A 72089-nucleotide genomic window follows, 5' to 3' on the forward strand; every position below is an offset into this window, starting at 1 on the left:
CATCATACACATGGGTCACAATATGGTCCAGTGGCTTTCAGCACCCCTACCATAAAACATGCAAAGGTCAACTGCTCATTAAAGCTAATGGACATACTTCATTAAAAGTATACTCACAGCACAAACCTTTGTGCCTGAGTCTTGTTCACCCTAGAAAACTGATAAGAAACAAACCGTAATGTATGGCCAGAAACACTGACAAGGCTGTTAATGAACACATTAACTGGCATTCTAACATACACTACAAGACGACCAAAAATCCAGTGTTATAGCCTAAATGGAAAAGTAGAGAGAGAGAAAAAAATAGATACAAACTTAGTTAAGAGCTGGTCTACACTTAAAAATTAGATTAAACTTAGCTGCAGTGCTCAGTGCTGTGAAAAATGACATGCCTTGAGCACTGCAGTTATGTCGACCTAACCTCTGGTGTAGGCATTGGAGGCCAGGTCAATAGAAGAATTCTTCTGCTGACCCAGCTATCACCTCTCAGGCCACCTCTTCACTTCTTGGAGGATCAACACCAATATTCACTCTAAGATTTTCCAATCATGAATGGAGTGAGTTTTGGCTTGTGCACCAATATTGAGGTCATGTGCTCTTGTTTGGATGAGTGCCACTGTGGCGCCCAATTTATTAACACATTCCCATATGCCGGGGCAGAACCCCTTCCCCTGGCCATTCAGTATGTTCTGTTACCAGCTTCCGGAGCAGACCCCGCCTCCTCTACCATGCAGCATGTCCTGTTCCTGGCCACTGGAGCAAAACTCCCTCTGTCCCCCACCATGTGGCATGTTCCATTCCCAGCCTCTGGCGAAGAGCCTATCTCCCCCCATCGTTCAGCAGGTCCCAGTCTCAGCCGCCAGAACACGCCCTAGCTCCTCCTGAAATGTGGCAGCTCCGGCCACTGGAGCAGGCCTCCCTCCTGCCCTGTCATGTGGCTGAGGCACATCCAGGCCTCCTGCCCCAGTGGCTCCCTCACCACACTGTCTCAGCCAGTCCCGCCTGCTAGAGCAACCGCCTGCTGCCCAAGTGCGGACGTGTGGATCTCCAGAGGAGGTGGGTGGGGGCATACACCTTAGCAGGAACTATGATCAGCATGCTGGTGATTGATCTTTTGAAGTCTGATTTGGCAGGTCTAGTAAAGACCCGCTAAATCGAATACTGAGGGTGCCCCCATTGGCACCAGTACTCCTTTCTGCCATGAGTGGTAAGGGAAGTCAACAGAAGCATTTTTCCAGTTCACCTCCTACTGTCTTGGCTTCGGGTATGTTGACTCCAGCTATGTTACTTATGTAGCTGGAGTTGCACACCTTAGCTGACCTTCTGGGTGTAGTGTAGACCTGGCCTCAGACAGGTGAAATAATTACCACCAGCAGGGCCAACTCTGGGCAAAGTGTGTGTATATGGGGGGCACCCTTGCCCTGCAAGTCCTTGGGCAGAAGGGGCAGGGGCAGGAGCAGCCTGCCCTCAGTGATACCTGGACTGCAGCCCCCCCCCTTCCCGACACACACACCCAGCTCTCAAAGGGTAGGACGCTACAAAGAAAAGTCGGAAAAAGATACACAAATTGCAAACAGCAATTTGAGTATCTTTTTCTGCTTTTCTTTTGAAAGAGGCTTTTCTGAAATTTGGTGTGTCTACATGACGCCAAATTTCAGAAAAACCTTCTCTTTTGAGCCATCCCTTCTTCCTCATGAAGGGAGGCTTATAGGGATGGCAAAAGAACTCATCTGCTTTTCTGAATTTTTTTTCTGGAAAAGCGGATGCATTCCTTAGACTCAGAATAGCTTTTCCGGGATACCTCTGGTATCTCAGAAAAGAGCTGCAGTCTAGACATAGCCAGAGTCGCACAGAGCAGCACTCCAGTGGGATTCAAAGTGGCGTGGGACTCTAATTGCTGTTACTGTGGGCTCGACTACAGCAAGAGATAAATCCCTCCCCATCAACAAAGGAAGCATCTACACTACAATAGCTGTATTGCTGTAGCAGGTGTCATGTAGACAGCCCCTCTATGGAACTCGGACTTACAGTAAAGTAATAAAATTTTGAACAGTTAAAGATCCAAATATTTACTTTTAAAATGGAACAATATCCAAGTTCCTAGACTGATATATTGGGATTAGTGACTTTATGAAACAAGTATCAGAGGGGTAGCCGTGTTAGTCTGAATCTGCAAAAGCGACGAGGAGTCCTGTGGCACCTTATAGACTAATTGAAGTGTAGGAGCATAAGCTTTCGTGGGCAAAGACCCACTTCGTCAGATGCATGCTCCTACACTTCAGTTAGTCTATAAGGTGCCACAGGACTCCTCGTCGCTTTTTTATGAAACAAAACTCCTTTACCGCTCTTTGAATTGTTTGAGAAGAACAAGATATAATAATGCTGAATTACATGGGATGCTGTAAGAGTTTTGACATATATAGGGTCATTCCTGCACCAGTATCCATTCAAACTACTGTAAGTATTGTGATGGTTCTCAGGGCACCCAGGGCTATGAGTTTCCATGGTACACCCTGTCTCCAGCATGAAGGAGTCTGTCTTGCTTATTCCAGACTGTGTGTCAGCTTTCTCACTCAACCAGGATTCAGAAACTCAAGAACTCTCAATTTGGCAATTACCAGCCCTAACTTCCCCTTGCAGGTTAACAAGAGGTGCACCCCAGTCCACTTTGAATCTTATTCCTATGATCTCTAGCCTCTGATACTGACTACTTACAGAAATTCCAGATCCTTTCCACCCAAAGGTACAGCATACCCCAATTTACAGGTTTTATCTTAAAACATCACTCTTGGAAACCACACAACACTCTTGAGCCCTTAAATAAACCAACTTTTGTTTTATTGTAAGTGAAAATAAAAAATTAACTAAAAAAAAAAAAGAAAGTGATTGAAACAAGGGGCACAATGCAACCAAAACCATAAACTGCAAACCCAGTAGACTTTAGAGCTGGCTGGTTTCACAAGACCCAGAATCCAAACTCACAAAAGCTCCCTTGCTCCTAAGTGAATGAATCCAAAATATTTCCCCCCTATTGTGTGTTATACTGAAAAAGGCCTTTTGTTTCCTATTCAGACAGGGCAAACCTCTATCTGTTGTAGTGTTCCTTTTCTATCCCCAAGTGGTTTCAATTGTAGTTATCTCTAATCATTTCCTGTTGGTAAGTTTAGGAGGGAGAAAGGCCAGATAAAATCAGGGTGTCTTGATAGTTCTCCCTGCATGAATGGGTCATCAATGAGCCACAGTATCCCTAGTGACTAATTTTTATTCCAATCCATAAAGCACACTTTCAATACATTATTCCTTAAATATTGCCCATACCATACATACATCTTGCAATGATTCTGACTATTGACAAATTATAAGTTTTCTGTAGATAGATGTTACTTTTCATGGATAAATATTCTGTATGATGTGGTTAGTGTAATAAGTCTGTAGGGTCTGAACTGAGAGCTGTTTGCAAGGAATAGCGACCAAGGGACCTCTGTGTCACAAATGTATATCTACTTGGTCTACTAGTTCTGATATCCTATGAACGGTTTCTATACTCTCCTATTCTGCAAGCTCTTTGGATATAGCTGATGTTTAGATGCCTCCTAGTGCCAAAATTTAAAACTGCAAGATGGAAGTATTTTTAACTTGATCCTTGAAAATATAAATGATAGACCTTCTTATTCTTGTATTTCCCCCTATTGTTTGCTTGCCCAGTGAGGTTGCTAATAGAAGAGTGCAGTGGTACAGACACTACAGCTGTGTACACAATATTACAAGACTCTCAACTTTGAAGCCAGAGACAGATGTGTGGGGCAATCCTGCCATAGAGGGGCTCCCAATCCTGGGGGAGAGGGTTGGCAGAGTGGAGGCATGGCACTCCCTCCCCTCCAGCTCCCTGCTCCACTCCAGCCTGGGCAGCCCTCCCAAGCTAGGGCAGCTCCCCCAGTTCCCCAGCCAGGGCAGCTCCCTGCCCCACTCCCTGACAGGAGTGTTCCTCTCAGCTACCCGGACCCCCCCACCCCGGCCAAGACAGCTCCCAGCGCACCCCTCCCCATCCCACTGCAGGGTAGATCCCAGTCTGGAGCTCCCAGGCTCCCAGCACTTCTCCCCTCTGAGCAGGACAGGTCTCAGCCCTCCCACCTGCCCCAGTGCAGGGCAGCTCCCAGGCCCCCAGCCACACCTTCCCCGGAAGCTGGGGACAATGCTGGCTCAGGTTTGCCTAGTCACCTGGCCAGGCCAGGAGGAACAAGCGAGCAGCCCAGCCTCCCCCACACTCCCCTCTCCCCCCTCCCCCCCGGACTGATCCCACTGGCACAGAGTTCAGAAAGATAAAAACTGGCCAGGGCCAGAGCCAGAGCAAGGGTGGGTTGGTGGGGACAAACATTCCAAAATTAAAATCCCTTCAAAAAGAATAACCTTCTGGCAGCACCCGCTTATTTACATTCAAGGGGCTCCAACTTAAGTACCTTTGGTGTTCCTCTCAGCAGTGCGAATATGGCACCAGGAAAAAAGCAGTCTCTGAGGTAACCACGTGCCCAACCATTTGGGGCTTGTTCACAAAAGACAATTTTATTTCAGTTTTACTTAGATCTTTCCAGGTTAAAACCAACACCTTGAATTCTACTTGAACGTTCATTGGAAGCCAATACACCTCCAGCTGAGTGGAACAACTACAAGAATCCATGTAGAGGGAGTTATACAGAGATTATCCCAGTGGGAGGAAGCCATGCCCTGTGGGATTAGATTCTTTCACATCAAGCTTTGTTCAGCACTGGAAGTAGTGGGAGTTGGTTCTGACTCCAACACGCTGACTTTTATGACCAGCCCAGACCCTCACAATTTAAAGTTGCTACTAGAATTGTAAGTTCTGAGACCTCAATGGACCCTTCCTCTTTAGAACTCTCATACCCTTAGTATGTACAATTTAGGTCTGGTCTACTCTTAAAATTTAGATTGACATAGCCACATTGCTTTGGGATGTGAAATTCACATCCCCGGCATCAAAGTTATGACAACCTAGTACTTGTAGACATGACTAGGTACACAATGTTTCCATCGACCTAGCTACTGGTGCTCATGGTGGTGGTTACCTACAGCACTGGGATAACCCTGACCACCACTGAAGGAAGCAGCTACATTGTAGCACTTCAGTAGCATAGCAGATATCGTAAGGCTCCATAAATGGCTCCTTAAGACCGTGAAGAAATGTGACCGAGCAGAGCTCCATCATACCTCCCCACACACCTGGGACTGAGGCAGAGGAGGGAGTTATGGCAGAGATGCACCTCTAGGTGTTCTCCTCTGCTGGGCAGTTGCAGCTCGATTATAGTGCTTTTGCACCACTTCTGTAGTACAAAGGGGGCGAGGGGGAGAGAGAGAAGAGTGTTTAATAACCCAGATTATGAATCTGGTCCAGGATTGTAAGTCTCAGGGCAAACGAAAGAGAAAGCATCAGAAAGAACATGAGGGTAGTTTTGCAGGAGCAGGTTTAATTTCTGTATATCATATAGCAACTTTTCCCAAAGCAATTATTGAATGTTAACATAGGCAGTTCCTAAGTTTAAAAAAGATGGTTACAATATCTATTATTTAGCTGGGAAAATACCTTCAAAATACTGTAGTTCTCAAAATAATGTCAGCTATGTTTAAAACCATATGAAGGAAATATAGCTATGCAGAGGTTAGGTAATCTAGGCAACTTTTAACATTCCCTCCATGCCCAGTCACTCCAAAAAGCAAAATAGAAATTCTTAACATATGTTTAGGCCACATCTATACTACTAAATTTCGTTGACACACCTACTTACTAGGGGTACATCCACACAGCAGGGTTAAAGTCATAATTTCAGCTATGTCAATCGCATAGCTTAAGTCAAAATAGCTTAATTCGGCTTTTGGTGGCATCTACATAGCAGGAAATCAAAGGAAGAACACTCTTCCTTCGACTTCTTACTCCTTGTGAAATGAGGGCTACCATGAGTTGGAATAAGAAGTCCTCCAGCTTGACATTATTTTGAAATAAAGGCTTGTAGCATAGCTATGCACTGTTATTTCAGAACAACATCAGTTACTCTGAACTAATGCTGCTGTGTAGATGTACCCTAAGAGAGCTTGTACTGATGCAGAGTGATGCATCACAGGTAGATATCCCAGCATGCCCTGCTCTCTGGTCAGGCAAAATGCCTTTTGGGAAATTTTCACAATTTGTCGTGGAACAGTAATGAGTCACCCAAGGATCTCTGAACTAGGGGATCAATGTCCTAGCATGCAACATTCTCCAGCCATATCCCATTATTTTTGCACTTTTTTAAAATCAGTGGCTGCAGAACTTTTGCATGTGAAAGGCCACATTCCTGGACCTGCTAAGCTTGCCCTAGCCCACCAACACCAGAAGAGCTGCACTGATAGCAGAAGTGACACTCATTCGGAATCTTGGAACATTGAATTATTATTAAGGGGGACATTTTTGAGTCAGAAAAAATCCATAGTTCAGGCCATGTCAGGACCAACTGACTGCAATGGAATGATCATGCTTTGTCATAATGAATTTTCCATAAGTGAGGTGACAGTGGGATGTGAGGGAAGGCATATTCAAGTGGCCCATCCAGGACATGAAAGCATCACCCTTAGACTCTTGCTGTTGTGTTGCTTGGACCAATTATGCTGATCTTTTTCCATTTGAGAGGCAAACTAGTTCTGAGATGATGTGCTCCACTGTGTAAGAGGTTGTTCAGTATTGAATTGTGTAACTTCCACTGATTGGTGGCAAAATGCCAACTATGGGTATCTACTAGTAAGTTCTGAACCCCTGGAAGGTACACAACAGAAGCTAGGGTGTGGCTCTGGATATACTAGTTCTGTAAACTGATTGCCTCTATACACAATGGCTGCATCTAGACTGGCAAGTTTTTCCGCAAAAGCAGCTGCTTTTATGGAAAAACTTGCCAGCTGTCTACACTGGCCACTTGAATTTCCACAAGAACACTGACGATCTCATGTAAGATTGTCAGTGTTCTTGCGGAAATACTATGCTGCTCCCGTTCGGGCAAAAGCCCTCTTCCACAAATACGAGGAATATGTCCATGATTGTCATGTCAGGTCTGGGAGGCAAGAAACGCTCCAATACTCACATATTTGGTTTGTCTACCAGATGATCAACATCCTGGCGCGGATGGCAATTGTCACTACACTGTTCATGCTGTGTCTGGGACAGACAGACAGAGATCAGAGCCAGGCCTCCAGACAATGGAGCTGGAACCTAGCAAACCCATTACAGTAGTACTGGTTGCAATGTGGCCTAGCAAAGAGACCCGGGATGTTGTTCAGGATATGAAAGTGACTTGGTTTAATCAGATGGGAGCTGATGGTTGGTCCTGGACACGGACTTCAGCTGACAAAGTGGCCAGATTTGGTTATACCAGCATTTCCTCTCAAGGACCACCCAGGAGAGTAACTCCTTCTCTTTGAGGTGGCACCCTCATCTAGATTTTTTTTTAAGTCCTGTTACCTGTCTCCATTATTTACCAACAGTTGTCTATTCCCCTTGTACCTCCTATACATGAATATTGGTCCCAAACTGACCAAGCAGTTTGCACTAAGAAGTCCTCAAGCTCAACTTCCCAGAGTCATAGTTTGAAGAAAAAACAAAAATCTCAGAGCTTTCCACTTTGGAGAACTGTCTATACTGACTTATTAAAAGGATTACTACTTCCTCTACACTTGTATAGATTCTTTGAAATAACACATTAGTCCTGTACAGCAATTTAAAATATAAACCAGAGTTGATGTGTTCAAAATGGAGGCCTCTTTAAATCACTAAAACATTATGAAAAAAAAAGAGTATTGTACATCTTTATTCCATGGTTCCAGGTTTGCCTATAGATACAGAACTGCGGCTGAAATTGAATTTGTTCACCCAAATGACAAACTGTAGTCAATTAAATAGGTAGCTCAAATTCACAAGTGGCAGCATGACTGTATTATCCCAATTATATTGGCTATGAAGAGCCTGGATAAGATGACCCAGGAAGGAGAATAGTGCAGTTGAGTTCATGTTTTAAATCACTGAGCGTATTAAACTATTTGCTTATAAGTTCTCAAAATGATTGTCTAATAAAAAACTGCAGCATATAAACTGTTAACATCTTACATATACAGATGTATACAGCATAATAAAACAAGACTAATTTCTGAAAATACTAAGTTTTATTCACACCCCAGTGGTAAACAACCTTAATATGATTACTAGTTTTCTTTTGTAGATCACTGTCACATAAAATACAAAACCCATAGCATAAACAAGCAGACAATTATGAACATTTAATGTGGTCTTGTTGGAAGTTAAACAAATTATACTAGCCTTCTGAAGTAGTCAAATCCAAAAATGCATCATCTCCTAGTTAGTACAAGTCACTGCCATTTCTCTAACAAGGAATGAGGGCACAGCTAGTGCAAGCAGACAAACCCTTTCAAACTACTGGGCTGAAAATACTTTGGTTGGTTCTTCAGGAGAGGATTTTCTCTAAACAAATATTGGTCTCAGTTAACAGTTCTGATAATCTTCACAGCTGCAGTCTAATAGCTACATGACAAAAGACTTCACAAGAACCAAACTATGTAGCAATGAATTAACATTCATGCTTTAGGGGATTTACTGCATTCTACATATTGGCAGAAAATTATACTATTAAAATGTTGGGTAGAATGAATGAACCTACATTTTAAACTGGTACTTGTGTTTGATTTTATTTTAACAAATTATTTACTTAGTTCTACCAAGAAGATACAAAACATAAGGCTGTAAGTAACTAATAGTTGTGTTTAGGCTATTACAGTGCAGGTAATCCTCAAGGCCACATACACACTGCTTCACTGCTGCTTGCATTCTGCTGGGTTTTGATCCTTCTGTTGAATGGAAAAAAAAGTCAGTGTACAGATGTCACATCAAGTTATTTTTCCAAACCACTTAAAGCTGTCAAGAAAAAAAAAAAAATCACGCTTCCGTTAAAGCTCTTCAGAATTAACAATTTAGCTATTAAGAATCTTGCTTCTCTCTTTTATCCCCCTGTACATAATACTATACCACCTTGCATTCAAACCTCTCTATGTAGTAAGCAACTAAAGCTTAAAGCTATCTTTCAATAGCTACATTCAAGAGGATACCTGATTTTTGCCTTTGGGTAAAGTTTGCATTAGCCATTGATAGCAAGCAACACCGCATTTCTGATTACAGCAAGGTGGTATCTTCAAAAATTTAAGAGAAAGAGGATTGGAACAAAACTAGCATGCCACAGAAATAGAAGAGGTGCCCATATACTTTAAGGCTACGTCTACACTGGCCCCTTTTCCGAAAGGGACATGGTAATTTCAGAGATCATAATAGGGAAATCCGCGGGGGATTTAAATATCCCCCGCGGCATTTAAATAAAAATGTCCGCCGCTTTTTTCCGGCTTTTAGAAAAGCCGGAAAAGAGCGTCTACACTGGCCCCGATCCTCCGGAAAAAGCGCCCTTTTCCGGAGGATCTTATTTGTAGGAATAAGATCCTCCGGAAAAGGGCGCTTTTTCCGGAGGATCGGGGCCAGTGTAGACGCTCTTTTCCGGCTTTTCTAAAAGCCGGAAAAAAGCGGCGGACATTTTTATTTAAATGCCGCGGGGGATATTTAAATCCCCCGCGGATTTCCCTATTACGATCTCTGAAATTACCATGCCCCTTTCGGAAAAGGGGCCAGTGTAGACGAGCCCTAAGAGTCTTAGCCAAGGAGAACTCTCTCTGATCCCATGAGCACAAGCAATCCAAGCTCATTGAAATTTATTCATCATGTAATGACAGCATGAAATAAACTAGTGAGGGTTAACATTTAAGTCCCCATTAAGGCTCCCAAGGTAGAAAACTTAAAGAAAATATACCATAATATTTATGGCTTCTAAGGCCCTATTTCTCAGCATCTATTGTCAAGAATGATGACATGCAAACCAATCCCCCTCCCTAGCTGCACTACTTATGACCTCTATTTGTGTCACCTGGCTTAACAGGGAAGCCAAATCTTCCTTACAGATATGGACAAAAAACTTACAATACCAGTAGTGGAGAGTTTTAACTGCTCTAATGTCATACATCAGGAGACAAGTCACCCTAAGAAAGTTAGCTCTTGACTTGCATAATTAACAGAAGCATAAAATCCTGAAAATGGATAGTAGTTGCTGAGATATGATATTGAATATCCTTCACATACAAAGTGATTTAATGACCCACCTGTAGGGTGATGGAACTAGATAATGACTTGAATGAACCAGCAGAACCTGGCTCCTAAACAAACAGGCTAGTAGCTAATTTTTTAGGGGGACATGAACAATTAAAAAGAAAAAAAAATACTACTCACCCTATCATAGTTGGTAAGAGGTACATTGATTATATGGCGCACAAACAGTATTTTCATTATAATATAGCCTCAATCAAGGACCAGTCTCGGTCAATTAAGGTAATGGGAGAACTGGCAGGGAGTGGAGTGGAGGGGTTCATGCCTATCTCAGTAAATGTACATGAATATACTAAGCATAGCAGCCTCCAATAGCACCCTTTAAGTTAGGTCTAATGAACTGAAGTGAAGTGTTCAGTCCAATACCCTAATAGTATTACCGACTTGATGACAACATCTTTCTCCTCTGATTCTCCCCTCCCCACACTTATCATTCCCATGGTCCTAAATCATAAGCCCTAGCCCTTGCCCTGTTTCTGTTCTATTTCTTAACACTAGCAGTAGCAAGTGCCATCTCGCTATGCTCAGCAGTTAGCATAAGACAGAGAAGATTGAGTCAAGTGTGGTCTGCACAAACAGGTGATCAGTATCATTATCTGCATATGTAAATGATGTTAAGCTGGATCTGCACAGGACTGTATAAAAGAGGCACTTGCGTATCCATTTGAATACTACTCCCTTCACTGTGCCCTACACTAGGCTAAGCAACAAAACTGCAACATCCCTTGCTTTCCTCAAACAGAATTTGAAATCTTGCAACAGCTAATATCTGGCCAGCATACAAGGCCAAACAGCCAATTAGCATATCACACAGCAGGTACATGAGCCCTAATTGTCTCAGTTTGCAACTCTGTTGATATGGCTATTAGATTACATCAGTACAGGAGGAAGGGCACTGTGCATTACTGTGGTCTCCGTAACAACTGCAGGCTGAACCTCTGTAAAATGATACTCTCTTGTCCCGCAACATCCCAGACCATGGATGTTGCAGGACCAGAGAGTCCTACTGGAGCACTGGTGCCTACAAGCTTTGCAGTCTGGCAAGGTTGTGGGCAGCAAGCTGCCAGTAGGGAGCCCAGCTCCCCACAGCAGGGCTGCCAGGCACACCCTAGCTGGCCTGCCAAGCATGACAGGCAAGGAGGGGAGGGAGGGAGGCAGGGAGGGATGGGGGCCAGTAGGGCAGCAGGACTTGCAGCAGGTCCAGGGCTGGGGAGGCAATAGCACAGCATGGGATGGGAAGCGAGGGCAGATGATGACCTCCGCAGTCTAGCAAAATCTCTCATCCAGGACCGGTCAGGTCCTGGAGGGGGCTGGACCAGAGAGGTCCAACCCATAGTCTTTTTTTCTCATGGGCACCAAAGGGTACAGTGTAATGCAGATGGTTGGATGCAACAGGGCAAATATTGAGCAGTGTTGTTTGACCTTATTTGACAAGCCATTTTTGGTCTGATTCAAGGCCTGCCAATACTACTGAGAAGCAAGTTTGATGCAGCTACATGGCCTGCTGAACTTTCAGCGTGTATGTAAAGCCATCTTTCACCTATTCATGCTGAAGCAAGCACACTGTTTAAATTCTTCTACAACATGGATTGGCACAATCCTTTAACAACTCAACTTGCAAAGTTGGCTGATAACTGCACATTGTTTAGAGCAATCCCCCCTCTCCCCCGGAAGCGCCGCGCGCCCGGGGCCGACGCTCCCTGCAAGCGCCGCGCCATGTGCCCGGAGCCAGGCCAGCCCCGAGCACCTGGCGGGCGCCATGGCGCCCACGGGCACCGTGTTGGGGACCACGGGTTTAGAGACTTCTAGCAGACAGGGACAGAAAGGCAGAGTAGAATTATTTATGGTTTCTGCTTCTGCATATCTGCAACAAGAGCATCTCTAGTACTTGCCAATTTCACAGACTATCCTACTCCCCGTAACATGGCCTTTTTGAAGATGAACAGATCTTATTACCATGCTGTGGGTGACTACAATAGCACTCATCCAAAAATGATAAAGGACATTTCCCAATGTAAACTTACATTTTTATACAAAATGTATTATTTTGGTGAGAAAATATTTTCATATGATTATTTCCCTATTCTGCGATATTTCTTCTGAAACTAGCCTGAGCACACATCATGTAACAGATATAACCAGTTATTCAATGTTGCTTGAGTAACAGTAGTGCTTCCAATGTCAGGTATATTTGAGTTTGGTTTGGTCCCCAGACTCCCCACTCAAAATTAAAGTAATCAAAGATGTGGCTTGGTTTTTTGATCAGTGCTTGCAGCCCTAGAAGTAGCTGGATAAATGCTATTTAGTTTGACAACTAGGTTTAAAAAAATCCCAACAGCTCATCTAGAGCTGTTGTAGAGTATGGGACATCTGAAAACTTATCCTCATACTACCCAAACTAAGATGAGAAATTTATACATTTGGGAATATGTAAAAAAGAATTAGCAATCTCTGCTGCACATCCATATTGTCATCTTTTCAAGTCACCCTGAAGTCTCTACTCTCTAAGTAATAAGCATCTGTGTCTTCTTTTTTGGGAAGAGAATGTTCAGGGGAAGACTGGAATGAGCAAAGCAATATATTCCCTGCCATAAAGGAGGGTTTATATCTAATTCCATGTTAGCAGGAAAGCTACACTTAGTTTACTTTAGAGTCCTGTTGTAGATTCTACTCAATATAAACGAGGATGATCATCTCCAAGGAAGACAGTCCAAAACCTCTCTCCTTACTCTTAAGTCTCCAACTCTACTTAAGAAATGTCATCCAAGTGAACAGATATGTTCTCCTTGATGGTACAACAAATGTAGGCAACACTTTGTTATTACCAATAGCAAAATTAGCAACAAACTTGTTCAACTAAAGAAGATTTTAATAGCATTCATTCAAGATCAGTTAAGTTATATTTTCTTTATGAATAGGAAAACTTGCAACTTTTTTCATAAAGTTGCATCTGTATCTCTTTAAAAACTCATTTGTAATACAGTAAAACTCCAATTGTCCGGCATCCAGTGGTCCAGCACTCCTGATAGTCCGGCACCAACTGGAACCCGGAAGTGCTCCAGCCAGCCGGACAATTGAGGTGCTCCGTGCCACTTCCCCAAATCCGCTGCTGCCACCGCTGAAACTGACCAGCGGTGGACTTGCGGAAGCGGCGCGGAGTTGAGCAGCTGGGGTGCTGCCCGGTTGGTCCCGCAGATCCACCCCTCGCACCCCTACTTGGCGCCTGGCAGCACCCCACCTGCTCTGCTCCACGCCGCTTCCTCAAGTCCGCTGCTGCCGCTGCTGAAACTGACGAGCGGTGGACTTGGGGAAGCTGCAGAGCAGAGCAGCTGGGGTGCTGCCGGGTGCTGAGCAGGGGGGTGAGGGGCGGCACTGCGGAACCAACCGGGCAGCACCCCAGCTGCTCTGCCCTGCTGTGCCCTGCCGCTTCCCCAAGTTGCCGCTGCTGCTTGAAGCCCCAGCTGGCCTGTCGCCAGCAGCTGCGGAGGGTTTGCCCCATGCTGCGCCGTTCCCAGCCAACCCCCCTCCCCAGACCTGTCACAGCCCCTCTGTCAGAGTACCTCCTGATACTCCGGCATATCCAATAATCCGGCACCCCCTGGATCCCAAAAGTGCTGGATTATCAGAAGTCTACTGTAATACTTCAGTTTCTTTGGGGAGGAAAGAAAAAGATCCCTGACCACATATTTTAAAAAGTATTACTGAAACAAAATTAGAGTGACAACCATGTTACTTGGCAAATATTAGAAGTAAAAAGTGGGGTATTAAAACCATCTCAGAGAACAATTTACTCAAAACAAGTTACAGAAATTATGAATTGTTTATTTCAGATTAAATGGTTGCTTTAAATTAATTGTGTAAACTATTTTAATAAAATACATACATTGGTATTACCCACCTTCGGGTCATAATCTGGATCATTTTCTTCATCTGCTTCTTCCTCACCTTCCTGAAAGATAGAAATATCAAATGGAAAATGCTTTTGTTCAGATTAAATAAGATTTGGTGCAGTTAACAGATTCCTTTGATATGTGTAAGATTGCATCCGTGCAAAAATAAGTGGATTACCTACCTTTAAGTATCGAGGGGTAGCCGTGTTAGTCTGAATCTGCAAAAGTGGCAAGGAGTCCTGTGGCACCTTATAGACTAACTAAAGTGTTGGAGCATAAGCTTTTGTGGGCAAAGACCCACTTCGTCAGATGCATTTGCCCACAAAAGCTTATGCTCCAACACTTCAGTTAGTCTATAAGGTGCCACAGGACTCCTCGCTGCTTTTGCTACCTACCTTTAGTAACTGTTGAAGATGCATTGCTCATATGCATTTCAAGCAGGCATGTACATACAATCATCAGAAGCTATTCTTCTAGCAGTACCCATTGGGTTAGCTGTGGAGCCCCTGGAGTGGCACCGTGGTGGCCGTGTATATTAGGTCCCTGCTGACCCACCACCTCTTCAGTTCTTTCTTGCTAGATACTCTGACAGAGGCAAGGTGGGTGGGTGGGTCTTGGAATGGACATAAGCAACAAATCTTCAACAGTCACAGAAGGTAAGTAACGCAATGCCATCATAGTGGTATAAAGGAACTAGAAAGGCAGCAGGTCAACAGGGAAGCATATAAACCGCCTTCACTCCAGGGGCTCCACAGCTGGCCAAATAGGTACCACAAAGGAAAAACCTCCTAACAATTGTACATGCAGCATGCGTATACCTAATTGCAACTAACAAAAACTAAGGATTTGAATTAAAAGCTTTGAATTGGGTATCTTTCTGTTTACCCATATTCAGCTTTTAGAGTAAATTTCTGTACTGCATTTAGCATAAAGTTTGGCTCTTAAATATACTTGGAAACTAGTACAACTTCTGTATGCATCTGACACCAAATTAATAATTGGCATCTTTCCTTTCATCATCACTTCAGACTTATTTATAAAATATCTGAACCAATAAAGTTTTACATAGACTAGAGAAATACTGCAGAATGTTTGTCATTTACAGTTAATGAAACAAGAAACTTAAACTTGCCAACTGTTCAGCTACCATCCCAAAGAGGAAAAGCTGCCTCCATAAGTGAAGTGTGTTCATGTATAATTTTATTTGTCTAACCCATCTTGTAACTCACCTCATCATCTGCCTCCTCACCTTCTTCATCATACTAAAAGAAAAATAGTTTATTGTAAAACATTGTGAACACCATCTTCCTAATGGTTTTGTTTAAATTATATGGCAACCAAAGAATTTCCATGTTAAAATTAAGTACTCCAAAAAGGGGGGCATTTAAGGCAAATTAACTTTGTCAAAAAACCTTTCTAGATCTGGGTTGAAGTGATCAATATCGTTAATACTGAATCCATTTTATTAAACAGATAAGAATTTAAAATATAGCTTTGACAGATAAAGTTTTCTCCTATTTTAAGAATAAAATCTATAGTTATGTATTAACATTTATTCTGCATGCATATGTCTGGCACATCCCCCAAATAGAAGCCACTTTCGGTTGCTTACAGGTTTGCAAAATTCTAACAGCTTGGGTTGAAAGTCTCCATGCCAAGTATCAGCCTCATGCTCAATTTTTTAAAGAATATAGCTAAGGAGATATTAATATGGACAAAACTAAGTTATAGTAATCTTTTCTCCAAATAGCTCTCAAAACTTTGGAACAGTGATTGAAAGTTTGGCAGCGGGTATGTCTGGGATGTGCCCTTCAGTGTCTCCATAAAAATACACCCAAATTTAGTGAAGTCTGCAAAAAAATGAGTAAAGGCTTGCTACAGGTTTAACAGGTAGAATTTCCAAAGAGTCTTGTCTTCACTGAGCATAGCTCAAACTTGTGCAGTCCCACATTAGGGCTACAGGAGTGAGGCCAAACTTTCGCCAGAAGTGCTGTTTCGGGGGGCAAGGGAGGGAGGAGAGAATCACTAGGATGAGAACAGGAGGCGGCCTCAGTGGCAGTCCCACCCTTGGGCACTATTGCTTAGGAAACAGTCTAATTTGAATGCAAAGGGGAAGAAAATCTAGATCAAAGGTAGGAGAAGAGGAAAAAAGAGAGAGACTATCTGGCAAAATAAGAATTGCAAGCCAGGGGATGGGGAACACAGGTTGGACAAAAAGCTTGGGTATGTGGAGGGACAACTGAAAGGGCAAGGAGGCAGGCAGGGAGGGATAGGTGGGGGGGAAGAGGGAGAGTCAGTGTCAAACATCTGTGAACTCCAATGGCAAAGTGTCTCATCCTCATTTAAGTAAGTTTACACAGCAGCAATAGATTGTCATCCTCTATCAGTAAAAATTCCTTAACACAAGTGGCAGGGGATAGCAAAGTTACTCACCTTGGTGCAGTAACTGTCGTTCTTCGATATGTCCCTCCCCATTTGGTGCTCCACTGTAGTATTATAGATCCAGATCTCCACCACGTTCAACATATGGGAGTGTCTCAAACGTTCCCCTCTTCCACCTTCATCAGTTCCTATGCAGATTGGAGGTAAGAGGCTCGTCTCATGACCACTGCTGTAGCTGTTGCTCTCGCTGCCGTATCTGTGACATCCATCTTTATCCACAGACCAGCTCTGGTGGGGCATACCCTTCCTGGACGACCACTCTCAAAACTGGTCTCTTGGACTCTAGCAGTGATTCCATGAGCTGTGTCAATTTAGTAGAATTGTCAAAATTGTGATTGACAGGTGCACTAAATAATTTGCTATACGAAGGAGAAGTGTGGATGACATGTAAATCTTCCTGCCAAATAAATCAAGTCTTTTGGAGTCTTTGTCTACAGTGCAATTCCTATATTGGGGTGTCTTTGCCCTTCGTTGTGCTGCATCCACTACCAAGAAGTTGGGTTGAGAGTGACTGAATAAAAACTCAGACCCCTTGGGTAGCACAAAGTACTTTTTATCCGCTCTCAATGGCAGCTGCCGGTGTTTGCCAGATCTCATCCGCAACTTCCAATATGGCTTCGTCAAGCGGGATAGCCAGCTTAGCGCATTGGGACATTTGGAGATTCTTAAGGAAAAAATCTCCTCCTTAATCTCAGACAACTGTAGTTCTTGAGTAACCACCACCCTCTCGAACAACTCCTGAAATGGTTTTAAATCATCGGGGGGGGGGGGGAGGCATCTCCCAGGATAACTGCTTCGTCAGGTGACGAAGAGGACTGATTGGTAGGAGATATACCAGGTGGTTGTACTTGCACTGCAGTGGGCTGTTTTTGGTTGATGTCAGAGGGAGGAGGTTGAGGAGAGACGGTGTTTTGTTCCAGAACTGATGAAGGTTGAGAAGGGGAATGTTCAAGAGATAGACTCCCATATGTTGACCGTGGTGGAGATCTCGATCTCTAATGCTACAGTGGAGCACCCATGGAGACATCACTCGAAGAAGAACTAAAAGTTCTAGCACTACTGATGATCAATGTCTCAGTATGATGCATTTTCTTCCCAGTTTGCTCTTTGGAAAGCTTAGGAAGTCTGAACTAAAAACTTGTAAAAAGAGAACTTTCAGATTGAAACAAAAAAACCAAACAAACAAAAATATCAAGAATTCAGGTTAGGAAGTTACAGAATTACGGTTCTGTGTGCAGCCTTAATCACACACAGTACTAGTTTTTAAGATCTCTGTTTCATTCTCTGAATACAATGAACTATGCTCATTTAATGAGCAGCACTTCAAAATTGGTTTCTCCTAATTGCTCAGTATGGGCCTCATTTATATTATTTGACCCCTGCTTTGAAAACAAAATTAATTATCTCCTCACATGCTTTTCTACTGTGCTCATCACTACAGTAACCAAGTATTTAACAAACATCAATCTTTCACACATCTGAGATGGAATATTTTCTCGCTCATTTTAGACGGGAAGCTAAAGCATAGAGATTAAGGTCACAAATTCACACTAATTTTATGTACCCAATTTGAGTAATCCAGGACCTGATTTTTCAGATTACTTTTACCAAAGCAACTTTAACTGTGGCATTCCTTAACTTCTGAACCTTAACTTTCTTTGGACCATATTCTGTAGTTGGTATTTTCTGAACCCATATGCATCTTTGGAGGAGCTCATGCCACTGTGTAAGAGTCAGACCCGGATGGCACAGAATCAATGTCATTATACCCTCAAACCTGTAAGGAGGGATGGGAAATCCAACCCAAGGCTTATGGCCCCAATGCTGGAAGTGGGAGTCCATGCTGGCGCTATAGCTCATCTGCCATCCCAACATGGGGCTGGAGCACACAAAAATCTACGAGGCTGGGTCCCCCCTAGGCTCTTGTGTGTGAGGGGAATGTTTGGAGTGTCTTTCTCCATATCAGTCAGGGCCCAGTCACTGAGAGGTTTTTTTTTGTATCTCACTTGTGTGCAGCCCCCCAACTGATTTTTCTGTGGGTCAGTGCCCTCCCCTCCCCCGGAGTGTACTGGCAATCAAAATGGGCCCAGGAAATGGGTTGAGAACGGCCCTTCCCATAACGTCACCCCCCCCAACCCCCACGTCATGTCCGGCACACAGCACAGGCGGCAGGTTGGGCTCTGCGTGCCACATACAGCACGGACGCGGAGCCACTCCGAATGAGGGGCAACAGTGTGCGGACACAACGGCCCACCGGACAACAGCCCACCAGGAAATTCCCGGTATCCTGCTGGGCCAGTCTGCCTCGGCTCCCCCCCCCCCCCCACCACCACACACACTTTAAGACCTTTTGTCTACATCTTTTAGCACGATGAAAAAGTGCACACCCTGTATGAAACAGTTCAGTTAAGATTAACTCCAATGTAGATGCACTGAAGTTAACCAAATTCTTCTGTTAACCTAGATACCGCTTCCCAAAGAGATTTACTACAGTGACAGAGAAATTCCTTCTGTTGCTAAATAGTGTAGACATATGCTAAAGTACTAGAGGAGAGTAGCTATAGTTGTGTTGCTGTAGTCTTAGTGTAGACGTACCTTGGAGCGTCTACTATAGCTCTCAGGATTTTGTAACATGATGAAGGGGCCTACCCTGAAAAGAGCTGAAAGAAGTGTCAAGAAAGAATAGATTCATGAAGAAAATCCCCACAAACACTACTAAAGCAATCTCATTAGAAATCTTAAATATTAATTGTTTGAGCATTTTTAGCCAGTTTAAAACTTACATCATCATCATCATCTTCAATAGCTTCCCCTGTGAAGTACAATACTGATCGTGGAACTATACGCTCACGTAAAAAGTGGCCGATTTCAAAATCTGCAGCAAGAATTGCTTCAGCATCATCATCCTGCATAAAATATTAAAAGAAACAGTAAAGTGATACATTCATAACTCATTTGTTTTAGGAGTCTGAACACAAACTAATCTCATGAGGACTGAGGTGACCAAATATTCAAGAGAATTCAGCACAAATGGGATATGTTCCAGTGATTGCTACATTTATTAGATCATAACTAAGGGACAACTTGCAAACTATGATAAGCAGACAACATACGCATTGCCCACATTAAAAAAGAAACCTGTGTAAAGTCTGACATTCTGTGCAAATTAAAAGACACAGAAATCTCTATACATTACATACCCTAGTTTAAGTCAAAATTTTCACCCAGACTTATTAAAAAGAAAGTTTCCCCATTTTTCCAATGTTTAGCTTCTTCAGATCATTTTAGAGTTCTTCACAACTTTCCTAAAATTACTTAGCACTAAAACCCCTTCAGTATAATGAACAGGGCTTGCCAAGCGGCAGCGAGCCCCAGTCGCCAGCCGCGCAGTTTCGTGTGGTTCTGTGTCCTGCACATGCGCAGATCATTCCGCGCATGCGCGGATCGCTCTGTGCCGGCTCCTCCGGATTGTAGTCTACTCGCCACAGGCGAGTAGATTACATTATTTGTCAAGCCCTGATAATGAATATCTGCCAATTAATACAACCACAATGACAGTAATATATGAGATGGGAGCAACAGGAATGACATCAAGTGTCTAGAGATTCAGGCAAATGGAACTTCACTGATTTACATGTGGGGGAGGAAAGGGGGACCCAAAAAGGGCTAGATTTAAAAAAAAGCCAAAACACTTACAAACTGAATTTGTACTAGTGGAGTTTCTGGTAGCATTCTCCAGTGCTAAAAAGCAGGTCATTAAATATTTATGACAATAGGATTAAGACATCTGTCATGTAGATATAGCTTCTCCTCCCCCCAATTATTGAAAGTCAAGTGGAACAGCAGAGCTGACAAAGTACTTGTGGGCATCTGACGCATCACCAGTTTTAGTAGTGATGGAAAGGGTAAGTGGATAGAGAAGATACAGAGAGACGGGGGTAAATAGCTAAATAGATTTGATTTAACCTCTCTCCTCTGGAGATTTAAGTTCAAGTTAGTTTGACACTCACCTTAGGCTGATATTATTGGTTCCTCACTTACACAAGACTCCTATTTATTCAATTTAGAATATGCTTTTTAACATTTACATTTACTAGAAAATTCCAGTTTATCCTTCATAAATATCAACAATCCCAAAATACACTCATTACAACTCTTACTACTAAGTGTTCTTAGCCAACCTCAATATCTTCTTGTAAAATAAGCCAGAATATGAGCTAAAGGTGTTCCTTATTACAAAGAAATAGCTGAAACAGTTAACTTTATTATTTTCCCAAATAGCTTAAGACACATTCTCTCCATATCTGTGTACAGATGGGGTCTCCTCACCTCAAAAAAGATATTTTGGCTTTGGAAAGGGTTCAGAGAAGGGCAACTAAAATGATTAGGGGTTTGGAATGGGTCCCATATGAGGAGAGGTTAAAGCGACTGGGACTTTTCAGTTTAGAAAAGAGGAGACTGAGGGGGGATATAATAGAGGTATATAAAATCATGAGTGGTGTGGAAAGGGCCAATAAAGAAAAGTTATTTGTTAGTTCCCTAAATAGAAGAACTAGAGGACACCAAATGAAATTAATGGGGAGCAGGTTTAAAACTAATAAAAGAAAGTTCTTCTTCACACAGCGTGTAGTCAACCTGTGGAACTCCTTGCCAGAGGAGGCTGTGAAGGCTAGGACTATAACAGAGTTTAAAGAAGCTAGATAATTTCATGGAGGTTAAGTCCATAAAAGGCTATTAGCCAGGGGATAGAATTGGTGTCCCTGGCCTCTGTTTGTCAGAGGCTGGAGAGGGATGGCAGGAGACAAATCGCTTGATCATTGTCTTCGGTCCACCCTCTCTGGGGCACCTGGTGCTGGCCACTATTGGCAGACAGGATACTGGACTAGATGGACCTTTGGTCTGACCCAGTACGGCCGTTCTTATGTTCAAATCTGGTGTACTGAATTTCTTCAACTTACCAGGTCTCCACTTTCAGGAACTATAAGAAAAAACAGGGAAAAAAATAAGTAATTTAAAAGATACTTCATGTATTTCACTTCAAATAAATCCACACAATACTTACCTTCAGGAGGACTAAAGAAATTGAAGAAAGAGTCATTGGACACTGTTTTTGTCACCGTTCTAACCGTCCCACGTCCCTTGTGTTTCTGCTTCTTTTTGATGGTTTTCAAAGTAACATTTTTTCCTTTTTTCCAGTCTATCTGGCACCTGCAAGAAATTAAGGAAAATAGATATAAAATTGGGACATGCTTACAACTTAACATTTGTTCTTCCATACTAAAGTTATTACTAGTCTAAGGATATAGTTAATAAATATTTGAGTATAGCCAGTTGAATAATTAAGGTGATCTTGAACATTATTATGTATTTGGAGAAAAGCCTGTGGGCTAGCCACACCGCTCATGAGTATACTCATTCTATTCCCCAAATTCCTTCCAATCCAGAGAATTCACACGCACGCTTTTCTTACTGAAAATATTTACATCAGAAATGAAGAATAGAAACTGAAATTATAGAAAAGTATCCCACTACGTTTATTTCCTGCATTAATAATTTCTGGAACCCCTCATATACATTATTGTTTCACTCTTAAGCCTGGCAGATGGAAGGACAAGAGCATAGCTCAGTTTTACTCTAGGAAAGGTCTATCCAACACTTAATTTGTTCAACGTTGTACAGGATAATGGAAGACAGTGCCTATCCCACAAATCTTGTCAATGCTGACCAGATGCCACTTTCCATTGAAACACTGCATGGACAAAACACTTTTTCCTGGAATGATTTGAATAGGGGGTATTAGTTTAGTTGGCACCAGGGATAGGTGTGAGGGCTTTTCAATCAAAGGCCACCAAAAAAAAATAAAAATAAAAAAAAGTTGAAACATAAGGTATCATTTAGCATATTTGGTTCTAAGCTAGAATGGAGACACACAGGAGGAAAATTAGAAGGAATAGAGATGCGCAGAGTCTCAAATGCTAAGACTTGTTACTTGCTAATGTAAGGATTGCCTGCAAACCTGCACACTAATTTGCATATTGGCTCATGGTACATTGTAGATCGTAATCACTGAAATTAAGTACACAATCTGCCAAGAACAGACCCCACTCAGTTACTTGCTACATAAATGAACTTAAGACCCAAAAATAGTTGGGAAGGAAGGCAGGGAGTTCAGGCAAACAGCAAAAATTAAGTCAGTAAATGAACATTCTTGAAGCATTGACTGCAAAGATCTCCATATTTGGAGAATATTGCTGGTGATCCTACACTCAGAAGTTAAGTTTGAAAAGTCTCAATTTAACTAGGGCCATCATCCTGAACTGTGTTTTTTATTAAGATCAACGCATATTGCCAAGCTTCATTTTCATAATTGGGGCTGTTTTTGCACAAGAGGCTTTTGCACAAAAAGGAGCTGTGTAGACGGCTCCTTTTTGCACAAAAAACCCCTCTTTCACAAGAGCCGTTCTTCCTCATTTTTTCCAGGAAGAACGGCTCTTGTGCAAGAGGGGGGTTTTGTGCAAAAAGGAGCTGTCTACCCAGCTCCTTTTTGTGAAAAAGCAGCCCCTAATTAATTATGCATATGAAGTGCATAGGCTTCTGCATTAAGAAAAGTGCAGTATAGATATAGCCTGAAAATGTAAATCAGTTAAACTCTATTCACAGGTGTAGGGGCCAGCTTTTCTTCTTTACATAACTGCAGGCGTGTTTGAGGCTGTGACTGTACTAAAGAGTGGGGAAGGGCTTCATGTATCCCTCATTTAGCCCTTCCCCATTGTTGACTTGGAGGGAAACAAGGTTCTGACCATTGTTGCCTAACACATTGTCTGAAATTTTAGAGCTGATTGGATGTAGTGTTCAAAAGTTAATACATTTCATATGCAACCAAGCAGAAATGACCAGGAAGTTGAATATAAGGCCATTGAAAGTTCACCCAAATATTCAAGAGCAGCCACAAAAAAAGGTTAGCTACGTTAGAATTCAATATTAATAAATACTTACCCTGTACAACCCATAATTTCTGGTCCGTCAAAAGAGAAGGGATCAGAATCATCTGGCTCTGATCTCATTCTGTATGATTTTGTTAACACTTCATTTGTGAAGAAGTCATTTGATTCAAAGTGAAATTCTAACGTGAAACTCTGAAAACAATTGCAGAAATAGTGTCATTAGCAACTGAGCACTATTTATTCATGTTTCATTTCAATCACTATTAAACATCCAAGAATCGGATCTCAAATTAATGTATATCTCTTGGCTTAATGTCAATTCTGCTCAATATATTTCACTGAAAATTCTCAATATTTTCCCCAAATTACAACAAAGTTCTCTTAATTTCATACCGGCATCTAGATTATGATTTTGATCTTCTGCCTCATACCTTTTTGAAGTTTGCCGTGAGACTACCTGATGAACAGTGGTCTGTGCACTATAATGCAGAACTAAGCCTGGGGGCTACTAAAGAAATAGTCCTTTTAACTCCTTTGCAATCCACATATAGACTATCAGTTAAAGGACATAATTAAAAAAAAATAGGTGCAGATAATGGTGTCTAAAAATGAAAGTGAAATATCTATCTGCAAATACTAAGTAATGCTAGGTTTTGTATCTGATTAAACTGTTGTAATACAAGAGAGACACATGCCCATTTTATACATGATTGTGCTAACAGTATGTTAAGTGTCATTTCTCTTTAAGAACAAACTAAACATTTTTCAGACTCCAAAAGGCACCATCAAATATTTGAGTGGCCCAGACCACTTCTGTGTACCCAGTGTCAATTTTAATCTTATGCAAAAATACAGTTTGTCTAAGATGTAAGCTTACCATAGGCTGACCAGCTTCTGAGAACTTCACTTTAATATCTTTTAAGTGTTTCAGAATAGGTTCATCATGTTCCTTTAAATAAATTATTTTAAATTAATGCATAGTATTTTTCATACAAACAGAATTTGAGTGAAGTTAGTTATATAATAAAAGAGGCCTTGGGGTGGAAGTTGCTCAGATACATTTAATATTTGTTTTACATTAGCTAATAACCTATGATGGTCATTTGAAATAATTTTATAAAAATATTTGACCAAAGGCAAATAGTCAAGTAATAGGCACAGCAAAGAATTTCAACTGTAATACAAGCTTCTTATTCAATCATGATTTGTTAGTCAATTAGTTGCTGAATATGTGAAGATGTGTAAGTAATTTAACTGGCAACTAAAGAATAAGATGCGTCAGGCTGAACAGGCATGGGAGCATGGTACATCACTCCATTGACAAAGCACTTTGAAATGGGATACAAGATATTTTAATTCAACCAGCAAACAGACAAATCAAATCACTACTTCCACAACTTCTAGGAGCACACTAGTACAAATTTAAAGACTTATGATTATATTTAAACTTCAGGTCACCACCTACCTGAACCATATCACTAAGCAAGTCAACATTCTTAAATACTGTTAGCCAAAACTCAGGAATTCCTTTAGGGTCTTCTTTTTCTTCATCTTTTTTCTCCTCTTCAAGCTTGGCCTTCTCTTTCATTTCCTCCTTGATAAAATAAAAATGTTAGTCTTTCTAAAATTTAACAGGAGTTTTATCACATGTACTCTGTTAAAGAACATTATGCTAAGATCACTGAGCCCACAACTGAAAGCCAAGCTTTGCAGAACTACACAAAGCTTCCATGAAAATTTCACTGCTGGCACTTTAAGTATTGCTACAGTAGTGGGTCTTGCTTAAGGTGCTTCTACACTGCAGGGCTTACGTCGAAATAAGCTACACAAAATGAGCTGCGTCAATTGCATAGCTTATTTCAAAATAGGAAGCATCTACACAGCACTTATTTGAAATAGAGCACTCTTCCTCTGACTTCCCTTACTCCTTGTACAAGGTTACAGAAGTCGGAGTAAGAAGTCCTCCAGCTTGACAGTATTTTGACACTACAGGCAGTCCCCAGGTTACGTACAAGATAGGGACTGTAGGTTTGTACTTAAGTTGAATCTGTATGTAAGTCGGAACTGGCGTCCAGATTCAGCCGCTGCTGAAACTGACCGCCAGTTCTGACTTGCATACAGATTCAACTTAAGAACCCCAAGCGTCCCCAAGTCAGCTGCTGCTGAAACTGATCAGCGGCTGATTCCAGGAAGCCCGGGGCAGAGCAACTCTGCCTCGGGCTTCCTGTAGTCAGCGCCGGTCAGTTTCAGCAGCGGCTGACTTGGGGACGCTTGGGGCAGAGCAGCTGGGGTGCTGCTGGGTTGCTCCAGTAGCACTGCTCCTTGGCGCTACTGGACCAACCCAGCAGCACCCCAGCTGCTCTGCCCCAGGCGTCCTGATTCAGCTGCTGCTGAAACTGACCAGCAGCGGCTGAATCACGACGCCTGGGGCAGAGCAGCTGGGGTGCTGCCGGGTTGGTCCAGTAGTGCCCAGAGCGGCGCTGCGGGACCAACCGGCAGCACCCCAGCTGCTCTGCCCCAGGGTCCACAACAAAAGCCTGGTCTGCTGAGGGGGGGGGGGGGGGGCACACTAGCTGCGCCCCCCCCCCCCCCCCCCCCGCAGACCAGGGACATGGGGAGCAAAGCTGCAGCCACGGTGGATTCCCGCGCTTCTGAGGCTTTGCTCTGGCAAAGCCTCAGAGGCGCGGGACCGCGCCCCAGCTGCAGCTTTGCTCCCGGTGCCCCTGGTCTGCTGGAGACGGTCCCCAGCAGACCAGGGGCACCGGGAGCAGCTTTTCTCGCCCCGGAGGTCGAGGTGGCGGGACCGCTGCCTGCGAGCTCCGGGGCGAGAAAGCCCCGTTCGTAAGTGCGGATCCAACATAAGTCGGATCCGCATAAGTCGGGGACTGCCTGTATTTCCAAATAACTGCCTGCTGTGTAGACTTGGACTACATTATTTCGTAATAGTGCTAGTTATTTCAAAATAGTGTTGCAGTGTACACGTACCCTTAGGCAGCGTACACGTACACTGCGCATTGTTGAGAAAGATATGTAAATGAGGCACAGCGATGTATATCGCCGCGTCTCATTTGCATATCTAATGAGCCACCATTTTTGCGGAAGGGGCTTTTGCCCAAGAAGGAGCTGTCTACACTGCTCCTTCTTGTGCAAAAAAACCCCTCTTGCACAGGAGCCGTTCTTTCCTGAAAATAAGCAGCAGAACGGCTCCTGCGCAAGAGGGGTTTTTTGCACAAGAAGGAGCAGCATAGACAGCTCCTTCATTGCCATGCCTCATTTGCATATCTTCTTGCACAACAATGCACACAGTGTAGACGTAGCCTTAGTGTGTTAAAGCTTGAAATGGTCCATCAGTAGTTCTCTTCAGCTACAGTGAAGATACTCACTGAAATTTCTTCTTCTGTATCTGCTTTCCACTCACATTCTTCCTCTGTAGGTTCATAAATTGCATTGATGATTTCACTTCGCTGGAAAATAAAGCCATAAAGTCTTTCAGGTTTACTTAAATCTGTATAACTTTAATATTGAATCTGAGTATGTAATGCCCATAAAAAAAAAAAAAAAAAAAAAAAAAAAAAATCACTCTTCCGAGTAGGTTGTAAGTTATCACAATCAAAGCTCTCCCTTTGGGGAAGAAATTCCATTTGCTTCTTGACCTCATCTGCCACGCAACAGTAACCTTACATTTTACTCCTATCCTCCTCAAAACAGCCACTCACTGCTAAGAGGCCTGATTTGGACATCAAGCTACAAAGGACTGGACAGGACTCTCAAAACAATTGTTTTGGTAGCTATAGGTCATGAGACACTTAATCAGATTCATTAGAGAGTACTCTCATAGGTGGTCCTATTGAAATTAATTCACTCAGGGGATGGAGAGGTTCACAGTCTGGCCCCACATGGGACTGTAACACTGTACAGCTACAGTTATCACCACAGATATTCATTCCCACTGTAATCTTTTCTTCGGGGATTTTAATTAACTAGAGCTTTCAAATAAGTCAACTTAGCAGTCATTACCTTATCAAACAAAGGTTGATAGAGAGCAGCATACTTTCTTTCCAGCTCATGGACTTCCTCGTAGAACTTTGCCTCTATCTGTGCACATTTAACTTGAAGGTTCTTGAGAGCATTCACACGTCTCTTAACTACCTTAGGCAAGCTGAAAGTTTCAGTTTTACAGCATTATAAATATGAACAAAAATGTTTCATAACACACACTGATTCCCTTCTCAATCTTTCTCCAACCCCTTCAGCCATCTTCTATGACACATATTGATTTTGTTTTATGCTGTATTACTTCTCATTCATAAGCTTTAAACAGAAGAACAATGGAAAACATGACTCACTGAGATTAAAGGGTAGTGCAAACTCAAACTAACCTGAGCTTTCATTAAGGCTACGGGTAAAGCATTCCAAAGAATGGAGACAAAAGTAAGTTTTTTACAAAAAGTTTTGTCTAAAGACCCAAAGCAATAATACTAGACTGCTTTCTAAAAACATTAACTGAATTTAAAAAGTTATTTATTAAATGATTGTCATGTTGATGCACTGGCCAATTTTTGTAAAGGGGGAGAAAGCAGTATCCTGACAAACTACTGTTTTTCCTATTTTCTTAGAGGAAATAAAGTAGCTTCAGGATTTACATCTGTATATTAACCATTTGAGAGTCAACACTTCAAAACATTTTCATTAATTAAAAAGATTTTTGCCTAGACCAAGGATTGGCAACCTTCAGCACGTGGCCCATCACAGTTACCCACTGGTGGGCCGTGAGACATTTTGCTTATGTTGACCAGTGTTCCCTCTAATTCGTGGTCACCACCCAGTAGATACTGGTAGATCTTGGAGCCTCTGACAGGTGATCATGAGAGATCTGGCCAGGAGGCTATCAAATGCAAGGACTGCATTTGCCCCTCTCAGCACTACCGTGCTGCTCCTGCCCTCTGCCTTGGCACTGCCTGCCCTCTCCCCCCGCAGCTTCCTGCTTGGTGTGGAGGGCATGGGAAGAAAAGGAAGAGGGGGTGCAGATGTCAGGGAGCCCCTCCCTCCATCCTGTACCCCATCTCCACAGAACAGAGGGGGGCAGGGATGGAGAGTTTGCTGGATGCTTTTGGGACTGGTGTAGAGCCAGAGCAGGGGTGAGCCTGCCTTAGTCCCATGCACCACCACCACCCAGCAGCCACCTGTGGTAAGCAGTGCCCAGCTGGAGCCCGCATTCCGAATTCCTGACCCAGTCCTGAACCTCTCCTGCACCCAAAACCCCTGCCCCAAGCCTGATAAAACTAAGGGAGGATAGGAGAGGGAGGATGGAGTGAGCAGGGGTGGGGCCTCAGGGAAGGGGAGAGGAGGCAGGGCAAGGATATTTGGGTTTGAGGTAGATCCTTGATTGCACTTAAATTCAAAAAGTGATCTTGTACTTAAAAAAGTTGAAGACCACTGCTCTAATTCTCAACTGTTTTTTTAAATATAAAGTACCCTCTTTCCAAAATAAAAAGTTATAAGTACCCCCAGAGCCAGGCACCCCCAGCCCTCCCGCTCTAACCCAATGTGCCTCCCCTCCCCCAGAGCCAGGCACCAATGGTAACCCTACCTTTGAAGTGCTTACTCCCGCCACCCAGCCCTGCCTCAGTGGCCTGTCTGCAGGGAACAAGTGGCCGGCCAGCGCTGGGCTCGCTGTGTGGGGCTGTGCACTCCACTCCAGCCTGGCGCCCCCCTAGCTTGGTACCCAGGGGCAACTGCCCCTCCTCCCCCACTATGGCACTGATGGGGGGGAGGGGGTGGAGAAAACATTATTGCACCACTTCACCACCTTTTAGCTCCTCCCTAACCCTAACCCCCCCACCCCCAGCTCCCATTGGCCATAATTCCCAGCCAATGGGCACTATGGGGACAGAGCTTCCTGGCACTCCAGCTGGGGGATGGGGAGGCACTTGGAGCTGCCTGTCTTCTCCTTCCCCCCTCCCGCCCCCGAAGGGTTGGCCCAGAACACAGGGGCTTTACAGGCTGTAGTCTAAGGTCCCAGGCTAACAGAGCCTCATCAGCCCCCTAAACCCCCTTTCTTAATCCAGCCCTCCTGCTCAGGCTAGAGCAGCAAAGCTTTCCCCTGGACATGACAGCTCCCTTCTGGGGCTGGAGGAGTGTGCCTCTGCCCTGGCTGTGAGAACAGCACACTCCTCTGACCCTGTAGGGCTACGTCTAGACCGCGGTGCTATTTTGCAATATCAGATGTATCCCAAAATAGCTGTTCCACGTCTTTTGAACTAGCCCGTTATTTCAAAATAGATTTTGAAATAACAGGCTCGCTATTCCAATGTCCTTGTAACCCTTGTTCCATGAGGGCTAAAGGATGTTTTGGAATAGCAGTTTATTTCAAAATTAGATCGAAATAAGATGACACAATTTGAGCTACGCTAATTGTGATCTTATTTCAACCTACGGGTGCTGTGTATATGCACCCTGACTGCGCAACTTAGAGGGAACCTTGATATTGACCATCCACAGGCACACTTCCCTCCCCCCCTCCGCAACTCCCAGTGCCTGCTGAAGGTTGCCAAGCCCTGTCCTAGAGAAGGCCAATGTATTAAGTGAACTTGCAGGGAAAAGTGTTGCAATAACCGTGATTATAGTACACACTAAATCAGATTCAACTCATTGAGCTATTAGCTTTACTGGTAATCAACTAGGTGCTTTCCTTATATATTGGGCTCCAATAATGTACAATAAAAATATTAAGGCCCCCAAGGCTGAGCTATAGCTAGTATTAGATATCTAATGCAAATTCCACCTAGAATGATTTAATGCAATTTAACCCCTTTTTCAGCAGCATCTTGGTTCCTTAATATAAATCACATTGAATATAAAAGTAAAATACAGACCTGCTAATGCCAGCTCATTTCAAACTTTAACTGAGATTTATATATCCATTATCTACAAAGCGTCATCTATAAGCAGTTTTATAAAAGGTAGAATTTTGCAATAGCTCTAAAGAGAGGCAGCAGTCCAAAAGAATCAAAGTGAAGGAATAGAACACATGCAAGATGACTAAGTTAACATTTGTTCCTCTGAATGCAAGCTAATTTAATGAACGTATGGCCAAATGAGAAGCAGGGTGAGTCTTTAAGAAGTTTGTCTGACCTAAAAAAAGACTTCAGATCAGCTTATGAAGTCCATCTTCACTGGAATAAACAGACAGAGGAGTACCTGTCTGGTTGCAACAGATACACCTAAACTTGGCAAAAGAAAATACTTTTCTACCAGAAAACACAAATTTGTCAAAATCCAAACATTTCACAGTAATTTATTGATTTCAGTTGAACTCAAGAGTTTCAATGGAAGCTCGCTTGGTTTCCTGACTGATTGCTGGCCTGCTCAGATCCTTAGAAGCCTGGAGTTCCAGACAGACTGCCTCTGAGTTAGGACTCCCGGAAACAGAGAGCGGTCTTTAATCTCACACATTCTGAAAAGGTTGAAACAAAGTTACACCACTTTTTCCATAACAGAGCTGTGAACTAAATCCAAAGTTTTGAAATTCCTGTTCTTTGCAGAAAGTTTCAAAATTGTTTGCTGCTGTTTTAAATAGAAGGAATTTTTGAAGTTCTCCACAGACAAGGTACTTCCATTTCCAGCAAGCTCTTACAAAACTTAAGAACTCCTACTGATGTGACTAAGTGTCCCACAATACCTATTTGCACTCTGCCTTGTTACTGCAGTGAACAGGTTACTTACCCTTGCCCTACACTAATACTCCTCCTGGACAGAATACCAACCACTTCATACCCTTTTACAACCCACTAATACCTGTACATATATCACCCAAACCTTAAACTTCCACCAACCCATCACTTCATCAACCAATTGCTCTCATTTCCCATCTGATGACAACATCCATAGCAAGATGACCCTAGAACACAGCTACTGACAACTTATCAAATTCTGTATCAAAGTGATGCATCTCAAGGTACATGTGTATCTTTCCTTTGATAGTATATGTGGTGGGAAGGGGCAGAAGGGATATAGACCCTGATCTCCTCCTAAAACTACGCAGCTCATCTAAATTGTTCCAGCTTATTCCTCCACTATTCAGTACATCTACACTGAACAGTGAAAGGAGTTCTAGTCCATGCAAGTAATTCCCAGGGTCTATTGCTAAGTCCAGGCTAAATACCAACCGAGTTAAAACGTAAAATGCTTGTACAGTCTAATTCTATTTCCTGGTTTTCTTAAGTTTTAATTTTGCTGAACTCTACATTCTAGAAGTGCATGAGCTATCAACCGGGCAACCTTAACACGTCATTAATGACATTTTTGCTATTCTACAAGTTTGATGATACTGTAAAACAGAAACCAGGAAAAGCCACTAGGCAACCAGATTTTGAAACGTGTGAATCAATTTCTGTAAAGCAGTTCCAATTATTTCATCAATAAATACCACAAAACTGAAAACCTCAGAGGCCAAACTTAAAGTAACTTCCAAAGGTACATTTTAACATGTCAACCCTATTTAATTCTCTTTACCAAGATTCCGCAAGTAAAAAACCCCACACCTCAAGGGAATTCAGTTCCTGATTTCTTCTCAAAGTTAGTTTCTGATAAACTACCTCCTGTGGCCTAATGTAAGTTGTATTAATACTATGTGTCTGAAAATGAAGAAACTGAGTGGTGTCAACATTTCCACAGGCAGCAAGATTATAATACACAGATACTATAACTTCTGAATGACAACAAATTATACCTTTCTATATATCCTGTAGACGTTCCTACCAGGCCATCAAGTCTTTCCTGAAGGGCTGCAAGAATCTGAGGATTTTGCATCATCTGGACAGTCAGCTGTCGAGCTAAGTAAAACCATGAAAAGGAGAGGTTTTGCAAATGCATTATGCTAATCTTATAGCCAACCTGGAAAGGAACATATTTTAGTACTAGGGAAAGATGCCAGGTTGATAATCCCTGATATTCAAACTTTTGCAAAGGAAGTGCAACACAAATAGAAGCATTTCACACTTCCATTTCCCCACTGACTGTGCCGTAAATATTCTTTTTAAATAGTTAGTGACGATCCATCTTATTCTGTATTTGGAAAATCTAAAAGCTGACCATTCCAGAAAGATAAAACTTTGAAATTCTCATTTTATGAAAAGTTGTCCCAGTCATTAAAATAAGTTCTTGCCAAAAACACAGCTTTAAAAGAGGTCATCAGAAATGCAGCCCCCAAAAAAGTTGTCTCACAAATTTCAGACTAAATGATGCAAAGAAATACAGGATACAGAGATTTGTATTTGATGCTTTGGGAAAAGGCAGGGACTGTGCAATAAGTTAATGTTCTTCAAAAAATCATATTCGGTTTCTGAACAACAGTCAAAACTGGAATTGGATTCAGTAATTGCCCTACAAGATTGCATTGAAAAATGCTAGTAAAAGATGGGACTTATCAAAAAAACATAACATGCAGTAGAATCAAGCTGCCATACCAGTCCAGCAATGCACCTAAGCCATAGCAATCAATAAAGATAGCTATAACTGGTCAGTACCAGATTCTTCAGAAGTAGGTATAAGAAATCTGCAACCCCCTCACTCAGCGCTCCTCCCTCCCCCCCCCCCCCCAGCTTTTTTTAAATAACTTAGTAGAGAAGCTTCTTTCTAACTGGACAAATCATGGACATTTATGTCCTAAAAACAATTGGTCATGTCTAATGTACTTGTGTTTTCATTATCCATATTTGAATACTGTATTAACTAGATGGAAATGTATATGCTGGTTTCTATTTTTTAACCAATTTCAGGTATTTGTACTACAGTAAACTTCCGATAATCCAGCACCTTTAGGACCCATGGGATGCCGGATTATCAAATATGCCAGACTATTGGAAGGGGGAGGAACTATGAGGCGTCTGGGATGGAGTTGGGGGGGGATGCGCCCCTCGGCGCTGCGGGACCAACCCGGCAGCACCCCAACTGCTCTGCCCCAGACTTCCCCAAGTCAGCTGCTGCTGAAACTAACCAGCGGCTGACTCCAGGAAGCCTGGGGCAGAGCAGCTGGGGTGCTCTGCCCCCGGCTTTCCAGAGTCAGCCGCTAGTCAGTTTCAGCAGCAGCTGACTTGGGGAAGTCTGGGGCAGATGGTGCCAGAATATCAGCAGTGCTGGACCATTGGATGCCGGACCACTGGAGTTTTACTGTAATTCTGATGGAATCATTTTGAAGCAGACTGATTATGAAATTAAGTGGGCAGTAATGTTCATTCGATTACTGACAGAAGCACTGACTGGTTGATGTTAACATAGGTAACATTTCTTGGACTGCTGTTGCTCATTTGAATGAGACCAGACACAAGCATGAACTGAATGATCATTAAAAATCCCTTTGAATGAGCAAAATATCCTTCTGGTTTCAAAATTTAAAAATAATATTTTATCATTTACATTCAGTTTAAATTGAGAAGTGGAATCCATTTAACATGTCTTCCGAATCAAGTGAATTACAGCATTACCTTTACTGTTGGCATCCTCACCAGTTTCTTCTTCTTCTACTTCTTCAACATCTTCCATATCCTGTTGGTCAAGTTCAGCCTGTTCTTTGCTAGTAGAAACAGTCAATTCAAGAAGTGAGGGTTTCTAGGTTTTAAATTTTAAACTAAAGAACTTGTATATTAATACAACTGAAAAAGATACACTTGTAAAAGCTGCCATTACAGATGTTGTCTAAACTAAGGCACTCTGTTTTGCAGTTTGTATTTTGCTCTTTGAACTTCTGTAACTTTTTCCACTGGCAAATTTGACCAAAATAGTGATGTTCAAATGTGGAGAAAACCCTTTCCCTACCAAAAATTTCACTTCCATCATCTTGAAGCGCAAATAGTTTAGTGGTTTGCATACAAGTCTAATAATTGGGAATCAGAACTCCAATCCTATCCTGGAGAAATGCCCTTTGTGAACTTGGTCAAATCATTTAACTCTCTACCTATGCTTCAGCATTACTCCGTCTAAATAACAGCACTGTTATTGAGGTTAAATCACAGAAACTGTTTTATACATAAAAGTTTTCATTTTTATCCTGTAAGGTTTTGCAACACTTTAAACTTACAATATCACTTTTGAAGACTGCTTAGTAACTAACACTACATAGTTAGAAGACTGACCAACAGCCCTCCATTTTGGCTCGGCACCACTGACAAAAAAAGAAAGACAAGGAAAGGAAAAGTCATGTTTAACATGACAGAGGTGTGAGTGATGCTGCTAGTTTTCATAATTTAGTACATTACCTACAAAATAAAATTGAAGTAATTAGAATATTGTTAGTTTATATTTTGCTTAATAGCTACTGCTGTTACAGTCTCCAAACATGAATCCGTTTGCACATTTTACACCAATCTAATACATACCTTAAGGAAAAAAAAACTATTTAACGATCACAGCAGTTTAAAGCATGGGATTAATCAATACATATTATAATCGTTTTAGTCAAAGTAAATGTCCAAAAGAGTACACTTACTTATCAATGTCTGCCATGTTCTTAAACCTCAGAAAGCCTTTAAAAAAACAAAAACAAAACAGTATTATGATTTTATGTACAGAGACTTGCACATCAAATATCACAAATTAAAAATGAAGTTTAGGAACCACGTAAGACATACTATCATAGTTGTCAAAGCTTATCAGTAGCTTACGATATTGTAGTAACACTGTTACTATGCTGAGGTCACAGAAGTACCCATTTGTTAGGTGTGCACTCTGCACAGAATCACAAAAGTAAAGGGTTACTTCTTGAAGTTCCTGCCAGCCATCTCCAGCTCCCTGTGCTATGACAAGACCAACTAACCTAGATCACCCAACCTGTTTTTAAAATCTTCAGTGATAGAAGCATATGCCTCTCTTTCGTTACTCTTTAAACCATTCCCCCCTCCGCCCAATATTCCCTAAAACCTATGCCAAGAAACAATACTCTTGGTGTACCTAGAGAACAACCAATCACCATTTTAAAATAACAGGTCTTAACATATTTGAAGATTACCATCAGGTCTGGCCTCTGGACATGGTTAGTCTTAAGAAAACAAGACTAGCCATGTTCTTTTAAGCCCCTTTTCATGTTAGGTTGCCTAAGCCTTCCATCATTTTTGTTGTTCTCATCTATACTATCTCCGATTCGTCCATCTTTGATAAAATGTGGTGCTCATAACTAGGGATGTGTAAGTAACTGTGTACATGCTTACATGCAGGCTCCCAATATGTGCCGGTAACTAGATGTTAAATTGTGGATAATCAGCTCATCAAGTAGCTGATGGAATTTCCATCGACTACTCGATTAATCAATAAGAAGAAAACTGCAGAGCCACAGAGGGGTTAGCTCCCACTGCAGCTCTGCCTTTTAAATGTATTAAGAGCCGTCAGCAGCCCCGACCCAAAAAAGGTTCCCCGCCCCTGCTCTACAGATAACCTGCATGCAACACTTCTAGTTGTCTAGTCTAACCACTAACTTATTACAACATGTCAAGAGTTTTAAATGACAGATCAGACAGCAGCAATTGTTAAACTTCTTAAAGCCCATGGATATGAGCTTTAGTCATCAGTGCCTTACAGACTTCATATGACCCTGCAGTGCTGTCTTGGCTCCACTGTGCACCAAGGCAGCACTGACATGTGAACTGAAGCAAAAGAATAAGAGGACCTTTTAAAAGTGCAGAGATAGGTCTCATGACTGGGCTCCCCATGCTCCCATTTTCCTTTGAGTTGTGCTAGTTCTCGTAAACCAACAAGTCAACAGCAAACTAACAGGCCAGATTCACAATTACAGGCAGTTCCCGGGTTACGTACAAGATAGGGACTGTAGGTTTGTTCTTAAGTTGAATCTGTATGTAAGTCGGAACTGGCGTCCAGATTCAGCCGCTGCTGAAACTGATCAGTTTCAACAGTGGCTGAATCTGGACGCCAGTTCTGACTTACATACAGATTCAACTTAAGAACCCCAGGCATCCCCAAGTCAGCTGCTGCTGAAACTGATCAGCGCTGATTCCAGGAAGCCCGGGGCAGGGGCTTCCTGTAGTCAGCCACTGGTCATTTTCAGCAGCTGCTGACTAGGGTACACCTGGGGCAGAGCAGCTGGGGTGCTGCTGGGTTGGTCCAGTGGCACCCAGAGCGGCGCTACGGGACCAACCGGCAGCGCCCCAGCTGCTGTACCACAGGCGTCCGGAGCAAAGCCGCGGAGCACGGGGGCAGCGGGACAGCCCAGACGCGCCGTGGCTATCCTGCTGCCCTCGGGCTCCGCGGCTTTGCTCTGCTCTGCTCCCCGTCCCCCAGGTCTGCAGACCAGGGGGAGGGGGAGCAGAGTAGAGCAGAGCGGCGGAACGCGCGGCCAGCTGACAGCCCAGACGCGTCTGGGCTGTCAGCTGGCCGCGTGCTCTGCTCTGCTTCCCCCCCCCCATGGTTTGCAGACCAGGGGGAGGGGGAGCAGAGCGGAGCAGAGCAGAGCGGCAGAACGCACGGCCAGCTGACAGCCCAGACGCATCTGGGCTGTCAGCTGGCCGCGTGCTCCGCTCTGCTCCCCCCCCCTGCAGATCAGGGGGAGGGGGAGCAGAGCGGAGCACAGCAGAGCGGCGGAACGCGCGGCCAGCTGACAGCCCAGACGCGTCTGGGCTGTCAGCTGGCCGCGTGCTCCACTCTGCTCCCCCTCCCCCTGGTCTGCAGCCCAGGGGGAGGGGGAGCAGAGCAGAGCGGAGCTGAGCAGAGCAGAGCAGAGCGGCAGAACGCGCGGCCAGCTGACAGCCCAGACGCGTCTGGGCTGTCAGCTGGCCGCGCGTTCCGCCGCCGCTTTGCTTCCTCTCCCTGGTCTGCTCGAGACCAGGGAGAGGAAGTGCCCCGTTCGTAACATAAGTCGGATCTGCGTAACTCGGGGACTGCCTGTACATTCCAGTTGTTTTCAACTGCCCTGGTGATACAACTGTAACCCAGTTGGGCTGGAGCAACTCCCTCCCATTTAATCGATTAACCAGTTAAACATAATGGTTAACCAGTTAAATGGGATTTTTTATTCCTTTGGCAAGCCCAATTTAAATAGAACCTCCCAGCATGTCAGTGACTGTCTTTAAGAACCAAAATAAACAGCTATATAAGGTTGATAACTACATATCTTCAAATCACTAGAAATACTGCATGGCAGCATTCTAAGACTCCCGTTGAGTGTTCATGTTTGACTTTAACAATTAAAACAAATTCCAAGAAATCCAAACACATTAAGATTATGGAACTAAAATTGGGAATCCCAATCACAATTCACCTTACAATGTCTGTTTCACACATCATTTTCCCCTTCCATGATATTAAGGAGGGAAACTACTAAATTCTCAGCAACAGGCTGTGGCCTTCTCCTAGGTTACAGTTAACTAGTTACCTGTTCACATCCCCATTTTGAACTGAAATCTGCTGTAGAAGTTATGAAGCCCTCTGTACTGTGTATTAAATGTATCTGGCAAAACACACAGTAAAGTTCAAACAGTGCACTTAGCACAGATCTGTGGCATCTTAGTAGCTGTTTAAGGGCTTCTTACTTAGGGGCTTGTAGTCATATTCATGAAAAACCTACCTACCACCAGCAGTGGAATGGGTGTCAAGAAAAGAGTACACATCTTGTCACATGTTCTATAAATCTCATCGAATTGCTCTTATTCAGGAATGCCAACAAGTGCCTAAGATATTCTAAACCATGTAACTTAACAGAAGAGCAACTTTCATCTCCACTTGTTCTACCTCTTCTCTACTGTATTTCCACTACTGGAGCATCACACCACATAGCTATACACTGCAGTGAAATTATGGATGCAGCCTGCTTTCACGACTACAGCATATACATCAGAACATGTAACCTCTCTATTCTACACCCTACCATAAATGCAGAAATAGCCACACAGTCAAACCTGTGAAAAACACTTCCACATTTCACCAAGACACCATAGATTCTTGTAATTACAAGATGGCATAAGATTATGCAAGCATTGCCCTCAAAATTCCAGAATTTAAAAAAAATTAATTAAAAAAAATCAGTAGCAGTAGTCTGCTATGGTACATTAAAAACTAACAAGAATTGGAACTCTGTCCCTGGTTCCCCTTTATGTTGTCCTTTTCTTCTTAAAAGACATGAATTAGGGATGCAAATAAAATTATATCATTTAATTGCTTAATTGTTTAACAGTTTTAATGAGTAACCGTTGAAGGGTTTTTCTGGCCAGGACCGTTTTGCTGCAGGGGACTGCTTTTTCATATTACATCCAAAAGAGTCAATGGAGGACATTAAAGGTTGCAATGTCAAACACTCAAAAACTAGGAAATGCCAGAGTTAGAGGAGCCCACACAGCTCCCTTGGGCATGTTTATTTGACAGTCTTCAACTATACAATCTCATATTGTTTTTCCCCATAGAACTTTTAAACCTTGTTTAGTGCACATTCTGAACAGTGCTCACTGAATTGGTAGCTACCTATATTTCGTCTTACTCATCATTCAGTGTGTCCCCAGTATACCATCCAAACCTTGCAATTATTCATTGCTTCATGAGCTTTATGGTACGCATTTTAGTACGTTGGTTCTTTAAAAACATTAATACTTTTATCTCCGAAATGTCCCTTGATATGAAGTGACATTACCTAGATTCTACACATGAGAGAACTGACCGAGCTAAAAGCCAAGACTGTATGAAATCACTACTAGTTTGGGGTGCCCAGTTTGAAGTACCCAGTGTCTGATTTTTTTAAATGGAGTACCTAAAACTGTATAGCACTCCATATATTCACAGTAGGTATGTAAAAGTGTAACTGTTTAAACGGCTAACCAATACTCATCAGCTTATCGGTTTCTGTTAAGGTTTCGCACTGGTTCCTGCTCCAGGGAGTCAGCTGTCACTCCCAGGCTCTGCACTATAAAGATATACTGCAGAGCCCACAGTGAAGTCAGCTCCCCAGAAGCATGGTTGGCAGCTGGCCCCACTCCGGAGGAGCTTGATTCACTGTGGCCTCTGCAGTATAAAACTTTTATATAAGATTTATACTGCAAAGCCCACAGCACATGTAACCACCAGAATTTTTAATAGTGACAGTTACACTTTAACATCCATAACACAACAAAGCTCCCTCTGACTTTGGCTGAAGCTGCAAGTGTGCGGTGCTTCTGTAAATGCCTTCCTCCACCCCCACCCTCCCCAGTAAGGATGTTAAATTGTGGTTTAACTAATCATATAAGACAATAAGACTACTCTGCAGAGTCGCAATGGAGGTAGCTCCAGGCTCTTGCTACATTTCAAAGGCTGAAGCACCACAGTGGGAACCGGCAGGAGTGGGACTGCTTCAGTCCCAGCTTGCACCCTTTCCCCACTGTACCTTTGTCTCCTCTGCTCCCTGGAGATAGTGCTGGGAGAAAACCAGATTTTAAGCCAGCTCCCCCCCTCTCCCAACACCGGCTCCTGTGCCCCACCCTTGCTGCCTCTGACAGAGGCAACTATTGGGGGGGATGGGGGAAGGGTGGCACTAGTTGAGTCACTACTGACTATCCAATAAGCTTTTGCTGATCTGATAATCGACTAGTCAATTACACCCCTACCCCCAAATTGGATGCATGGCGGGGGGGGGGGGGGGGGGGAAGGACAGACAAAGGAGCATGTGAAAAGTTTTACTCTGTGTGACTTGCCTCTGGCACAATTTCTGTATTGTACTGGGCAAACATGGGTCTTCAGAGCAGCATTTAACAGCCTCTATGAAACAATCTTTTCTTTCTACAGTTCATCACCTCATTCATGATACTTTTCAACTTCTGCAACTAAAGTAAGGATGATTGACTATTCAACCCTTATTCCTCTTAAGAACATAGCCGAGACTGCACAATGAAGGTAGTTTGTTAGGTGAAGATTTTAAAATACTAACAAAAGTGTAAGTCGTACAGAACCACACTGATGCCTCTCATCATGGATCATCGACAGGACTGGAATCATCAGATTCCCCTGCACTGTCCTCTATTACTTACGCTAACAGAGTAATTGGGAGCAACAGAAAGCTGTTAACTTTTCTGTGAACTTGCCACTAAAGGGGGATAGAGACATTCTGCCAATCGGTTTCACAGCTATTTGTTAGCAAAGGAGTCCTGAGATTCTAGAATAACTGGTTCTTTCCAGATTAGTGGAATGATCTAATGCGGGGGTCAGCAACCCATGGCTCAATATGGAACCAAATTTGGCTCTTTTGTCATTCCCAAAATACACCCAACTTTTTAAATTAAAATGAAAAAATAGTTCAAAAATTTTAAAATGTGTGATTACTGACATCAAGATAGTCTTTTTTTTGTCTATTTCACGTTTAACCAGAAGTGATGTAAGGCGGTGCACTCCGGTAAGAACAGGCTGCACTCTGGCAAGAGACGGCTGTGGAACTCTGCTCATTTAAAGGGCTGGCTGAGGTCGCACTGTAGGGGATACATGCGCACTCCAAGCTGGGACAGTGAGAAGGCCGGGCAGGCAGCAGATGCTTCCATCTGGAGGTAGTGGCCAGGCTCCAGGCCTCATCTGATGGTCGCAGTCTGTCCACACATGCTGTGCTCCTGGGGCAGACCCTGCGGCCTGGCCATGGCAGTCTCACAACTCTGGCAACAGCCAGGCTGCAGCATCCCCGCTTAGGCTCCAGTTGCAGCAGCCTGGCCAACAAGGCGCCAGCCCCCACCTTGCCACAGTGTCCTGCCCTGGGCCCCGATCCTGGGGCAGGTCCTGTGGTCTGTCCCCATCTGGCCCAGTTTCCTGCAGGGGTGGAGTGCAGGGGAAGAGAGCCCTCTGCCTCTCTGCTGGATCGGACGTGTGGGGAACAAACAGAGAGAAAAATGGCTCTGTGCATGCTACCATTTTCCTTCCCTTGACAGCACTTCATGGAGGCTTCTCCTGCAAATCCTTCCTGAGGGCTTCCTTCTGGTGAATGGGAGCAGTGGGAGGCTCTGTTACACGGTGCCTGTGACATGGTGCAAAATCCAGTAAGTGCCCCCCCCCCACCTTCTCATGCTCAGACCCTGCACCCGCACACCTTTATTCCCCCCTCCCTCTCTCATGGCCAGAGCGCCTGCTTCTGCACCCTACTTCCCACCCAGACCTTGCACCTTCACACCCTCCTGCACACCCCACTCCTGTCTAGGTCCTGCACCCTTATCCCATTCACTGGCAGCCCTGTCCCACACACTTAACCTCTCATTTTGGACCCCACCTAGAGCCTGTGGAGGGGGGCGGGGGAAGATGGAGGGCACAAAATCCATTAACCCTTGAACTCCAGAAGAGTACCAGGGGAGTGAGGTGTTTTAGTGGGGGGGGGGGGCACCATCAGTGAGGGTTGGGGAGGGGTTGTGTTTTGTTTTTGTTTCTCACTTGTGTGGTCACCAATTGTGGGTTAGAACTCCAGAAGAGCCATATCTGGCTCCTTAGTGAGCCATTTTTGGCTAGTGAGCCGTAGGTTGCCAACCCGTGTTAAATGCATGCAAGAAATCTTCAACAGGTTTCCAAGTCAGTCAGGAGCTAAACACAGAAGTCTTCAAGTGCATTTTGTAAAAATTTTCCATACATTTGTACGTAAAAGCTAAAACCTAGACAGGGTTTAGGTGGTAAGGAGCATTCATTCATTAACCTTATGCAACTGCAGGCCACGGTCAGCTAAGTAGCATTAAAAAATTATTTTTGATTAACAAATTTTAGTTATACACTACTTTAGAGCTCCGAGAATCCCAAAGCAATTTATAAATAAAACTCATCTATAACATGTACTATCAACCATCACATTTAGAGTAAAATGGGTGGCTGTTGTAAGATACTGCAGAGCAAATCTACAGTCCAAGACAGATGGAAAGTAGTTAAATTGAACTTATTTACCCAAACTAGAAAGTGACCAGACAACTGGTTCAATATCCTACTCTTAAAAGTCACGGGCTCTAACCACAAATTAGGAACCAGCTTTAATATTTCATCTGATGGCACTTCCTTAAATCCTAGTGACAGGCTGAAGTATTGGTTCAGTATCAATTTAGAAATGAATATACTGCCCACTTTGTTATTTTGTAAGCATGTCCAAAATCTGATTAATCCACAGATGAACACATTCAAAATCCAACAAGTTCCATCACTTTCTGGAGCACCTAGCTCTTCCTTAAGTTCACCATACAACTACTGACCAATTTAGGTTAAGATGGACAGATGCATAGCCCAGTTTACCATAGACAAATACCTAAACATTTTTGAAACATCCAGTGGAGCAGAATTGACTTTTCCTGGGTGATGCATCAGAGATGGAAGCGGTCTCTTGCATCCATAGGGATAATACAGACTAATTCGACACAAGATCCCAACATTGTTTTTATTCCTTTGGCATCTGTTTAATTTCTAACATCTCTGAATGAATTTATTTCATGTAGTTAGTTTGTACTTTGGAAGGTCTGATAATGGACAACTTCCTACCAAAGTCAATGATATGCAGAAATTTAATTTAGCAACACTTGGTTACATTCTCAGGAATGTGATATCCACCTAGAATAGTAATCTCAGATCAAGAAAGAAGAGCTGCCGGAGAGCTCTGCCACACACATGCACAATGCCTACCTCTATTCAATATCATCTTTTCACATAAGCGAACATCTTCATAAATGTGTAAATGATTAAAACAATTTTTCTAAATTTCTAAGAGACCTAAAAAGTCCATCTCCTGTTTCAATTTAAATTCAGTATAATTCTGGTAAGAGCTTGAAAAGTTTACCAGACACAACCCCCCCCAGGCAAGGCCAAGTAAGAAACCTAGTATCTCTACCTGCTAAAAAGGGTGCTTCCATACACTTTCCAGAGCCTCTACTCTCTTAAGCCAGACAGTCTACTTTTCTCCTCCTCCTCCCGGTGTCTCTGGTCTGCTAGAGACGGTCCGCAGCAGACCAGGGACACCGGGAGCAAAGCCGCAGCTGCGGCGGGGTCCCACGCCTCTGGCTTTGCTCCTGGTGTCCCTGATCTGCTGGAGACCCCCAGCAGACCAGGCTTTTGTTGTGGACCCTGGGGCAGAGCAGCTAGGGTGCTGCCGGTTGGTCCCGCAGCACTGCTCTGGGCACTACTGGACCAACCCGGCAGCACCCCAGCTGCTCTGCCCCAGGCGTCCTGATTCAGCCGCTGCTGGTCAGTTTCAGCAGCGGCTGAATCAGGACTCCTGGGGCAGAGTAGCTGGGGTGCTGCTGGGTTGGTCCAGTAGCGCCAAGGAGCAGCGCTACTGGAGCAACCCAGCAGCACCCCAGCTGCTCTGCCCCAGGCATCCCCAAGTCAGCCGCTGCTGAAACTGACCAGCGCTGACTACAGGATGCCCGAGGCAGAGTTGCTCTGCTCCGGGCTTCCTGGAATCAACCGCTGATCAGTTTCAGCAGCAGCTGACTTGGGGACGCTTGGGGTTCTTAAGTTGAATCTGTATGTAAGTCAGAACTGGCGGTCAGTTTCAGCAGCGGCTGAATCTGGACGCCAGTTCCGACTTACATACAGATTCAACTTAAGAACAAACCTACAGTCCCTATCTTGTACGTAACCCGGGGACTGCCTGTACTCCAGTCTTCTGGTCTTTTGATTCCTTTTTCCCTGAGGATCTCAGTATTTACCTCTGCTGTTGGTGGTCTTAACATTTCCCAAGGAGCATGCTATACATGAATGCATTGAAACAGGAGATAGACTTGTTTTAGGTCTCTTAAAAACTTAGAAAAATTGTTTTAATCATTTACACATTTACACATAAATGAACATTCATTTATACATGAATGTTCCATCCAGCAAGCTCCAAACAGCTAACAAATCTTATGAATTTCACTTTGCTACTGCAAAGATATTGAATTTTTGGCTACGCATTAAGGAAAATATCAGTACATTGATTACCCTCCGTTTACTTTCAGAGAGTTATTTTACCAACCAAAGAAGGTTTGGTTTTGTGTGTATGTTATTAAGCTGAACTGCCATAGAAATTCATGTTGTAAGTGCCTTCCTGGTTTCTTGGGATAAACTTAAAAAACAATAAATGGTCTGGTAGCACTTTATAAAGACTAACAAAACAGGTAGATGGTATCATGAGCTTTCGTGGGCACAGCCCACTTCTTCAGATGACCAGAGAATATAGTCTGATAGTAGTAGTATTACCCAACTGGCAACATTATAAAAACAACCCCTCTGCACTGCTTGGCACGTGCTCAGGTTATGGAGGTTACCAATACATCAAGTTTCCGTTTTGACAAGTGACCACTCCATAACCCAGACCATTACTTGGAATGGTGAGTAAGCACCAAGAAGGAGGAGCATGCAGCGCCCAACTCACTAGGTACCATGACTAGGGGGGAAGCTATGAAGTGACTAGAGCCAGCTCTTCGAAAGGCGGGGGGAAAGAAGAGGAAGGGGGAACAAGCTATCTGTCGCCAGGCTCTGAATCGCTGGGTCCGCCTGTCAGTAACAAGTTGCGCAGCACAGAAGCCGCCACGCTTCCCAGGGAGAGCGCAAGGAGCCAGAGCTAGCAAGGCACCTTCGCTACCCACCCCAGGCGCACACCCCCCACGACACTCCTCGCCCCCCCCACATAGCCCACTCTCCCCCCCCAGTCCGCCTAAGAACAGCCTCCCCCATCCACCCACCCCGCCCCCTAGCTCCCATCCCTCCCCGCAGGCACAGGCCGGAGCAGCGCCATCCCCACGTGCTGCGAGCAGGCAGCCTCCCCCCTCCCCGCCGCCAGGCCCGAGGCAGCGCGGCCTAGCGCGACCCCAGCAGCATGGCGGCCCCGGGGGAGGGGCAGACCCGGCGCTGCTCCCTGGGGAGGAGCAGAAAGGCCCCGCAAAAGGGGAGGGGCCCCGCGCCGCGCAGACACCGGGAGAGCGGACTCCGTCCGGCCCAGCCGCATCCGCTGCCGGCCCGGCCCTGCCCGTGGCGGCCCCTGCCTGCCGACCCCGGAACAGGGGCCCGGCCCGGCCGAGTCCCCCCTCGCCCGCCCGCCTCTCCCCGCCCGTCCACAGCCGGGCCGCTCATCCCGCCAACGGCCCCCGCCAGCCGCCTCCCCGCTACCTGCGCCGGGCCGGGGCTCGCAGTGACTCAGGAGCGAGGAAGAAGCCGCCGCGCGACTGGCGGTAAAAAAGACCCAAGCTCCCGCCGCTCGCGCTCATATAGAAATAACGTCACCACGTTGCCCCCTCCTCCCCCTTCCCCCGCGCGCCTATGCCTGTCCCTAGGCAACGCGCGCGCGCGCCGGGATGAGTGACTGGGCGGGAGCTGTCCGGCATCGGCCCCGCCCCTTTCCGTCCCGCGAGGGGTCGGACAACCGGGCGCGCGAAGAGGTCGGGCTCGCGGGCGGGGCACAGCCTCGGGCAGCCCGGCCGAAGCATGGGAAGCAGCTCGCAGAGCGTAGCGCGCACAGCCCCAGACCCCACATGTGGGCATCGCCTACGCCCTGACCGCAGCTGCCCGGGCCGCGTGAGATCTCTCCCACAGCCTCCTCCCCCCAGGTCCCACCTGAGATTTCACAGACACGCACAATGTGAGTGCAAACACGTGCCTGAGTGTGATCTGGCTCACACAGCCATCCCACCAAATCCCAAGTGTGATCACACACCAGTGCACTGCAGCGCAGGCTGAGCATACTACACACAAATTCCCTTCGCAGGGCCAGCCCACAACATTTTGGCACCTGAGGCAGGGAGCTCAAATGACACCCTCATGTCCCTAGCTTGGGCCAAAACTTTGAAAGGTCTCAATTCTGCCTTCTTCCTGTTCTACTCCTCTCATGGTACTGCAGAGAGAATACGTATGTACCAGCAGCAGACACAATTTTCTACACTCTGGGTGCTAGTGGCACACACACACCCCCAGTCTGGCACCGGAGGCGGCTGCCTTAGTTCACCTCATGGCAGGGGCGGTCTGTGGCTATAGGCGGACTTGGCCGCTGCCTAGTGCACCACCGCCCGGGTCGCCTGATGATGACGTCACAGGGGCGCCCATGGTGCGCGACGATGACGTCAGGCCATTGATGGCCCTGCCGATCACGCGTTCCGTCTGGGGCGCCAGCTGTCACAGCTGGCCTCAGGCCGCTTCTGCCTCATGTTAAGGCTAGTCATGTCCCTTCCAGGCTGACGCATGACACCTGCACTCTGTTGCAGGCCAAAACACAACATACACCCCACCAGCCAAAGGGTGACAAAAACACAGTCCAATCCCCTCCTGCATAGAATAAAACACTAACTCAGAAAACAAACTGTTGTGTATAAACAGTTCTGCAGATAACACAACAGAAGTGCTGTTGAACTGTCACATGAGATAGCAACCAACGCATGCAAATTGCTGTGTAGATTTGAATGAAGTTCCCTCCTAACTTTTTGTTTTGCACTTGGTTCTGCTTCTGTGAAATGAGAACAAATTTCCTCACAAGAAGCATATTTTCAAGATAGCAATTTAAAGAAATCTACTGTATGGAACTTTTGGAATACAGTAGAAGAAGGCAAAAGAAAATGACATGGTCTGAATAAAATGAAATGCTGAGATGTGATTGTGCACCTGTTGACATAAGAGACTTTCAGTATCCTTCATTTCTCAATATTTTTAACTGTCCAAGGATAAATTGTGACTTTTGTCTTACATTACAAAGGCTGCTCATGGAGCTAGAAAACAGAAGCAAAAAGTAATAAACTAGAAATTGGCATTAGACATAAGCCCGAATAAATTTCAGGATGTGGAGAAGATATAATGTAAAGTTGGTAAACTCAAAAAAAGAAAACAAATGAAATAAGATTAAATATGAGAAGAAAAGTTAAGATCTGATGCCCCTAGTTATAGTGATAATTTCAAAAATGAAATATACTAGAGATTGCATACAATACACTATTATGTGACTGGAGGGGGACCTTGAGTAGCCCACACTGAAAATGTCAAAATGTAGGCTGAGAAAAGGAGAGCAAATTCTCCCAAAACTAGTGACAAACTGTGGTTAGATTCACCATCCAGTCACAAAGGCTACATCTAGATAGCGGGGCTATTTCGGGATACTGGAAGTATCAATTCTGCATCTTGAAACGTGCCCATTATTTCTAAATATATTTTAAAATAATGGGTGTACTCTTCTGGCATCCCTGTAACCCTTGTTCCACGAGGGTTAAGGAATTTGTTGGAATAGCGCTTTATTTTGAAATTTGGTGCTATGTAGACACAGCTATTTTGAAATTACCTCAAAATAAGCTATGCAATTTGCATAGCACCCAAAGTGAGCTCTTGATCCCTATGCTAGTTATCAAGAAGCTAAATTTTTTTAAAAAAAATCACACAACCCCTTTATTGCATTCAGTTCTCTGTCTCCCAATTAGCAAATAGTTTCAGTAAGGGGAGGAGTTATTAAAACTGTTCACCATACAAAATGTTTTCGGATCCACAAAGGGCCAGCCACATTATCAAATCAATACTAGTTTGTATTTTACCCAAAGTACCATGCTACCAGCCAATCCTTTAATATATAAAACTAAAGGTTTATTATATAAAAAAACAAGTAGAGAATTGTTAAATTGTCAGAGAAATCAGATACATATATATGACTTCAGATTACATATTTCAGATTCTTAGTTGCATTGGTAAGTTTTCTGGCTTGCAATGTCTTTCTGAAACATATCCAAAGTATGGAAAGTCTATCAGTTCTTTTTTCAGAGCTTTAGTTGTACAGAAGTTATTCCAGAGGTAAGAAACAGGAGTGAAGAAAAATGGAGAAGATGCAGCTGCTTTTTATATCTTTTGCCAGTGGTGTCTATATCTTTTGTCCCAAACACAAACTCACAGCATGTGGCATGGAAAAAGCATGAGTCCCCTGTCCACAGGTATGTCATGACATGTTTGGCTGACTCTTAAGTGTAGCCCCATGTTTCTTTCAATGGGTTCATTGTATATCTGATTGCACTCAATAGGTCATTGAGCATGCTGGTCATAGTGCTGATGCCAATCTGTCTGAGGGTGTCACCCAGATACACAGCACAAGCTGGAAATATCAATATATCACACACATTTATAACTACAAGACAAAGATGATATGTGCATATAAACATGATTATCATATTTAGCCATCATAACTTTTCCACTGATATCTTACATGGCATATCTTGTAAGAAGCACTGCAATTTTGTAACATTGGCATCAATAATATTATATATAGTCACACATATTCCATATAGCATCACAAACTAACAATGGATTGGAATTCAAATTTGTAAATAACTGTGTTTGTTGTGGCATACATAGCCATAGGAAATAGCAATGAAAGGTCAGGTCCTAAATGAAATATCAGTCTTGGATAGAAATTCCACATTAAGTAGTTTATTTCCATTGCTATATAAAATCATTAGAATAAAGTATAGGACAAATAATTTTATTAGTGTACATGAAAAAATGGGCCTAAAGGAGGTGAGGGAAGAGAAATAGCTGTATCCATTGGAGTGTGTGTAACTATCCCAAATTTACTTAATAGTTTCACAGAAAATTCTATGTACTGGAAAGTCAGTGTCCTTATTGTTTTGGGTAGTTATTGTGATGCAGTTAAGGTTCATCTGATTTGTGTGTTATATGGTCAAAAGTATGGCAACACTGAGGATCATGTAGCTTTCTCACTTTGCTTTAAACTGAAAAGAACAATCTCACTAGTTCCGGGTATGTCTATACTTAAACATTATGGCTACGGCTACACTACACATTTTTGTGGCAGAAAATATGCTAATGAGTGACTCATTAGCATAAACTGTGACAAGATTAGCATATTTTCTGCTGTTTCTTTTTGTGCCAGGGGTTTTTGCGCAAAAAGAAGCAGTATGGACATTTCCTTTTTGTGCAAAAACCCTGTTTTGCGTAAGATCCTTATGCCTCTCCAGGACAGGCAAAAACATGTAGTGTAGACATAGCCTACAGTGACACAGCTGCTGTGCTTTAGTTACTACACTGTAGTGCTTTAGTGTAGACACTACCATGATAGGAAGGATTCTCCAGTCAGCATAGGCAATCTACCTTCCCAAAAGGCAGTAGCTCTAGCACTGGCTACACTAAGGGCTAAGTTAGCATAGCTACATCTCTTAGGGGTGTAGATTTTTCGCACCCCTGAGAGACATAACTATGTCACTTTAAGTTTTCAGGGTAGACCTTCAATTTTTGCACAGTAACAGAATCCATGGTAAGCTTGTGCTGCAGGATTCCCAGTTAGATTAGTCATTGCACAAACATGAAAGAGAATGCAGTGTGTACTGCACCCTGGAAAGGTCAGCATGAGAGTTGGGCAGGAAACAGTTTTCCTATCCTGTAAATATGTTTCTGATATTAAAAAACCCCTATCTTGAATCAGCACAAAAATTCAAAATCTTAAAAATATCTATGATCTGAATATTAAAAAAATATTTTGATTCAGGTTAATTACAACTTTTTTTTGAGAATTTCAAAACATTTCATTTCAGTTTTGACTATTAACATCTCTACTATAATTAGTTCAAATTTCAAAATGAAAAATCCTTTCAAACTGGAAAACTAGAATATTTCATTTAGAAAATCTGAAAACAATTTTTTCAACATTTTGGAGTCAAATAATTAGTCAGACCCAACCCTTTCCTGTGAACCATTTCAGTTTTTATAAACTAAATTTCCCAACCAGATCTACTCAACACCACTAGCTGGTACAGCATTGTTTCCTTTCCATCACTCTTAAGGCAGACCCTGAACTAGTGAAGTCAATGGAAGTTTCACCATTGATGTCAATGGACACAGGATGGTGCTGTTCGAGAGCATCCCATCTGTTCCTACCCTTGATCCACCCCAGGCTCCACGCCACCTCCCCTTCCGCCTAGTTCCTACCCCTATCTCATCTCTTCCTGCCCCCATTCTGCCCCAGGATCCACCCCTACCCGACTCTTTCCCCAGGTCCCCATCTTGCTTCATCTCTTCTTTGTCTCTTCCCACCCCCTCTCCTGCTTACACCCTGTACTTGCTCCTCCTCAGAGCTGCCTGAACACCACATAACAGCTGATTCCAGTGAGTGGTAGACCCTGGGAGGGAGGGGAGGAAGAAGGCAAGGGGTGGAGTTAATCATCAGAGCTGCTGGCAGGAATAAGTGCTGGGCAGAGGAAGGAGGTGAGTACTGCAGGTGAGTACTAAGCACCCAGTAGATTTAGTTTGTGCCTCTGTCTTTGAATTCTGGGAAGGGATTGCAGTGCCTGAGGGAGGCAGGCTCACCATCTCATGATGCTGTTTGCTCCATCCTATCATTCTTTGGGCTTCCAGCTATGTTTTATGCTGCTTTTCAACAGCTCCAGTAAATGTTGCACCTGCCATCTCTGCCTGAAAGCATGGATCCTGCATTGCTCTCTAGTCTTGGTGGGTGTTATGTACACAACACAGCGGGGCCTGCAATATTTCATTCAGAATCTGGACCCACGTCAGTTATTCACACACTTGTGTCACTGTATGGACATGTTTATGGAACCTTCCTGCTTTTTTCATCACGTTGAAACTGATCAGGGACTCAAAGTTCATATATGAGAGATTAAGGATGAAATATTGAGGTTGTTCTCTGATACACTGAAAAGGCCTAAATTTGATTGAATTTATGCACTATGTGAGCAGATTAATAAATCTCTTAGGATACATCTACACTGCGAGCTAAAGTTGAGTTAAGATACGCAACTTCAGCTATGTTAATTGTGTAGCTGAAGTCGAAGTACCTTAACTCGACTTTTGATGCTGTCTATACAGCAGGATGTCAAAGAAAGAACACTTCTTTCAACTTCCCTTACTCCTTGTGAAATGAGGGCTACAGAAGTCAGAGTAAGAAGCCCATTATTTCAAAATAATGGGCTTGCTATGTAGATGCACACTGTTATTTCAAAATATCATGAGTTATTTAGAAATAAGTGTGCAGTGTAGACATAGCCTTAGCAATAGCAACAACAAAACAGTCTGAGAAGCCATTGTGGCTGACACTGTTGAGGTGGCAAAGAGCTTTGCTGTCTGTTGAGAGACTTGAAAATGTGGTACATAAGGAAGCTTTAGACTTCCTGGGAAAAGGGGTGGAGGACAGTAGCTGCCCAGCTGACTTCAAGATGAGTGGGATTTTCATTTGTCAAAACTTCAGGGAACCATCATTTACATTTAACTTTACATTCTACCTATTGTGAGATCATATTAGCTGATGATGAAGATGACACTGATCACTACAAATCAGTTGCTTCCGCTGCCATATGGTGCAGAGGAGATTAAAGCTGTAGAGGGAAATTCAATGGGGGTTTCAGGGAGAGGGAAACCACTGTGACCACTGTGGCCCCTCTCCACCTTGGAGAGTTAGATTAATCAGAAAGCTCTTTTTTTTTATAATCCAGCATCTAAAAAAAATTACATATCTTCTTTCCAAAAATCCTGAGACTAGAATGGTCCCTAAAGATGTTTCATTGTACCTGTATTAAGTTTACATCATTAGTATTCATCTCACATTCTTTGGCCAAACATTTGCAGCTTAAGGTAGGGTATAATGCCAGTTATGGGTTACACTAATGGGATAGTCTTAACTTAGATAATGTAATTATTGATCCTGTAAAAGTAAAGGTTCAAATCTTTTATGGGGATAGCTGCAGAATCTCACAGTCTCCTTTAGTTGGGTCTGCTTTAGCAAGGTTGGATTCCTGCGGTGGTCTGGATGCCAAGAAAACAAACTTGTCAAACAATATTGCTTCCATTGATATTTTCCCATTCAAATTAATCAGATTTTTAAGGGGCAGAGGTGGAAGGGAAGAGTAAGGCTGATCACTTCAGATAATCAGTAGCATATTTTTAAACACTGGGAGATAATATTTGCCTGTAAGGTTATATTTAGTTTAAGAGGCTACATCTACGCTTCAGAGCTATTTTGGGATACCAGAAATATCCTGAAATAGCTATTCTGCATCTTTTGAGCATGCCCAATATAACAAGCTCGCTATTCTGATGTCTCTGTAAATTTTTTCCATGAGGGTTAAGGGACATTTTGGAATAACGCTTTATTTCAAAATCTGGCATTGTGTAGACAGCACCACATTTCAAAATAAGCTATTTTGGAATTACCTCAAAATAAGCTACACAATTTGCTTAGCACAAATTGCGTAGCTTATTTCGAGGTTAGAGTGTAGTATAGACACACCCTAACTGACCTATTTTTTTCTCTTGTATTCCTCCCCTAGTTTGATATAATAGGCCATTCCAGTACTTTGAAGTAAAATTCCAAAGGTTGAGCCCTGAACTCCCTTCTCTGGACTTGCAACGTTTGTGCTAGCAGATCATGGTAGTTGTGCAAATACTAGTACCTGGTATAGGGGAGCCTGGACTCAAGGCTGGCCTTAGGCCGATTCAGCTGATTCCCCAGCGTGGGGCCCCGCACCTGAGGGGGCCCTGCATCCAGGGAAACAAAGCATGTGCAGTGCGCCGGGAGCACGACACTTGCATGGGGCCCTCAGGCGCACGGCACATGCGTCGTGACATCCCAGTGCATGGTACATGCGCCGTACGCCCAGGGTGGGGCCACGCATGCATTGTACTCCCGGGGCACTGCGCATGCATGGGCCCCCAGGCATACTGCGCATGCGTCGTGACATCCTGGATGCACAGCACATGCATCATTCCTCCGGCACGTGACGCATGCGCCGTGCTGCCCGGGGCCCCGCGCATATGCGGCCCCACCTCCGGAATCAGGCCCCGCGCTCCGTAGAGCCAGCCCTGCCTGGACTACTCTGCCTTGGCAATAAATGGTGATGTCTGTCTTGTCCAAAGTGTGGATTTCTGGCCTGTCTCAAGTCTGGTGCACCAAAGCACGCAGGCATGGTCAAGGGAAGCTGTGAGAGTCAGGAAATGTTTTAAAGAACAATGCAGAGTAAGCATGGTACACAAGACCATGTCAAGAACACAGGACAAGCAACCTTGTACTGGTACTTCTGTTTCTGATAAGCAAAAAAGTACAGATGCAGCCATGAAACTGTCAGTTACGCACATAGCAGCAACATCCAGAGTATAATGTACTCTAAATAGGGGCATTGGGCATTTTACATATCCTACACGATACATAATCAATTGGTAAATATTATTAGAACGACCAAGTCTCTCTTTGCTATAAAATTGGGCTTAGTAAGAACAATTGATGGGAGGGAATGGGCAGGATTGACCCACATATCCTGCTCGAGGTAACTAGAAGTAAATAGGCCCTTCACACCAGCGACCCAGTGCATGGCAGTCCATTGCATGGGAAGAAAAGGAACCACGACCTCCTGCCTGGTACTGTAGATAGCATATGAGTGAAGTGTAAGTGAATTAGGCTTTATTATTGTATGATAGTATATCTTTTAGTAATTGCTTTTGCATAGTTTCGTACTGTAGTAATTGCTTTAGAGTCTATGGTATTTAAGGGTTAAATTGTATAGTAATTGTTTTTAAGGCTTGTAAAACTTAAACAACTGTATTAACTGCTTAAAGCTTGTGTAAGCAAGGGCTGAACTACTGCTTGTTATCAGCCAGCTAACAGGAGGGAGCTGCTCTGGGGGTGGGTGTGCTCACTCCAATTGTTTAGCTCTGCAAGATAATTAACTATTAACTGTTGATATATAAATACAGCTCATGCCAGGAGGGGGAAGGAAGCCGAGGTGTGGTTATGTAAATCCAACTAAGCCAGAACTGATGGAGGATCAGTGTTGGAATGGAATGTGGTATATTGTAAATAATTTGAGGCTGTTGTGGGGGTCACAAATCATACTACCCCTAAATGTGGGGACTATAAAACATGACACCAGTACTTGCAGGTGAGACACCATCACTGTAAGAGGTCTCCGAGGAACAAGCCTCCCCTCTTCCAGAGTTGCGTGAATGAGGCTGGGTGGAAGGGCTAAAGGGCTTAGGTCAGCCTGCTTCATGCCTGCCAGGTGTGAGTGGTAAGACTGGCCCAACCTGCCTCTTTCCCCCTTTTGTTTTAAGGACAGACCTGAAGTAGACTCCATGAGGAGTCTTTTTGCTAGTCCAGTGGAAGCTGGAATCCTTTGCCAGTCTAGGTGATGGCTAAAGAGTTGAAATCACTAAGAGCTAAAATCACTGGTTGGGCTGGGAGCCAGACCTATTGCAGCCAGCAGAGCGGCTGGTGGGAATGACTGGCGGGTGGCCAGTAGGAGCGGCAGTAGGTGACCAGCGGAGCAGCCGATGGGAGTGGCTAGCGAAGTGACCGGTGGAGTGGTACAAGACAGCTGTTGGAGCGTGGTGGAGTGGCTCGTGGTAAAGGCTGCAGGAGAATCGTATGGAGAAGTGGCGCCATCGGCCTCAGACCACATAAGGTGCCCCTATCAACCTCGCTGCCCCCGTTTCCACCCAGGTTGGGAGGTAGAACCCTGCAGGTGAATTTTTGAACTCTGGGTGGCATGGACCAGGGACAGAGATTTTTGGGGTGTTGGACTCTGGGAGATTTTGGGCTGCTGGACTCCAGAGAGTCTTGGGGTATTGGACTTTGCTCATGGTTTGAGCTATGAACTCTGTGGTATTTTCCCAAGTTAATGCCATGTGACTTCTCTCTCTGTTTCATTAAATGTTTCTTTCCTACACTCAGACTCTGTGCTTGCGAGTGGGGAAGCATGGCCTCCCAGAGGCGCCCATGGGTGTGTGAATTTCCCAGGCTACTGGGTGGGGGCTCGAGCTGATTCTGTGTGAGATGGACCCCTAGATATTGAACCTGGCCCTGGTTGCTGCTGGGCCTACCTGGCAGAAGGGTTATACTTGCAATAAATAAGAAAGTGGATAAGTAGCCCTGGAGTGTCCTGGTTTCCCTTGGATCTAAAATAAATTGAACCACACAACACTTGGACCAAGAATTCAATTAAAAGTGCCAGTGCAACACCCACCCCACACTTCCTGGTTCCAGTTTCCTGTCTCTGATCAGATGAAGGGGTGGCACCTCAGGGGAGAGGAGAGATGTGGAGATGCCTGCAGGGCTGCCCCTTTCTGATACTGCAGTTTGGGGATGGGGCATGCTCTTGTGCTCCCAACTCTGCCCATGAGTTCAGGGCTTCTGCCTCTCAGGGAGCAATAGAACTCGGGGTTCCAGCATTCAGTCCCATATCTCCCAGGTTATCCCCACAGCGAGAGCTGGTACTTGGGGTTTCAACCCCACAACTCTAGGCTTCAGGTGCACAATCTCCCCCCACCCAAAAGGGCTCATGGACTTACAGTGGGATGCAGTTAGGAACTGCTGCTTTATAGGAGCCCAGTAGATCCATCCCCAAGTCTGTCCATTGATAACTACTCTTTGAGTACAGTCTTGCAACCTGTCATGCACCTACTTTATAAAAGTATCATCTAGACCATATTTCCCTAGTTTGCTTGTGAGAACATTTCATGACAAGGATAGTGTCAAAATCCTTACTAAAACCAAGAAATATTTTTATCACTTCCTACGCACTCGCACACTATATTAAAAAAGGAAATTGGATTGGTTTATTCTTCACAAATCCATGTTGGCTAATACCTATAACTCTATTATCCTTTAGGGCTACGTCTACACTGGCATGATTTTCCGGAAATGCTTTTAACGGAAAAGTTTTCCGTTAAAAGCATTTTCGGAAAAGCGCGTCTAGATTGGCAGGACACTTTTCCGGAAAAGCACTTTTTGCGGAAAAGCATCTGTGGCCAATCTAGACGCGCTTTTCCACAGAAAAGCCCCGATCGCCATTTTCGCGATCGGGGCTTTTTTGCAGAAAACAGTACTATGCTGTCTACACTTCGGAAAAAGACTTTTGCCCAAATGGGAGCAGCATAGTTTTTCCGGAAAAGCACTGATGATTTTACATTAGATCGTCAGTGCTTTTCCAGAAATTCAAGCGGCCAGTGTAGACAGCTGGCAAGTTTTTCCGCAAAAGCAGATGATTTTGCGGAAAAACTTGCCAGTCTAGACACAGCCTTTGTGTTTACAAATTGATTTTTTACTACAGAGGCGGTTGCGGGGCGGGGGGGAGGGAAGGGGAGAGGCAAGAGCCAGTGCTGGGGGGATGCGGCTTAAAAGCCGCTTTCCCCAGCAGCGGCTCCGTGGTGCTGCCTGCCCCCCATGTGTGTCATTTGGGGGGGTAGGGGCTGCAGCCCCCCCTTGATTTCCTAAGGTAGCAGGATACTATCTGCTGCCACCCCTTTCTAGCCAGGAGTGAGAGGAACATAGGTAGTTTTCTTTGTTTACTACTCTTCTCTCTTCCACTTTGCTCCCTGAAGTGAAAGAAATGCAGGCTCATTAAACAGAACAAAAGGACCTACTCATGCAAACTGCTACTTGGCTACAAGTTCCCCATTTTCCAACATATGAGAACTGCATGCAATTTTCCATTCAGAACAGATCAAAATCTTCTATATACGCAAATACTGGGTTACACAAATAGACTACTGAAGATGGGAGCAACAGAAATATGAATAGCCAAATTCTATGCTGCAACCTTAACTCACATGAGTAATCTGTGTTTTATTCAGTTAGTCTAGTTGAAATCTGGCCATGGATAGATCTTCCATGCAAGAAGGTGTGGCAGAACTGGGCTCTGGCTCTGTAGGGGTATGTCTACACTACCCTCCTAATTCCGCACTTGCAAATGAAGTCCGGGATTTGAATTTCCCGGGCTTCATTTGCATGAAGCCGGCCGGCGCCATTTTTAAATGCCGACAGTTCGAACCCCGTGCCGCGCGGCTACACGCGGCACGGAGTAGCTAGTTTGGATTATGCTTCCTAATCCGAACTAGCTGTACTCCTCGTGGAATGAGCAGCAGTGTCAGCAAAGTTAAAGGAGGCCTGTAAGGCTGTCCTGGCTATGAAGGAGCCCTAATTTGTGTTGGCTTTAAACTGATCCGTTTTGTGTTCTGGCACGTTCTTAATAAAGGTGGATATCTGTTCAAAAATGTGATGTGTGTATTTTACCTGAATAGCCTTGTAATTTGAGATGTGTAGCTAGAGGGAGTCAGATGAGTAGGTTTTCCTACCCATGAGATCAAATCTTTTCCACTCCTTATCAAGGGGAGTAGATTTTGGTAAAGTATGTTTGGCCCTCTGGTTGGCAGCATCATCTATGAGGGAAGTGGCTGGAGAGTGTGTGAAAAGGAACTCCACACCCTGAGAGAAGACATAATATTTTCTGTCCAACTTTTTACCCACTGGCGATATGGTGGCTGGTGTTTGCCTCAGGTGTTTAGTGGGATCCATGAGGGCAGGGTCCACGGGTGGCGCTAATTTTCCTGGTGGTGTAGCTTGCAGGATGCTGGTAAGCAGGGGCGGCCCATCCATATAGGTGAACTAGGTGGTCGCCTAGGGCGCGAAGTTAAATGGGGCGCCAAATGGTGGCGCAATATCATTGAGGGGTTTGGAGGTGGGGGCGCCGATTGCATCGTTCGCCTAGGACACCAGTTGCTGGCAACTAGTCTAGGGCCGCCCCTGCTGGTAAGTTTATATTGGGTGTCTGGCTGTTTAGTTAATGAGATTTCTAACACTTCAGCCACCCTTCTAAAAAGGTCCTGAAAACCCCTGGGATCATCGCCTGCTGAGGGAGGTGGTGGCATGAGGGCATCCTCCAAAGGAGAAAAGGAGAACTGGGTTGGCAGGTGTGAGTCATCATCACAAAAGGGATGATCGGAGTCATTTTGGTCCCCGGACACATCTAGGGAGGTCACCAAAGTGTGTCTCAAGTGAGTCTGACCAGCGTGCTGGTGCGTTCAAAGAGGTGCTATGGGGTTCCAGTAGGGCCAAGTGGGAGGCATGGGCATGAGAGGCAGTAGTCACTGCCAGGGTGCCACTGGGGCATCATTGGTTGTGGCCGAGGTGACCTCCTCCTAGGGGAGGAGGGGTGGGACAGCATTTGAAAGAGACACAGCTTCCTCCTCGTTATATGAAGGAGGCGCAGAAGCTCTTACATTTGCTGGAGAGAACCTGGCAAGTGTGGGAGGGGCGTTAGTACCGAAAAGCGGAGTAGTGGGTACTGAGGTAACCTTTAGCTGGTCCATAGATGTAAAAGTATAGGTTTGAGGCATAGGCGGCAGAGAGTACTGCAGCTGTGAGCCTTTTGCCTTGCCAGGCCATAGGGTAGGCTCGCACGCTGACAGAGACGAGTGTGGGGCTTTAGTAGACCAGCTATTTTTATCAGTGGCAGTGTGCAAGGTCTGCATAGGTGGTGCTGTGGCTGTCTTGAGTTTTTTTGTGCCACAAGGGGCTTAGGCTTGCTAACCTGTTTCAGCATTGAAACCAGGTCTTAGGACCCTCAGGGTGCAGTGGGTGATTGCAGCCCCAGTAAGCTCTTGTCCAGAGCCCCCACAGAGGACGGAACTGGCTTGGAATTGTGGGATCGTCCTTTCTTGGGTGAAGGGGATTCCCTGCTAGTATCTGCATTTACCCTCTTAGTTTGTTTAGAGGTTGCAGAACTCGCAGCAGAGGCACGTGCCCCAGCTTTGTCTGACATCGTCGCTGAGAGAGTGTAAGCGGGGATGCAGGAAAAAGCCAGAGATTAAGTCTGGTCTGATCACTATTGAAGTGAAACAGCTGTCTCGCTGTATTCGCTGCAGCCGTCAGGGCTCTGTGAAAAAAGCCCTGAAGTACTGCGTGTTCCTCCCATAGGCAGCGGAGATAAGCGAACGCCCGTCCGGGTGGGAAATATACAAGTGGCAAATAGGTGGCGTTGTGCGCACCAGCCGCTGCTGTGTGTGCCTGAGGTTGGGGGAGAGGTCTGAGGAGGACTCTGGGACGATTTTCTCAGGCGGTTAAAGATTAAAAGAGTAAAAAGAATAAAACAGTAAAAATAGTCAAAACCAGTAAAATCAGTAATATTACAAAGGGGCGAGCCCATGTGGGGCGATCCTCGCAGGCAGAAAGCGGCAGGCAGTGAGCCTCCGCTTATTCGCAGTTCCGCGGTGTGACGCAAAGAAAAAAAATCTTTTTTCATGCAGAGTGAAGGAGAAAGGTTTTAAAAGGCTAAATCTGACTAAAAGGTGAAGTAAAAAGGCTATCTAGCGCATTGAAGAGCTCAATGCAGAGCTCACGGCGGGTTCTGACCAGCACCAGAGTAGCAGAGAAGGAACTGAGGGGATCGGGTGTGGAAGAAAACAGGCCTTCACTCTGCGTTTGTAAGCAACAAATAGTCAGAGACAGTTTATTCGAGCAATATTGCAAGGGAAGTAGCTGCTGCTAGGCAGATCGTCAAATACAAAACAGTTAGAAGCCAATATATATATTGACTGTTTATATATAATAACAATAAACAATTATTCCCCTTTCCATAACAGTTTCCTTCAGATGCCACCTTATCTCAAGGTCTTCACTAGAGTCAGCATTCTATCCTTATCTCAAGCGCAAGAGAGGCGAAAACAGCGTCTCTCACAGTACTCTGCGTTGTTAGGTCTCAGAGTTAGCATGGGTTAGGCTAACCAAAAGGTCAAAATGGCTACATACAAATCCATTGGCTTCCACACGGGATTCGCACATGCGCATTAGCTGCTGGCATATCAGGATTTCTGCGCATGCACAAACAGCCTATCCAAAGCACTGCTGTAGAAATCTTCTGGCCGGGCAGCACTGGGGCGCCCAAACACCTAAGGTGGAACACCCACAGGGACAGCCTTGAACTAGGCATTGTCTCATTTGCTGTATATTTCACAAGCAGAACTGCCAGGCAGGCTTTCACAGCACTCTCTCATGTTCATTATCTGTATTTCCTAGAGAAAGGCCTGACCTGCTAAAGTTTGGAGTACTTAGAACAAGGCTTTAGCCTGTATACAATGGGGTGCATCTAGACTGGCAAGATTTTGCGCAAAAGTAACCGCATTTGCGCAAAAACTTGCCAGCTGTCTACACTGGCCGCTTGAATTTGCACAAGAGCACTGACTTTGTAATGTACAAAATCAGTGCTTGCACAAATACTTTCACTCTCTCGCTCGGGAAAAAGCCCTCTTGCGCAAGAATACTTGCACAAGAAGGCCAGTGTAGAACTGTTTTGCACAACAGGGCCAGACAGGGAAGAACTGTTTTGCACAAAAAAACCCCGATGGCGCAAAATCGCGTCTAGACTGGCCACGGATACTTTTGAGCAAAAGCACTTTTTGCGCAAAAGCATCCGTGCCAATCTAAACGCGCTTTTGCGGAAATACTTTTAATAGAAAAACTTTTCCGTTAAAAGTATTTCCGCAAAATCATGCCAGTCTAGACGCAGCCATGGGGTAGCTCTATGCCCATGGTTCCTCTGCACAAAATGGGAGGCCTCTGTTGTAAACCCATGCCGTCATTAGGTATTGGAATTAACACTGCTGAAGTTCTGCCTGTTTGTCACTCCTGAGTACAGGGGAGCCAAGATTGGAAACTAAGAAGTTGGGACGGAAGGAGAGTTGACTCAAGGAAGAAACTTAAGAAAATGATACCTAACTCTTAAAAAGCACTTTTCACCAATAAATCACATGGCACTTTACGAAGTACAGGGAAACTGAGGCACCAAGGGGAAGTGACTGGCTCAGTGTCAGTTGGCATGGCAATGGCAGAGCTGGGAATAGAATGCAGGTCTCCTGAGTACCAATTCAGTAGGCCACACTGTCTCAGAACATGGTGCTTATATTATGCGTTCTAATGTCTGAGTACCAGCAAAGGCAAGCCCCAATAAGGAGTGAATTTATCTACTAATAAAGTGATCTGTTGAGGATGGGGTTAAGGACTCTGCTTGTCTATATCTATTGTTTCTTTTTTCATGAGCTTATTCTGAGAAACCAGCACTCTGCCTACCAAACTGTTAATGAACAAATGAAGAATATCAGTGATCTTACACAGAGATTGATCTCACAAGTAAAAGTGCCTCTATTGATAGTTATATCACAATAATCACAAGGGATAAATGCTGGCCTCAGTGAAGTTGATAGGAACTCTACCCCTAAAGCTGCTTGAGCAAGGATTTCACCCTCCGATTCTGTGGGTTTGACGTTGTATGATGATCCTATTCCAGACAGTAGAGCTAAATATTAAGGAAGCTTTGTCTAACAATTAAAGCTAGCACTAGGTAGGAATGCTAGGACAATTTTTATAATGGGCGTGCTGAGAGATATTGAGTCAAACTGTAAATCTTACTATATATTTTGGAAACTCTGTCTGTCCGTTCATTCGTGAGTCCATTTCTTCAAGAATTCCTCCTAAAGGATAAGAGTCAGGACCACTAAATTTGTCATGTAGCTTCCTCTTATCATAACTTAAAACAGGGTCTGGGGTTGGGTGTGCTTGGACAGTGGGATGGGTTTGGAATGTGATTGTTTCCCATCAAAAGGAAAGGGAGGCTGTGGAACAGTCATACCCCAAAATGACTACAGAGGAACAGCACCCCGGGAGCAATCACTGGCCGACAAGCACAGACACACACACACACACACATACCAATCCCCAGATTGGCCGTGAGGAGCAGCCACACAGTGGGCTGTGTAGGCACCAGGACTACGTCTAGACTGGCATGATTTTCCGGAAATGCTTTTAACGAAAAAGTTTTCCGTTAAAAGCATTTTCGGAAAAGCGCATTTAGATTGGCAGGATGCTTTTCCGCAAAAGCACTTTTTGCAGAAAAGCATCCGTGGCCAATCTACACACGCTTTTCTGCAAAAAATCCCCGATCGCCATTTTCGCGATCGGGGCTTTTTTGCGGAAAACAAATCTCTGCTGTCTACACTGGCCCTTTTGCATACAAGTTTTTCGGAAAAAGACTTTTTCCCGAACAGGAGCAGCATAGTATTTCCGCAAAAACACTGACAATCTTACATGAGATCATGAGTGCTTTTGCGGAAATTCAAGTGGCCAGTGTAGACAGCTGGCAAGTTTTTCTGCAAAAGCACCTGCTTTTCCGGAAAAAGTGGCCAGTCTAGACACAGCCCAGGTGAATGGCCTTTTGAGGATGTGAAGGATGGGGGGTTCTTGAAGAAGAGCATAAAGGGGATGACTGGTCGGTGGGGTCAGTGCGACTGGTGAAGGAGGAAGGAAAAGAGTTTGGCTAGAAAGCAAGCGATGGGAGGAAGGGATATGCTTTCCTCACCAACAAAGCTAATTATTTGCCCATTTATAGCAACAAAACTCTGCTGTGTATGCATAGCCCCTCCATTGCTGGTGACAGGTATACGGACATAAAGATATTGCTTATTTTGCAATATTTCCAGGAGTAAAGTCAAACACAGGATCCAGAGCTACCCAGCTGATACAAGGTCATTTTGGTTCCTTAGTAAGCAGTGTCATTTTTTTGCTAAATAGACAAAGAAAAGTCATTTCCCAGTCACCATTTATGTGACTTTACTAAGGCAGGAAGTGTAAAAAAAAAATCCCCATACTGTAGGGAAAGTATTAATAAAATCCTATTCCTCAGCAGATCACAAGGAGGGGAGAGAAAAGGCAACTGCATGGTCTAGGATTATATGGAGTTTCCAGGACAAAGAGGCCATTTGTTGAATTGATTGTTTTCACTTTATTATTATACTCGGAATGGAGGAAAAATCTGAAGAAAAGAATTAAAGGCTGAATGGAAACATAGCTATTTCTGATTCACTAACTAAGATGAATTTTGAAGAGATGTTTCATCTTGGGAGCAAGAACTAAATTACAGACAGGATGACAGATGGATGCTGGGCTTAATACGAGGCTGCAAATCATTTAAATAGCTCTGCTCACGTCAGACTGCAGTGATGGCACTAGTGGAGAAACACTTCCATTCAAACTCTACTTATTGATTAGTTTGCATTAAAATGCAATTGGAGAGACAGCCCTCTGTCTGCAGATGGTCAGTGTGCAATCTCTCCCACAAGAACATAGCATATTCCAATTATCATTCAAATCATACACATGCTTCTCTTTCCCTAGGAATCAATTGAACTGTACTGTGATGCTTTCTCGGAGTGCCCAAGACAGTGAGCTGTGTCTAGTCTGGCCACTTTTTCCAGAAAAGCAGCCACTTTTCTGGAAAAACTTGCCAGTTGTCTACACTGGCCGCTTGAATTTCCGCAAAAGCACTGACGATCTCATGTAAGATTGTCAGTGCTTTTGCGGAAATACTATGCTGCTCCCGTTCGGGCAAAAGTCTTTTTCCGAAAAACTTGTATGCAAAAGGGCCAGTGTAGACAGCAGAGATTTGTTTTTCGCAAAAAAGCCCCAATCATGAAAATGGTGATTGGGGCTTTTTTGCAGAAAAGCGCGTGTAGCTTGGCCACGGACGCTTTTCCGCAAAAAGTGCTTTTGTGGAAAAGCGTCCTGCCAATCTAGACGTGCTTTTCCGAAAATGCTTTTAACGGAAAACTTTCCATTAAAAGCATTTCTGGAAAATCATGCCAGTGTAGACGTAGCCTGAGTTACTTTGTTCCCTCCACCCCAGCTTCCACTCAGAGGGAGCCTTGCTGGTGCCTCGGTGGGTGACAGCTCTTACTTTGCTTTGCAGGTTAGCAGTTCTACCTTCGCTTGCAAGCCCAGAGGCTGATTAGGAGTTTGTGGGGCGCTGGGCCAGAGCAAGTGGGGGACCTGCCTTACTGTTTCCACTTTTTGTCCCTCCATCCCCCAGCACTCCTGCTGGGATAATTGGGGGGGGGTATGCAGGCTTCTTATGTACCCCAACAGGGCTCTATGCTCCCCAGCCATCTTCCTAGGGGCTCCAGGTGTGTGGGCGGAGCAGGGCAATTCCTCCATATCTCAACTCCATGCAGATTTAAGCTCAGTGTGTGCTGTTCCAGCACAATGGATGGCTACTTGTTTTGCTGGGACGATGAGGTGTGATGAGATATATATTCATGAAGTTTGGTATCAGTAATTGGAGTCTTCCTTTTATAATTTCCATCCCATTGATACACATGTACCAAACTAGCTAGAGTGAAAATTTCACCTGCAGATTCACACAAGTTGGTTGCTCCCTTGTCCCCTGGGCTTTCGTAATTACTGATTTGCAACTGTGTGTCACAGAAGCTCAAATTAATGAACAGTGTGAAGCCAATGGTTTCATGTGGCTGTATTGAAGGTATGTGGGGGGGGGGGAGGGGAAATGACACGAATTCAAAAACAAACAACCACAATAATCCTGTGCTGGCAGGGAGATAGACAAGATGACCTAATAGGCCTTTCCATCTGAAATGTGAGTGATCCTAAAGAGATATTGAATTGATTTCCTAAAATAGTACCCGCGTCAGCATCTTTCACTGATCTTTTATAAGCAAGAGTCTAGTTAGACGTCTTCATCTGTCTCTCAACATCTCCAGAACTGCCAACATTTGGAATCTTTTTTCCAGAGACCCATCTCTGGAAAATCTAGAGGTCTGGTGCCCATTGCTTACTTTCAGGCTGTTGTGACTATCCTTATTTATTCTGGGCCTCCAAAGTCTCAGGGTTTTAATAAACCAAGAAGTGTGGATGTTCATCCAGAAATACAGAGGGTACTCACGTGAGCCTCCATGCTCCTTCAGACCCACCTCTACCGCTCCCCGCCGACCAACAACAAAAATCTCTGCCATTCTCATCGGCTTTCTTGGCGGAGACTCCTTATCCTGCTTTCAAGGTGAGGATATAGTATGCTCATTTACCTCTAGATTTTAGAAGGAAGAGGGTAAACCTTTCCCCCCCCACCACCCTTATTAGGCGTCCTCACATGTCTTGTGGGATGGAGGGATGAATTATCTTATACTCTTAGGGTATGTCTACACATCAAAGTTAATTCGAAATAACAGCTATACAGGCAAACCGCTATTTTGAAATAAATTCGAAATAGCGGGGCGCTTATTTCAAATTTGGTAAACCTCATTCTACAAGGAATAATGCCAAATTTGAAATTGCTAATTCAAAATAAATGCTGTGTAGACGCTTATTCCGAAATAGGGGGCCTCCAGCCCTTCCCAGTTTCCCCTGGTGGCCACTCTGGGCCTAACCAGGAAAACTCTTCTCCTCTCCCCCAGGCCCGGAGCCCTTAAAGGGGTAGACTCTGGCCACACTGTATGCCAGAGCCAGGCCTGCCAGCAGTTGCTGCCCCTCACCCAGTGGCCAGAGAATGAGCCGGGCAACCAGTGCCAGTCATCTGTCCCCCACCCAGTCCCCCAGCTCCCAGGAGCCAGCCAGGGACCGGAGACGGTGGGCGCCCTCCTGAACTAGTGCGGAGATCATGGACCTCATTCAGGTTTGGGGGGAGGCCTCCAATTTCCATGATCTCTGCACTAGATGGAAGAACGCTGCCATCTACGGATGCATAGCTGGCACCATGGCCACCAAAGGCCACATGCGCACACAAGAACAGGTGCGCATGAAGATCAAGGAGCTGTGGCAGGCATACGCCAGGGCCACTCAGGGCAGCTCCTCAGCAGGGGCAGACACCTGCCCCTACTTCGACGCCCTGGACCTCATCATGCAGGGCGGGATGGTTTGTGCCACCCCGGGACCAGAGATCCGGGACCGGAGGGCCCTGACCAGGGCTCAGAGGAGGAGCTGCCACAGAGGGTACCACGCTGGCTGGATCCCTGAGCTGTCCCAGCAGCGGAGTCACTAGGGTTGTCTGGTGTAAGTGCCATCACTGTCCCCTTCCCGCAGGGTGTGGGGAGGGAGACCAGGGAGCGCGTGCGTGGGCCTTGCTTACCACGGATCATACAGCAACCTGTGCACGTGCTATCATGTGCGGTGCCACCCCAGGGCAGGTGGCTCCAGCTGCGTTACATACAGGGACTGTGGCCTGATAGCCACACATGTGTGTGAAGAGACTTGACATGCTCCTGACCCCAGGGCAGGACACATCAGGATGCCCTCCCTTCGCAATCTTCCTCTACACAGAGGCAGGGGACATCTCCCCCCCACCTTGGCTGCACTATACACAGCACAGAGGTATGGATGCGGTCTCGGGGCAGCTCCCACTCCTGGGGATAGCTGGACATTCCGACCATGGCCTCTGTGCAAGCACATCGGCTCTGACGGAGCAGGGCACGGTCATCTTCACCTTGCAGAGGGGGGCTGGGCTTCACTCACTATGTCCCCAGGGAGAACTGTCCACTTCTCTTCTTTCTCCACAGCTGCACCAGCTGCACATGCAGTGTGCACCACCCCGCCCAGGACATCCTCCCGCACCCGAGGGCTCAGCAGGTCCACTGCAACACTGCAGGGGTATGAAGACCAGCATTTGGGGGCCCTGTGAACCTTGCACCGCACCATGGAGCAGTGGGTGCAGGACGAACGGGAGTTCCAGCGGGAGCTGCTTGCCCAGGGTCATGCCATCTGTGCCCATCTGCAGACCCTGGTGCAGAGCGTGCTGCCTTGTGCTGCTCCAGTGCCTGCTGCCGCCCCAGCTCCCGCTCCTGCTCCCACTCCTTTTCCTCCTCCTCCCTCTCCCTCCTCAACCTCCACACCCTCCTCCCCATCCCCCCAGGGATGCTGAGGCCCCCGCACCCGCCGTGCTGGGAGACATTTGGCCCGGTGAGACCCCCACCCCTGAACCCTGAGCTTCCCCTCCCACTTCTTCCCTTGCTTCCCCCTTGCAGCTCCCTCCTCCCAGGTTTCCCTTTTTTCTCTCCCACCCTCTCTCTTCCCCTCTCCCACCTCCTTTCCCCAGTTTCCCCAAAGTTTCACCCCCCTACTCCCAGTTTTGTTAAATAAACAGAGTTTATATTTCTGAAAATACATGTATTTTATTTGACATCAGGAAGGGGGGCAAAGGAGGGGTAAGTGGAAGCACCTGAGGGAGGAATGAGGCACAAGCCCCCAGTGGGGCAGCCCAGGTAGGCTCTTAGTGCTCCTCAGGGTGGAAACACTCCCGCAGAGCCTCCTGGATACTGACAGCCCCCCTCCCCCGCCTCCTCCCTCCGATGGACCTCCCGGATGGCAGCCTGTAGAAAGTGCAGCCAGGCTCGCAGCAACGTGTCCACGAGAAGCACCAGAGTGCCCAGAGGCAGCTCTGGCTCCATGTTGCAGAGTGCTGTGGTGTCCCAAGTGAGGGCAATCAGAGCACACAGAGACAAAATGCTTTGCTGTCCCTCACTGAGGTAGACAAGCAAGCAGGGAAACCTGAGAACTGGCTGTCGGGGGGGGGGGGGGGGTCTTTTTAAGCACAGATCTCATATAGCCTCAGGCAGCAGCCCCACACAGTAAGTCCTGACCTGGTGCCCTGCTGGAACTGGTTCCAGCCAGCCTTAAATGCTATTCAGAGTTCACTCAGTGTGGATGCGCTATTTCAAAATAGCAAAATGCTATTTTCAAATGCATTTTGTGTGTAGATGTGTTATTTCTAAATAAGCTATTTCTATTTTGAAATAAGATATTTCGAAATAACACTGTAGTGTAGACATATCCCTACAGTGGTTATGCCTATGTTTTTTAAAGGCAAGGAGCTAGTCCTTTCAAAGAAGAAGGATGGCTGAGTGGTTGGAATAATAGCTTGAGAGTCAATCCCCGCTCTGCCACAGACATCTTGTGTGACCTTGGCCGAGTCACTTAGAGTCTCTGTGTCTCAGTTTCCTACTTGTGTAATTAAGATAACAGTACTGCACTATCTCAAATGGGTGTTTGTGAGAGAGAATACATATGAAAATCATTAAGTACTAAGATATTATAGTGATGGGGGCCACTTATATACCTAAGATAGATACCCTAGTATCCAGATCGTCTGGATACTAGGGTTTTAATTTATTTATTTTTGGCCAGACTGTTTAAGTTAAATTGGCTCAAATAGTATGATTCACCAACTTTTCTTTAAACATTGTAATGGGGAAAGAATCATTTATATTTTGTTATTCTCAGTTTAGTATTTTCTTGTAACAGGGTTTTGGGTTTTTTTTTGTAATCTGTACACTTAACTGCGAGATTGACTAAAACAGTACTTTCAGCAAAGGAAGAGTCTGCATGGATTCCAACTTAGGATTCCTACAAGCAAGTGGAGGTGATGATGTTTCAGACACAGCAAACTGTATAGATTTGGTGATCAAAGACTGAGGCTTGGGGCTTATCTTCACTACATGGTAGCTCAATCCACCAGCAGTCGATTTATCATGTCGTCTCTGAGCGTTCTCCCGTTGACTCTGGTACCCATCAGTCAAGAAGTGTAGCTGGAGTCGACCATAGAGCAGCCCATTCCAACCTTACTGCATGGAAGACATTGAGGTAAGTACTTTGACTTCAGCAACACTATTTGCATAGCTGAAGTTGCATAGGTTAGATCAACAGGAGAAAAGGAGGTGTAGCATAGACTAGGCCTTAGGTGAACTCAACCTAAACTCTTGGGAACTTTCAGTTTCTTCTCGGTGTGTTTCTGTGGGAACTGAACTGTTCAGATTTCCATTTGTTTTCTTTGATTATGTTTCTGTATAACTGTGAGGATAGTTTAAAAATAGCCAAGTTATTTTTTAAAACTTAGATTTTTGTTTCTTCATCATAAGATTTCATAATGTTGTTTAATTAAATGCACATCTTTTGGGACTTGGGTGGGGAAGTTTGCCCTTTTGCGCTCCTGACTGAAAACCCTTGGACTATGTCTACACTGGTTGCTTCTTGCACAAGAACTCTTTTGTGGAAGAATTCATGTGCAAAAGCTCTTCCACAAGAGAGCGTCTACACTGCCATGTGCTTTTGTGCAAGAGCATCCATGGCAGTGTAGACGCTCTCTTGCGCAAGAAAGCTCTAATGGCCATTTTAACCATGGGGGCTTTTTGCGCAAGAAATTCATGTTGCTTATCTACACTGGCCTCTTCTGGAAGAGCTCTTGAGCAAGAGGGCTTATTCCTTGTGGGGAGAGGAATAACTCTTCCAGAAGAAGCCCTATTTTACAACGCTGTACTGTAAATTTACTTCTAGAAGAATGCTCGTGCAGTGTAGACAGCCAGCAAGTTTTTGCGGAAGAACAGCCATTCTTGCGCAAGAAGCTGCCAGTGTAGATGTAGCCCTGGAGACTGACCTGTGACTCTCCAGCTACTGTTCTATAAGAACTGGGGGTTATTTTTTAGGCACTGGAGAATTGCAATGAGGTGAACTCTGGACACTCAAAGGTTACATGAATCATAGAATCATACAATCATAGAACTGGAAGAGACCTCAGAAGGTCATCAAGTCCAGCCACCTGCTCTAGGCAGGACCAATTCCAACTAAATCAACTTGGCCAGGGCTTTGTCAAGTCGAGACTTAAACACCTCTAGGGATGGAGACTCCACTACTTCCCTAGGTAACTCATTCCAGTGCTTCACCACCCTCCTAGTGAAATAGTTTTTCCTAATATCCAACCTGGACCTCTCCCATCACAACTTGAGACCATTGCTCCTTGTTCTGCCATCTGTCACTACTGAGAACAGCCTCTCTCCATCCTCTTTGGAACCTCCCTTCAGGAAGTTGAAGGCTGCTATCAAATCCCCCCTCACTCTTCGCTTCTGCAGACTAAACAGACCCAAGTCCCTCAGCCTCTCCTCATAAGTCATATGCTCCAGCCCCCTAATCATTTTGGTTGCCCTCCGCTGGACCCTCTCCAATGTGTCCCCATCCTTTTTGTAGTGGGGAGCACAGAACTGGACACAATACTCCAGATGCGGCCTCACCAAAACCGAATAAAGGGGAATGATGACATCTCTGGATCTGCTGGCAATGCTCCTCTTAATGCAACCTAATATGCCATTAGCCTTATTGGCTACAAGGGCACACTGTTGACTCATATCTAGCTTCTCATCCACTGTAACCCCCAGGTCCTTTTCTGCAGAACTACTACTTAACCAGTTGGTCCCCAGCTTGTAACTATGCTTGGGATTCTTCCATCACAAGTGCAGGACTCTACACTTGTCCTTGTTGAACCTCATCAGATTTCTTGTGGCCCAATCCTCCAATTTGTCTAAGTCATTCTGTACCCTAGCTCTGCCCTTAAGCGTATCTACCTCTCCCCCCAGCTTAGTGTCATCCGCAAACTTGCTGAGGGTGCAATCCATTCCCTCATCCAGATCATTAATAAAGATATTGAACAAAACCGGTCCTAGAACCGAACCTTGGGGCACTCCGCTAGAAACCGACTGCCATCCTGACATCGAGCCATTGATCACTACCCGCTGGGTCTGGCCTTCTAGTCATCTTTCTATCCATCTTACCGTCCATTTATCCAATCCACAATCCCTTAACTTGCTGGCAAGAATATTGTGGGAGACCGAATCAAAAGCCTTGCTAAAGTCAAGGTATATAACATCCACTGACTTCCCCATGTCCACCGAGCCAGTTACCTCATCATAGAAGCTAATCAGATTGGTCAGGCACGACTTGCCCTTTGTGAATCCATGCTGACTATTCCTAATCACTTTCCTCTCATCCAAGTGCCTCAATATGGATTCCTTAAGGATCCCTTCCATGATTTTTCCAGGAACCGAGGTAAGACTGACCGGCCTATAGTTCCCTGGATCATCCTTCTTCTCTTTTTTGAAGATGGGCACTACATTTGCCTTTTTCCAGTCATCCGGGATTTCTCCCGATCTCCACGACTTTTCAAAGATAATAGCCAAAGGCTCCACAAAGACATTTGCCAACTCCCTCAGTACCCTCGGATGCACTAAGTCCGGACCCATGGATTTATGTACGTTTAGCTTTTCTAAATAGTTCCTAACCTGTTCTTTACCTACCACGGGCTGTCCATCTTCATCCCATCTTGCGTCACTTGGCGCAGAAGTCCAGGAGCTGACCTTGTCCATGAATACAGAGGCAAAGAAAGCATTGAGTACTTCAGCTATCCCCACATCATCTGTCACTAGGTTACCTCCTTCATCCATTAGGGGCCACACACCCTCTCTGATCATGGGTGTCTGATCATGAGTAGAAGGAGGAAAGGGGAATGGCCAACAGCCCGTGTGGATCTGCCATACCACAGCTTGAAGAGCCAAAACCTGAACCCATGGCCTTTTTCATGACTTGTTCAGAATGCTCCAGTTTTCATAAATGAAATAAATACTTGGCTAACCCAAGTAGGGACTGTTTCTGTGGGACTGGAGTAGGAACCAAGAGATCTGGGTTCATGTCTCAGCCCTGTCCCACACTCCCTTAGGGTAAGTCTACACAGCAGCATTATTTTGGAATAACTGACATTATTTCAAAATAACAAAATGTGTATCTGCACGGCAAGCCATTATTTTGAAATAATGTCAATCTGAAGGACTTCTTACTCCAACTCCTGTAACCCTCATTGCATGAGGAGTAAGGGACATTAGAGGAAGAGTGCTCTCCCTTCAACTTCCTGCTGTGAAGACAGAACCAAAAGTCAAATTAAGTTATTTCCACTTCAACTATGCAATTGACGTAGCTGAAGTTGCATAGCTTAATTCAACTTTTGCCTTGCTGTGTAGACATTTCCTTTGCAACCCTGAGTAAATTATCTGCTCTTCATTGCCTCACTTTTCTCCTCTCCAAGATGGGGCTAACTAGACTTCCTGACTTCACAAGGTTGTTGTCAGAGACCATTAATTAATGCTGGTAGCACTTCTCTACACAGGGAAATTAATTCAGATTAAGCTGCATGGAAACTTTTTAAAGACACCATAATAGAGGCCCAACTTAAATGTATACCCCAAATTAAAAAACATAGCAAGAGACCTAAA

The 72089-nt window shown here is 44.6% G+C and overlaps 1 protein-coding gene across 3 annotated transcripts; it reads right to left on the minus strand.

The window, feature by feature from the left end:
* Positions 1-8177: 8177 nt before the first annotated feature.
* NAP1L1 (nucleosome assembly protein 1 like 1) lies at positions 8178-45724 on the minus strand. 3 transcript variants are annotated; one of them, XM_075932097.2, is made up of 15 exons: positions 45579-45724; positions 35011-35047; positions 34010-34098; positions 32257-32359; positions 27543-27684; positions 26909-26989; positions 24991-25116; positions 24403-24474; positions 23578-23717; positions 21644-21789; positions 21540-21559; positions 19365-19487; positions 15369-15401; positions 14133-14198; positions 8178-8895 (listed from the first exon to the last, which is right to left on the minus strand). In XM_075932097.2, exons 2-15 carry the CDS (start codon positions 35025-35027, stop codon positions 8860-8862), a joined length of 1194 nt encoding a protein of 397 aa, XP_075788212.1. In that variant the 5' UTR covers positions 35028-35047; positions 45579-45724; the 3' UTR covers positions 8178-8859. The 3 variants fall into 3 exon arrangements, with proteins under 3 accessions (XP_075788212.1, XP_075788203.1, XP_075788217.1); XM_075932088.2 differs by having other exon boundaries at positions 24991-25119; XM_075932102.2 differs by having other exon boundaries at positions 14148-14198; positions 24991-25119; positions 45579-45723.
* Between the last annotated feature and the right edge of the window lie 26365 nt (positions 45725-72089).

The sequence above is a fragment of the Pelodiscus sinensis genome, chromosome 1 (assembly GCF_052426305.1).
Source record: "Pelodiscus sinensis isolate ZL-2025 chromosome 1, ASM5242630v1, whole genome shotgun sequence".
Classification (NCBI taxonomy): domain Eukaryota; kingdom Metazoa; phylum Chordata; order Testudines; family Trionychidae; genus Pelodiscus; species Pelodiscus sinensis.

What these genes read in the sequence shown, in the direction of transcription:
- NAP1L1 (XM_075932088.2), bottom strand. An exon ending in TGCTTAGTGATATGGTTCAG is followed by an intron (nt 24,475 to 24,990) that starts GTAGGTGGTGAC and finishes ATTTATTTAAAG; the next exon opens with GAACATGATGAACCTATTCT. An exon ending in CAGAAGCTGGTCAGCCTATG is followed by an intron (nt 23,718 to 24,402) that starts GTAAGCTTACAT and finishes AATTGTTTTCAG; the next exon opens with AGTTTCACGTTAGAATTTCA.